This window comes from Crinia signifera, chromosome 7, assembly GCF_055691185.1.
Source record: "Crinia signifera chromosome 7, ASM5569118v1, whole genome shotgun sequence".
Taxonomy (NCBI): domain Eukaryota; kingdom Metazoa; phylum Chordata; class Amphibia; order Anura; family Myobatrachidae; genus Crinia; species Crinia signifera.
In genome coordinates, this window is record NC_139223.1 from 173,441,411 (window position 1) to 173,507,076 (window position 65,666).

General features: G+C 47.7%; 2 protein-coding genes across 5 annotated transcripts; one reads left to right on the forward strand and one right to left on the reverse strand.

Annotated features, from left to right (window-relative positions):
* Positions 1-8,120: 8,120 nt before the first annotated feature.
* FTCDNL1 (formiminotransferase cyclodeaminase N-terminal like) lies at positions 8,121-33,958 on the reverse strand. Of its 3 annotated transcripts, XM_083152128.1 has the most exons (7): positions 33,831-33,958; positions 33,663-33,726; positions 31,636-31,758; positions 17,051-17,146; positions 14,802-14,954; positions 11,778-11,972; positions 8,121-8,595 (listed from the first exon to the last, which is right to left on the reverse strand). In XM_083152128.1, exons 3-7 carry the CDS (start codon positions 31,748-31,750, stop codon positions 8,159-8,161), a joined length of 996 nt encoding a protein of 331 aa, XP_083008254.1. In that variant the 5' UTR covers positions 31,751-31,758; positions 33,663-33,726; positions 33,831-33,958; the 3' UTR covers positions 8,121-8,158. The 3 variants fall into 3 exon arrangements, with proteins under 3 accessions (XP_083008254.1, XP_083008255.1, XP_083008256.1); XM_083152129.1 differs by lacking the exon at positions 17,051-17,146; XM_083152130.1 differs by lacking the exon at positions 14,802-14,954.
* A 4,990-nt stretch (positions 33,959-38,948) lies between these two features.
* LOC146020865 (ras-related protein Rab-5B-like) lies at positions 38,949-57,563 on the forward strand. 2 transcript variants are annotated; one of them, XM_083154397.1, is made up of 6 exons: positions 38,949-39,055; positions 46,313-46,560; positions 46,915-47,066; positions 52,136-52,258; positions 53,888-53,981; positions 55,801-57,563. In XM_083154397.1, the coding sequence occupies exons 2-6, from the start codon at positions 46,401-46,403 to the stop codon at positions 55,911-55,913; spliced, it is 642 nt and encodes a 213-aa protein (XP_083010523.1). In that variant the 5' UTR covers positions 38,949-39,055; positions 46,313-46,400; the 3' UTR covers positions 55,914-57,563. The 2 variants fall into 2 exon arrangements, with proteins under 2 accessions (XP_083010523.1, XP_083010524.1); XM_083154398.1 differs by having other exon boundaries at positions 39,004-39,133.
* The last annotated feature ends 8,103 nt before the right edge of the window (positions 57,564-65,666 follow it).

Here is a 65,666-nt window from a genome sequence, read left to right on the forward strand (position 1 = left end):
GCCCCCTACATGGACCATAGTTCCCCTCTTCATCTCTCCATCCTTCCCGCTTCCTAATTAAATGTGTGATCTGGGAATTTTGCCTACTCTTCTGAAGGTACAGGGGACTAGCTGGTGTGGCTCAATATTTGTGCTCTGCAGCGTAAAGCCACATACAAAACTGTGTGGCAGACAGTCATCATTATCAACATTACACTTCCCCACAAGAAGAGCACCCACAGCTCAGACCACGCCAAGACAGGGGTGGTTCCAGGGGTGGGTGATTAGTGCGATGCCTCCTGTAACACTTCTAACCTGTTCACTACAGCACTGTATAGCAGCAAGACTGTGGCAAGGCATGATGGGACTTGTAGTTTCACAAAAACCAGAGGGCCATAGTTTGGACATGCCTGTTCTAGACACTCATCGCCTCCTAACGTGACAGCTGCGGGAACGTGCACAATAACAGGCAATCCGCACGAAATTCGGAGGTTGACATAACTTCTATGAACTCTTAGGGCGCATGCGTTACATAGAGCGAACGCACAAAGATGGACGTCTCAGTCAGCGACACAAGGGAAGGAGTAGCGGCTCTATATAAACCGCAGGCGGGCAAATGCCAATAGACGCTGCAGCAGCACCGGGCTCAGTGTCTGTAGGTTGGCGCAATTTAACGATGCTTCAGAAATTAGCTATGACAATGAAGAAACCAATGAGGGTTAATGGAGCCAGCGGACCGTGCCTGACTTCCTGAAGTGTAAGATAATAAGCCTTATACTCTATCTCGTGCGACGCGCCAGAATGACAGGCCCGCAATTCCTAATGTAATCCCATTAAGTCTCGGAATTGGCTCTAGGGTGAACGAAACGTTAAAAATAAAAGAAAGAAACATGCTAATATCATGAATAATTAAGCATCACAACAGCCGCTACAACAAAACAGCATTAACAGAAACGAGTTTTCTTGCTTACGAAGTGCACCGGGTCATCTCTAATTAAGTGCCCGCGCGTCCATAAAGACAATTACATTTTTAACACAGTTTTATTAGCTTTTTATCTGGAGCAAAACCTTGGGTACGAGACGAGTACATTTCTGCCGGTGAATGAGCAGAGTAAATGGAATTGTTTAAATACCACGGGTCCTAATTGTATGAGTAAACAATGTGATGCAGCATGCATTATATGCCGGCGCGCTCAGCGAGGAAGCATCACACGGCGCATTACGCTTATTTAGGCAGCACTTACCGTATTAACCGCGTCCGGGTCTATAATGGACAAACTTCTGTTTAATGGTCATAGGGCCAGATTCTCTAAGCTTCAAAAGTGATAAAATGGAGAGTGATAAACACATACCTCCCAACTTTTCGAGTGCCGAAAAGGGGGTGGGGCGTATGCAAATGTGGGCGCGGCTTATGCTAATTAGCCGCGACCTCATTTTCATACGAGAATAGACGCTGTGCGCATGCGCACAGCGTCTATTCTATTAGATTGGGGGGTCTCCCAACTGCCACCCCCCGCAGCGGGACAATGCCTGCCGCGGGTGGGACAGCGGGACAGGACCCGAAAATCGGGACTGTCCCGCTGTAATCGTGACAGTTGGGAGGTATGTAAACAGCCACCCAATCAGCTCCTGCCTGCCACGTCACAGACTGTGTTTGAAAAATGTCAGGCAGGAGCTGATTGGCTGGCTGTTTATCACTCTCCATTTTATCACTTTTGAAGCTTACAGAATCTGGCCCTTAATGAGCAATTATTGGGTTTTATACCTGATCATTGTACAGTCATTTCTTATTGCAGCTGTTTGCTAAGAAATTAGATTCGGACACTTTCGTTCGCCTAGTAACGCAGGTGGGATGATGCCTGCTTGGGGCACGCAGCTGGCGTCACATGACGTCAGGCCCCACCCCATTTTCCTCCATCATTGGCTGAAATATAAGTCAGTTTTCAGGGCATGTTACCGAAGGGATGCGGACAGCGCTGGTGGCATGGGGGGGGTGGCATTTGTTGGATCGGCACTTACCCGTCGCTAGGCAGCGAGTGTACGCTGCCTGGGGCCCTATTCGTAAGATAAAGGGGTGTCTCAGCCTGCGGTTTTGGCACTAGCACTGAAAGTTTCCCTATATCATTATTAGCGCACACAGAATACAGAGTAATGCATCTTTGTGTGCTCAATTTATTGTAAATATCAATGTAATATGGTACGTACAGTACATAATATCACGCTACGGCACAGTTGCCTACCTTTGAATGTGCCTCTCCGGGGAAAGACCAGATACCACACATCAGGGGGGGGCAGGAATGAGGATGACATCACCCAGCCCCGCCCCCATCCCACACAAACTCCTTGATTCGCGGGTCCGCAGACAGGAGGCAGGGCTTTAATGATGCAAAATTACATAAATTACGTAATTTCCCCAAAGAGCCACGAATTCCAGCATTTGGCTCCAGGCACATGCGGGAGGCTTGCCCACCTTCCCGGGGGGCAGGGAGGGAGACCTGATTTCAGGAGGGTAGGCAAGTATGTACAGCATGGCATACCTTAGCCCAGGGGTTCCCAATCTTTTTAGAATCACGGCACCCCAGAGTATCAGAATTTTTCCATGGCACCCCTAGGCCCAACAAAAAATATATAAAAGTAAGCAGATTGTGTTTATATGTGCTTTTTAGGTTCAGTTATGTGTTAAAAGGCAGGATTTGCTTCTGTTTGTACACATATTTTATGATTGGCAGCCACCAGCACTGGCTTTGTCCATAAATAATTGATCATAAATAATTTGAATTGTCCTGGACCACCAACCGGTGGCACCCCTGCAAGTGTCCCGAGGCACCCCAGGGAGCCACGGCACACAGTTTGGGAACCACTGCCTTAGCCAGTACTGAGAGATGGATGCCTATGAAATTTGGGGTCTGATGGTACATGTCTTTTAAGCTGGTGCATGTGTGTGTGTGTGTTACATGCCCTGGGAGCTGGATTTTGATAGGTTGCTGAAATGGTCAGACACAAATAGTGAGGGACCTGTGATGATATGGAAGCATGCTATAGTGGGTGTAGGCTTCAGGGAGGGATTAAGGGGAGGGTGAGTACCCCCAAGGCCCCCTATCCTTGGGGGCCTCCTGGCCAGAGCTCCCCAACCAATGTTTAGCTGATGTTCGGTCTGGTAATTGTGATTGGGTTCTAATTAATAGCACAATTTACAAACTGCCAGCCAAAGCTAAAGCGGTAATCATTTACACTGAAAAACCAGGTCAATTTTGCCATGAAAAATTGATTGCCGCTTTAAAAATTATGAAACCTCTCCCAAAAACTCTCACTTTCTGATTCTCACACCTTATATACATTTAGCCCTGTGGATCAAAAGGGCAAAACCACACTTTAATAAATGTACTATTCTTATCTTTTTATTTTGTAATATATTCAGTCCAAGTATCAAGAATACCAACATGTTTGTCCTATGCAGTATTCCATTTGACTATTGTTCTCTTTACCCCACTGCAGGGAAATGATCACATGGATTATCAATCACTTTTTGTAAAAGTGTTACCCCAGGATCAGTTTCACAGGTTCTCCACTCTAGTGGCGGATCCAGTGGTGGAGGGGGCGGTGCGATAAGTGCCTGATAACATTTCTCACCTGTCCACTACCATTGGCCACTGTATAGCAACGCAGGAAGGACATCATGCAGGACTAAAGGAGACTACTGCTGATCAGGGTGAGGTTTGGACGGCGGGAACACTGTAGGGAGGGTAGGCGGTAAGTGCAGACGCACAGTGTGCCTCAGCCTGCATTGCCGGACACAATAATATCTGTATACACCCGGCAATACTGCAAGAGTCTTTAAAAAATATCGACACTGCCCCCAGCCCGCTATTTCTTTATGCCACCCGGATGGCAAACGCTCCTGGGAAGTACACAATGCAAAGTAAGTTTTTCCTTCTGCCACCGGATTCCTCCCGCCAGTTGCAAAGTGTGTTGTTCTAGCAATCACCTAATTTTAAACAATACTGCCTTCCTGAGCGCTATTAATAATTAACTGTTTTTATCATATCACATCTGTCACGTCTCTGCTCAGCTGTATGCGATGAGCTCTTGTAGGCTCTCCAGACCGGTTTTGTCATGCAGCCCATATACCATTAGTACCGGCATTAGCCATTCTCTGTTTTTTCTATTTGATTTTATTGTTTATTTAAAAACTAGAGCAGTTGCAGCAGTTACCGACCACGGTACTCATATGTTAGTTGGGCGCCCAATTAGCATACGGACGGTTACGTAAGAAAATTGCATCGCATGCGATGCAATGCGATGCAATGCGATTTTTAATGTAAATTTTTTTTGACACCACAATATCGCATCGCATAGCATCACACCTCCCGCAAAATTGCATGCGATTTTATCGGGTGTGCCATGCCATTACATGAGGTATACAATAATATGATTGTATGTCCTAAAAATAGCCTTTGCGCACCCCCCCACTATCCACGCCACCCCAAAGCATGGCGAGTGCAGCGAACCCTGCGAGAAGCGGCGGAACACGCCCTCTAACCTTTTCATACCCCCACTATCCACGTCGGCGCTCTATCCACGCAGCTCGCCACGCTTCGAAGTGGTGTGGATAGAGGGGGGGTGCGTTAAACCTATTTTTGGGACATACAATCATATTATTGTATACCTAATGTCATCGCATCGCACACCCTATAAAATCGCATTCGATCGCATGCGATTTTGCGGCATATGCGATGAGATGGCCCGGGACTGAGAGAGCAGTGAATAAATTACATAGGAAAATCGCATTGCATCGCATCGCATGGCCCATGCCATGCGATACGATTTCCCTACACAGAATTGCCCACTAAGCAAATTGCTTAGTGGGCGCCCAACTAACATAAGTACCCTGACCACAAACATCCCCTGCCTGTCACTCACAATAGTCATGTGACCAACCACTGTGACCCGTCACATGACCATTAGCAGGTGCGCAGTGCAAAAAATGGCTCCACCGCGCAGAATGTCGGCATTGCGCACATCGCTGAATCGCGCCCAGCATTTCTCGTATCTTGTTGCTGTCGCTGTTCATGTTTAAAACAGTAAAACATAGAAAGCAATTAGTCACATTTTCAATTTGCCACAGGTGTGGTATATTAAAATTGACAATGTTACGGCCGACGGACAAGTCGACACCAAACTGTCAACATGCATTAGGTCATCATGTGCGCAAGGTTTTTGGGCGAGATCTTGTATATTTGGTATTCTGTGACCTGTATCAGTACAAATATAGACGTTTGCCGCAGGTTACAATTCCAAATACCTGTCCATGTGGATATTAAACAAAGCAAATGTCGGGAAAACATCTCCCCTCCCCAAAAAAATAAAAGGTGTCGACTACCTGTGTCGACCATTGTAATGTTGTCATGTTGTATCTGTCATGTTGTATCTGTCAACCCTAGGCACTGTTGACCTTTTGTTCTTGATGACTAAATGCATGTCGACTATGTGGTGTCAACCCAGTGGCTTAACTATAGCACCGCAGTCTAAGCGGTGGCAGGGGAAGTTGGCACCACGTAGGCGCAGAGTCTCACTCTCTGCAGATTCTATGCAACAAGCAACAAGCATGTTACCCCCAAGCAACGAGTAACAAATCCCTGGCTACAAGCATGTAACCCCTGTCAACAAGCATGTAACCCCCTGGCAACGAGTAACAAATCCCTGGCAACCAGCATGTGTAACCCCTGGCAATGAGCAAGAATCCAAAGGCAAGGACAACAAAACCACTGTCAACGAGCATGTAGGTAATAAAATAATGAATGTATATGAGGGGGTAGGGTGCCAGAGTTGGGGCACACAATTTCTAGTTACACCACTGTGTCAACCTATTGACTCGACAAATATTTTGTTGATCTACCATCCGATAAAACACACACACACAGAACCTCTGCAGGCTCATTTCCCCACCATAGACTGGGACTGGTCACTGGCATGTCTGACTCCGCACTGGTTGGCATATACAGATGCCCTGAACAATGATGGCGAGGCTGGGAGCGGATGATGGAACATCTGCCTTAGTACTATGGCAGCGGGAGAAGAAGAAACATTCTTGTGCTGAGTCCAACCCACTTATTTTACTTTCAGAAGCGTCTGATCTACAAGTAATACAGTTACACGCATGGCTGCAGGGCCTCAAGCAACCATTATATATATATATATATATATATATATATATATATATATATATATATATATATATATATATGTTCATTCTAGCACTCGCCATCTTTGAAAACCCATGCAGTTCCTCTTCCCTGCATGGGGTGTCGCTGTCTGCTGTAGTGCTTCTAGCACAGTGTGGTCTGTATATCAGCACTGATATGCAAACCAGACCAGTGCTAGAAACACCACAGCACACAGCGACACCACAGGCAGGGAAGAGGAACTGCATGGGTTTTCAAAGATGTCGGTGCTAGAATGAACACTTATATATATATATATATATATACACACATACACACTGGCATGTACTCACACCCCATGCCAAAACACTACAGTATAGGCGCCAGTTTTTATAACATTAAGGACCCCACTGAAATCTCTCTGGTGTCAGAGAAGCTGACAATTCATTGTTAAGGGCCCCTTACACTTGTGAGATTTTGTGAGATTTCATCCAATTTGAGTCAATTTATCTGACGAGATCTGATGTGCCGTCTGACAAAATCTCATGTGCCTGATGTGTAGGACACAATCCACAATCCTGTGCCATTGAGTATAACCAAGAGATTGGAAGAGATTGAACCTCCTGCACATAGGATAAATCTCGAGTCAATCAGGTTCAATTTGTTGAGACAATAAGTTGACAAGTGTAAGGGGGCCTTAAAGATAAACAGAGCGAAGACGAGACAGAGGAAGTGGCCTACATTACTACAGCAGAAGCAGAGGAACAGCCCAATCCACGCTGGGGCGAGGCGCCAAGATGCCGCCGTTATACCATATGAACTATGTGCTCGTACATTTAATGCGAGTGTCATGCAGGGATCTCTGTCAGAAAGCAAGGCATGAAGGCTTCCCGATTATACTGTTCTTCAAAGTGGGAGAAGAGAAATTTTGCATATTAACAATTTGCAGCCAGTAAGAACTAAGGGCCTGATTCAGACTGCTCACTAAGCAGCGTTCTCTCACTTATTTGCAAGAGGGTAACAGTAGCGCACGCAGGGGGGGTTTCTGAGTACCCAGACCCCCCCCCCCCCCAGGAGTCTAAGGGCTTAGGGTCCCCTCTTCCCATGGGTACAAGAATTTTAAAAATCGGCCCTTGGGAACCGGAGATATCAGACTTCAAAGCAGTGGTCCCCATCCAAGCCTGTTAATTGCTCTTCCCAGTCAGATATTTCAGGTTCTGTCTGACTTAAGAGTTTTCTGAGGGTATATTCCAAAAGCTGGGACTCTCCCCCTCTGATGGACACTAGTAGCTTGTCTCTACTGTGCCCAGAATCAGAGATATCAGCCTTCCAGCAGCTGGTTACTGCTCCAGCTCCACACACCTGGTATATAGTTTTATATTCTCGTTGGTAGATTGCTCTGCCTCCTGAACTCTAAACCCCTAGTCGCCAATACTCTTTGGTAGGTTGGATTCTCTAGTTTTATTTCCATTAAAATCTAAGAAATCTATTTCTGGGAACTGGAGATATCTGCAATCAAGCAAGCTGTCCTCCCACCAGAAAATTATGAATAATAAGCCCACTCCACTATATACAGTACCCCTCCTCTGCGTATTAAACATCCTCTACCACCCTGGAAGTTATGTATCAGGGCCCCTTCATTCAGCCCAATGCCCCCTTCTCCCACCATCTGTGCAGTAAAGGGGTAATTAGTGGAAATTACTGATCCAGGCCCTACATGCTGAGCGGTTGAAATAATACCCCCACCACCCGCGGGACATCAAAGCTTCCCCCACCCCTACCGTAGGTGCCCCAATACATTGCTATGCCCAGGGGTCTACACTGCTGTTGACGCCCGTGTGTGTGTGTGTATATATATATATATTTTTTTTTTTTTTTTTCTTTCCTAAGTGTCCATCTCCGTGCTTTGCTCCGCCCCTCTGGAAACCCCCTTCTGAAAATCCTGCGTTTGCCCCTGGGTAAATGCTCATTTACATGAAACACGGGCAATATTCTCATTTAATCACATTTTGCTTCCATCACATAGAAATCTCCCGCCTAGTTTTCCAGAACTTGCCTATGCCGCGCGATATGGCGTACTCCGCGGTGGATCGGCATTCTTGGGGCGTGAATCCAACCAGAGCGGTTCCGGCAGTGGTAAGGCCTCGGTGCACTGCCAGCCCCTGGATCTCAGTTTCTAAATGCAAGGGGGAGATGTAAGAGAACTTCTCTTCCCCTATACAGTAGGACACGTATTTGTTTGCTTCGGATGCGGAGAGGGAATCCTGAGTGTCTGTAAAACTCTCAACGTTGCAAGCTATCTCTATGCGCCCATTGTTCGGGAAGGCCATCGCCTGCACTCCTTTCAGACCTCCTGTTCGGCCGCGGATGGCAGCTGCGATGGTTTTTCCGGAGGACAAGTCCTGCGTGTCCAGGGCGACATTGCAGTTCATCACATAAGGGCTTGCGCCAACACCTACAACGATAAGGAAATGACTATCAGAGGATAACAACCTTTGGAACCAAAAACTCAGCACAAACGCTCTAAACTTAAACTCCACATTTACATTTTCAGATAACATCCATTAAGAAAAAATACCCTGTTCCATGTAAATCTGGCATTACACTACAGCTACATCGTCACCGGGGCCCAATAAACATGCTGGTCGTTTAGCTAGATTGTCAAATTAACCTGCATGTTAGGTAGACATAAATCTTCGTTAACGATACGCAGGAGCCTACATCGTTAACGATATTGAGTGTACACACTAGACGATACTGTGAAAGATATCATTCAGAAAGCTCGGAGGGGGACCGGACGGGTGAGTTGAATAGAGTTGCAGCAAAGAAAGCAGGCGCGGGTATGGATCACTGGATAGACATGCATGTTGGTCGACATGCATTAAGGTTGACATGCATTAAGATCGCCATACAGGAAGGTCGACATAGTCATTAGGTTGACACAAGCATTAGGTCGACATGGGGATGGTCGACAGTCATAAGGTCGACATGGGGTTTTTCACATATTTTGTCCCAAATTTCGACACAGTTGACATGGACACTGAAACGTACCACCATGTGCACTTGCCATGCTTCGGGCAGTATTTTATTATCCCACCACGCCCTAGTGGATGGTAGGGTATGAAATACCGCCTGTTGGCACATGTCAGCTCAAAAAAAATGTGAAAAACCCCATACACGACCTAATATCATGACGTAGGGGTCTGGTCCGGAGTGTGACATCATGATGCGATGGACATCATGACATCATCCCACCCGCACAGCTCCTATTCGTACTCCCAGCCAGTTACTAGCTGATGACTGCCTAGTGGCGATGACAAAATCATCTTGCAGCCGCTACTGACTGCCCAGCAGTATAAAAAGTTTGTGTCAGACCCCACCCACTTAAAAAAGTGGGCATGGTCATAAATCATCGGGGGTTTACCGGTAAATTCCCTGGTTCGCCACCAGGCCAGTCTGAGCCTGAACACTAAGGACCTGCATGTAATAAATTTCATCAAGTACCCGGGATGGCAGACAGACCGTGCCTAGGGCAATAGTCAAGAGGTCGACACCAAAAGGGGTCAACATGCAAAAGTTTACATCGGTAAAAAAAAACCAACACGCACAACGTCAACACTAACAAAAGGTCGACACAATCAAAATATTGACATGGCAATGGTCGACACATGAAAAGATCAACACAAGCAAAAAAATAGACAAGGCAAAGGTCGACATGAAAATTTCGACTGAAGTTTTTCGATTTTCCCCATTTTGGGGGATACCAGCCATGCGCGTGTCCGTGGTAGACTATTTCGGTGTCAACCTGAGTCGGTGTGTGTACAGCCCCCAAAAAATGACATTCATGTCGACCTTTTCATGGTCCATGTTGACTGTTCTCTTGTGTCGACCTTCTGACATCGTGTGCGTCGACCTAGATATTGTCTGTATGCTGAGCCACACCCGATTGATCCCCGCTACAGACCAAATCATCGGAAACCCTATCCTAGAAAGTATATTCCACTTATTTCCGATTCCGGTTCTATAAGATTCTCACAGCTTCCCAATCCAGGGCCTATTAGGATGAGGGGTGTGTAAGTGATCCCCCCGGCACGCCAAGAGTTAAGCACTTAAGACAAATAATGATTAGCTCCGAATGCTTTACGTATCCTTGTTTATACCAACACAAGCCTGCTACGGTTGGTTATGCTATTAAAGTCTATGGCGAGGATGTTTGCGGTGCGGATTATTATTGGAGTCATATACACAGAATCAGGGGGAGACAAAACAAAGATGAGGAACACAAGCAGAAACAGAAGGCTGGGCTGCGGCCCGGAGACATACAAATAAGCCGCTCGTATTGTCCCTTCATAACATAATCTCCCACTATCAGAATCAATTGTACGGACGGGGTAAATAATTAAAAGACTGAGCAATGTTTTTATTCATGAAAGACGATGAAATTGGCTCCACATGCGCATCCAGTTTCCGCAGCACCACACAGGAAGGATGCGGGTTTATTTATAGTGGGGTCGTGGGTGAGTTATTTCTGATAGGAACGGGGAGAAATGATTCGGACGCAGCAAGAGACATTAGTTTTAGAGGGTCACTAGGGTCCGAGATGACCGTTCGTTATCGGTAATCATTTCAATGAAAAAACAAATGTCTATCATATATGAGGTCAGATGCACTAAGGTTCAAAAGTGATAAAACGGAGAGTGATAAACAGCCAGCCAATCAGCTCCTACCTGCCATGTCACAGACTGTGTTTGAAAATGGTCAGGCAGGAGCTGATTGGCTGGCGGTTTATCACTCTCCGTTTTATAACTTGAAGCTTAGAGAATCTGGCCCAGAGTGAGAGGCCGGCGGCGGGCAGGAAATTTCAAATGAATAAACTGTAAAGAACGCTCATTGCAAATTAATTAGTCATTTGCAGCAGTGCCGTAACCGGGCGGCAGTACCGTGTACCGACCACGCCCCCTAAATCCGTGTAGTCATGATAACACCCAAACAGAACCCTAAACACGGTAACCTCTATGGGATGTCTCTACGGGAATCTGCAGCCAGGGGTTCCCCAACTCCGGTCTACAAGGCACATTAACGGTAACATTTACGAAGTGTTCTAAAAATGAAAAGCGGTGTAGCCCTTAGCAACCAATCAGATGCTGTCTATTATTTCTTTGCTGCATCCGAGAAAATGAGAGGCAGAATCTGATTGGTTGCTATGGGCAACATCACCTCTGTTTTTAGTTGACACTGGTAAAAAGGTCAACCCTGGAAAGGTCAACACATGAAAAAGTCGACATGACTTTTTCAAAAAATTTGGGGTCAATTAGTTTACCGCGTCCCCCAGCATGGCTCGCCTCACTTGTCATTCTTCAGATCAGCCCACTTGCTCCGCTGCTGCTGTGCTTGGCGCATAAAATACCGTCCCCACGTGGACAATAAAGTAGAAAAAGTCACACAAAAAATGTGAAACGCTCATGTTGACCTTTTCACATATCAACCAATGCCAGGTATGCTGAGTTGTCGATCTATTGACAGTCGACACACTTCCTCAAATCTGAGGCCGACGGATACCTTCCTTCACCCTAGATGTCTCACAATAGCGGACTGTGTCACTGTCTGAGCCTAGAACAGAGCGCACTGCATGCTCACCGGTTATTCCGTATCTTCTAGACGGTTCCCCTCCAACATCCGCTTTCAATGCATCCACGTGGATTCCCGAGTGCTTCTTAAACCATCCCAGTGATCTCCTTTTATCTGCTAAAGTCTTCCTCTCTGCGCCGTCTGCGGAACCGAAAAGAAACGCGCTGGTCCCCGGAACCTGTTTGACCAGCTCCTCGGCAATGCCTACAAACAGGGTAACGGACTGCCAAGTTCACAAATCATTTTATACTGTATTAGAGTACGTTATAACAATCCGATAGGCTATTATCTAATGCAGCGGTGGCCAAACCTGTCCTCAGGATCTACCAACAGTTCATGTGTATCAGGGAACCTGTGGCTCTATAGAGGAGTGAATGCAGCAGGTTTGAATATGTGACAGTTAGTAATGACTACAGCTGTGCACCAGCTAGGTGGTCTGGGACATGTAACAGTAATGACTACAGCTGTGCACCAGCTAGGTGACCTAGGGAATGTGACAGTTAGTAATGACTACAGCTGTGCACCAGCTAGGTGGTCTGGGACATGTAACAGTAATGACTACAGCTGTGCACCAGCTAGGTGACCTGGGGAATGTGACAGTTAGTAATGACTACAGCTGTGCTCCAGCTAAGTGATCTGGGAAATGTGAAAGCTAGTAATGACTACAGCTGTGCACCAGCTAGGTGATGTGGGAAATGTGACAGTTAGTAATGACTGCACCTGTGCACCAGCTAAGTGATCTGGGAAATGTGACAGCTAGTAATGACTACAGCTGTGCACCAGCTAGGTGATCTGGGGAATGTGACAGTTAGTAATGACTACAGCTGTGCTCCAGCTAGGTTACCTGGGGAATGTGACAGTTAGTAATGACTACAGCTGTGCACCAGCTAAGTGATCTGGGAAATGTGACAGTTAGTAATGACTACAGCTGTGCACCAGCTAAGTGATCTGGGAAATGTGACAGTTAGTAATGACTACAGCTGTGCTCAAGCTAGGTGACCTGGGGAATGTGACAGTTAGTCATGACTACAGCTGTGCACCAGCTAAGTGATCTGGGAAATGTGACAGTTAGTAATGACTACAGCTGTGCACCAGCTAAGTGATCTGGGAAATGTGACAGTTAGTTATGACTGCAGCTGCTGTGCACCAGCTAGGTGATCTGGGGAATATGATAGTTAGTAATGACTGCAGCTGCTGTGCACCAGCTAGGTGATCTGGGGAATGTGACAGTTAGTAATGACTACAGCTGTGCACCAGCTAGGTGATCTGGGTAATGTGACAGTTAGTAATGACTGCAGCTGCTGTGCACCAGCTAGGTGATCTGGGTAATGTGACAGTTAGTAATGACTGCTGCTGCTGTGCACCAGCTAGGTGATCTGAGGAATGTGACAGTTAGTAATGACTACAGCTGTGCACCAGCTAGGTGATCTGGAAAACATGGATCGTTGGTAGATCTCGAGGACTGATTTGACCACCCCTGATCTAAATTATGTTAAGGACAAGTACATACATACATACATTTTTTTTTCCTAGACAGAATTACCCCTCCCTTTTGGCACCTGAATGACACACCTCTGATTGAGCAGCTTACCAACCAAAATGTTATACATACATACATACAAGTAATGTATGGGCGTCCAGTCACTTATATCTACATAGTGTATCATGTTTTCCTGTACGCAACATAGTCAAATTATAACATTAATAATTCTGCAACTATGAACTAACAATGTGATTTTTACACCAAATTTCCGAAGCAGCTAACAATCGTCTGATCAGCTCTGTCCTTATCCCACATATTTTTATTAGCCCTTTCAGAGCTGGTAAGTACTTACTACTAGTGCTGATTACTATACCCGACCCTGTCTTATGTCTCAGATAATTCTCAATGAATTTGCTGCGGAGAAACATAAGAGCCAGTATCCAAGCCACGCAGCTACTAGCAACAGAGGGGCAACAGTGACATCTAGTGGTGGCATGTGGCATACACTTATTTGCAGGACTATTTCACTCTATTATTAATAATTATTAAATGAACCACACTGCAGAAAACTGGGGGTTAGAAGATTTGTGTTACATGACGGTAGCGATATTGTTCTATAAATTATTTCACATACATTATGGAATAACCAAAAATAAATGAAATAAAAAAATCTGGACGTGTAGATATTTTGTATGTAGTGTTCAGATTTGCACGCTTACACATTCACTCGCATGAGCCCGCACAGAAGAAAAATCATTCAATAGTTTTTCACTATTGAATGATTTTTTTCAAAAAAATAAGCCGTTCTTTGAAGTCATCCATCCGCCCCGAGCAGGAGGGGTATGCCTGTGTCTGTAGTGGTCCGCCCACCGTTTTTATGGGGGGAGGGGCTGCTGACCCAGGCCCCTGCATCAATAAACCCCCCCTCTGTGTGCCACTTCTCGTGTAGCACATAGTATAATGGTGGGTAACGTGACCAAGATTTCTCTCGCTCTGCCCCCTGCACTGGAACAACCTCCCGCCACCGATCAGGCTTTCTGCTTCCCTTACCTCCTTCAAGCGCTCCCTCAAAACCCACTTCTTCCGACTAGCCTATCCCTCCTCCTCCTAACCTTATTCGCGCCTCCTATCCTGTCTACCCTACCCCTCCATCCGTTCCCATCCATTCCTACCTACTTATCCTATTGTTTTTCGTTCGTCCACCCACCTCTTTTTAGTATGTTAACTCTTGTGAGTAGGGTCCTCCTTCCTCACGTACTCACCCTACCTCTTTACCTCACCAGTGCTCCTGTCCGGTTCTTCCCTTCCTCTACTTCATCTTCAGTCTCCTCGACAATTTCCACACCTACTTCAGAACTGATGCTGATTTTAGTTCTACCAGCTATACCCCTATTTATGCTGTATTTTATCAACACACCCTGTACGTTACCTTGTCATTTGTTTTTTTGTTTGCTATGTACGGCGCTGCGGACACTTTGCGACGCCTTATACATAAACGTACTACTACTACAGCAGCTCCATGTTGGATCACACTGTTTGGGATCACATACCTCTGGCCACCTGACCGCACTGCTCCAGTGTCACTCCTGATAAAGGGTAGATGGGAATGAGGTCGATGGCGCCAAGACACGGGTGTATGCCGTCATGTAGCGAGAGGTCGATACACGCAAAGGCTTCCACACACGCAGACACCACGGACTTCCCTGCACAGATGCCAGTACAACAATTACTCCATCAGAACGACTTGTACAGAATGGTCATAAATAACAATAACGATTCCCAAGAATTAGGGGCAGATGTATCAAGCAGAGTTCGGAGTGGAAACGGGATCAGTGCAGTTGCCCATAGAAACTATCTACAGATCATTTCATAGAATGTAATTGGTAAATGCTACCTTGATTGTCATTGGTTCCTATGGAAGACGTCTCACCAATCTTATTCTCTAATCTTTACATGGCATATGGACACTAGGTCGACCCTATTTAGGTTGACACCTGAAATATGTCAACATGACTAAGATCGACAGGGTTGGAAGGTCAACTGTCAAAAGGTCGCAATTTTTAGCCGACAGGCGGTATTTCATGCCCTACCAACCACTACCGCGTGGTGGGAGTGTGCCAAGGGCAGCGAGCCATGCAAGGGGACTTGGTACACTTTGACGGTGTCCGTGTTGACTGTGTCAACATTCGGGCATGGACAAAAAAAAGTGAAAAACTCATGTCGACATTTCCATTGTCGACCTAATACATGTGTGGACCTTCCAACCCAGTTGACCTTCAATGGTCTACCCCTAAATTTGGTTGACCCAATGACCCATACTCCTTTAAACTGCTCGATACATTTCCCCCTCAGTACTGTAGTAATGCCAGTAAGTGTCAATTCATTTAGCGCACAGCTTCTTAAACTCGGTCCTCAGGACCCTACACACGTCACATTTCCAGGTGACCTGTGGATATTTAAAATGTGACTGTCCGAAAAATTCTACGCTGAACGGGCTGCTTCATTCATGCTAAAATCAATATACGTGGAGGCCTGTAAGGAGAAAGTGCTACTGAGTATTTCGATTATTTGTACTGAATACGTCCTCGCCCAGCCAGGGTAAGGGTTAAATATAAAATGCTAAATAAATAAAAAAAAATATCTATATGTAAATTAATTTATCCGAGTAAAGCGTTAAACATTTTATGGGCTTCTCATTTCCCCAGCAAATGAAGTAATTTAATTAACGGCTTTTTTTTAATTCCCTTTGGATCTGTTTTTCACTTGCTCAGCTAAAATAATGTTCACAAATGATGTTCCAAGATCTTAAAGCAACAGCGAGCGCATTTATTAAATCATGGGATGTCATACGGCGCTTTATGGCCTGCTCGTTATACGCCGTGACTTTGTGCTCAGTGTCGCTCAGTAGACGAGGAGGAACCTTATCCTCAGCCGGCACTGGGCATAGACAAGAATGCTAATCCGCCTCTATTGTAAGAACAAAAACACGGACACATGTACAGTAGGCGCACAACGATCAGTACGCGTTACCTGGCGCCAATATCATTGGTGTCTTACGTCGTCAAAATTAAATCTGATGTCCTGTCGTTACCGGTACAAGGGAAAGAATGTAACTGTCTGCAGGGCCGCCAATAGGGGGGTACTTTGGTACAGCTGTCCCAGGCCCTAGCCTCTGGAAGGGTTCGGGCAGCTCATTTTGCCCCCCCAAATGACTGCCTCCACTGAACAAAGCCGGTCCCGGAGTGCAGGTTCATTCAACCCAGGATGCCATCAGCTAATTAAAATGCTGCACTGGCTTTTGAGCCAATAAGAGCGCGCGTACTGGCAGCCAATGAGAGCGGCTGCCGGTACGCAAGCTCTGATTGGCTCACCAGCCGGTGCTGCATTTTAATTGGCCACCGGCATCCTGAGTTGAAGAACCTTGAACTGGGACCCAGACTGGAAATGAGTCCCGGGCCCCAAAAATTCCTGATGGCGGGCCTGTCTATGTGCATGTGTGGATAACACATCATTAATATATTAATCTTGCTTAACCCCTTGAGTGCCAACAGCTCCGTGAGAGATGTGCAAACTATCCACTATATATGTCAGCATCACTAACATTTGTTATATAAATTCAAATAAAGAATGTTATGTAAAAAAAGATTATATTTCCTATATAAGGTGACATTACAGGTCGTTATGATGAACACAAAGGTTTCCTTGGCAATTTTCACACCTATTTTGACAAATTCACTTGGCACTCAAAGGGTTAAGATGCCTTTGGGGCCGGTACAAATCCAAACACTGTGGCACTCACCTATGTGCTCATCGGTAGAGACAACGGTGATCACGGACCTGTTGTAGCCGGGATTGGAGAACACGTTCAGTACAGATGTATCCGGATACTTTCCACCTGTCATAGGAAAACAAATGACTTTCCTCCTGGTACAGATTTCCAATAATGATACTTAATCTTGTGTGCAATCATTAGCCGGTTAATTATACAGTATCTAAATCTGGAGAGCAGATTTCCAGAGCTGTGGGATGTCAGGGCCTGGGTCTTGTTAAATTATACAAGCATGAGCGAGGAGTTGCAGTAATCATTCAGATGTGAAATAAGGACACCTAGACCCCTTTCTAAACCAATATATCACCTAGGAGCCCAGTGCTGGCACTGCATGCATGCAATGGGGGGGGGGGGGGGGATGATCTGCAAGAGGTAAGGAGAGTACTGTGGTTGTGGTAAAAGAACCCAGCGAGATGACTCAAAGGGGGAACATCAACTGTTTGTACCGGCGGCTGTCAGATCTGGGCCACCCAATGGAGCAATTCAATTGTTGCTCCTCTTGGACGAACAGCTGGTTAGTATTAGGCTGCGGGGAGGGAGTGTTAGGCTGTGGCAGGGAAGGGTTAGGCTGTGGGAGGGGAGGTTAGGGTTAGGCTGTGGGAGGGGAGGGTTATGGTTAGGTTGTGGGAGAGGAGGGTTAGGGTAAGGCTGCAGGAGAAGAGAGCTAGGGTTAGAGTTAGGCTGTGGGAGAAGAGGGTTAGGGTTAGAGTTAGGCTGTGGGAGAAGAGGGTTAGGGTTAGAGTTAGGCTGTGGGAGAAGAGGGTTAGGGTTAGAGTTAGGCTGTGGGAGAAGAGGGTTAGGATGTGGGAGAGGAGGGTTAGGTTGTGGGAGGTGAGGTTAGGGTTAAGCTGTGGGAGAGGAGGACTAGGGTTAGAATTAGGTTGTGGGAGGGGAGGGTTAGGATGTGGGAGGGGAGGGTTAAGTTGTGGGAGGGGGGTTAGGGTTAAGCTGTGGGAGAGGAGGACTAGGGTTAGAGTTAAGTTGTGGGAGGAGAGGGTTAGGATGTGGGAGGGGAGTGTTAGGTTGAGGGAGGTTAGGGATAGGTTGCGGGAGGTTAGGGTTAGGTTGCAGTAGAAGAGGGCTAGGGTTATAGTTAGCCTGTGGGAGGGGAGGGTTAGGTTGCGGGAGGGGAGGTTAGGCTGTGGGAGGGGAGGGTTAGGTTGTGGGAGCGGGGGTTAGGGTTAAGCTGTGGGAGAGGAGGACTATGGTTAGAGTTAAGTTGTGGGAGGGGAGGGTTAGGTTGCGGGAAGTTAGGGTTAGGTTGTGGGAGGGGAGGTTAGGGTTAGGCTGTGGTAGGTTAAGGTTAGGTTGCTGGAAGTTAGGGTTAGGTTGCGGGAGGGGAGGGTTAGGTTTCGGGAGGGGAGGTTGCGGGAGGAGAGGTTAGGGTTAGGCTGTGGGAGAGGAGGACTAGGGTTAGAGTTAGGTTACAGGAGGGGAAGGTTAGGCTGCGGGAGGGGAGGGTTAGGCTGCGGGAGGGGAGGGTTAGGCTGCAGGAGGGGAGGGTTAGGCTGCAGGAGGGGAGGGTTAGGCTGTGGGAGGGGAGGGTTAGGCTGCAGGAGGGGAGGGTTAGGCTGCGGGAGGGGAGGGTTAGGCTGCGGGAGGGGAAGGCTAAACTAATTAACAAAATCCATTAGGACCCTCGGGATACTGAGCACCAGGATTTTGTTCCCAACATACAGATGAAGCCGCTCTCATCACAGCGGCTCCCGGTGATAGAATCGCCATGCGCCGTCCCCCGTCCACCTGCCGGGATCCAACAGAATGGGGCGCGCACGCACGAGATGCTCACATGCCCCATTCTGTCAGAAGCCCTGCAGCCGGCTTCCTGTCTCCCCTGCTCTCCCCCTGGTTGCTGGCACTCCCTGCCTCTGAAGCGGAGACGGGCAAGAAATGCGCGGTCCCTGCTCCCCGCCGCCTTGCTGACAAGGCCGAGCGGCTGACGGTGGCTCCATCTGTACACAAAAACCATCTATTGCGCTCTCATGATCCATCTGCCTGCCCATAGGTATCACACGGACCGTATGTACTCACAGCATGACGGTACTCGGTCTGACAATGTTCCACAGCTGGATGCAGCCACTACGTCAACAATCAGACTGTAGAGAGTGTTATCAATGTCGGCAGTCACAGCGTCGACAGACCAAGTTAGTGTTAGGTTTAAGACTCAAATATGCTAATAAAACCCTATGCAAACACTGTCTGTCCACATTCACAATGTCAACATCGTGTTCACACCGACATGTCACATGTCGACATAACGACCAAGGTGACATTCTAAAGTGAGTCCTAATCTTTTTTTTCTACAAGACGAAGACCAGTCTTACACACGTACCTCAAAGAACCATTCAGAGACGGGGACTGACAGAATATGCAGTTGGCCAATGGCTACCAGCCTATCACGTGTGGGGTCATCATTCCTCTGAACTAGTCTAGCCCCATGAGTACCCAATCTGTATATAAATATGTCTCTCGTGTGAAGCCGCCAGACCTGCCTCCTTCTGGTGATAAGAGTGAGAACTACGGTAATTGCTAAAACACGGAGCCACCCTCTCTAATTCATTTGCCGCCAGCTCCACCGACATCATTGACCGTTTTGGCTAATGTAGCCCCACTTATACAATCTTCCTGTTTCTTCCTGACAATTTTGGGTACGGATGTCTAGAACCATTACTTAGGGGTTCATTCAGACCTGATGGCATGGTGGCAAATTTGACGACAGATAGACTGTGCCTGCGTACGGCCCTTAGGCTGGTTTCACACACTCCGGCTCCTACCGGACGGTGAAATCCCGCACGGCCAGGGAGCCGTGCCGCACACATTAGTTGTGAATGGACACTGTTGTGTCCATTCACACGGGACGGCCACGGCCCGGCCGCACGGCTGCAGCCGGATCCCACCACTGGAAGGGACGGCTGCCGGGCTGTGGCTATCCCCTCCATGATAAACTACTGTGTGCGGCACGGCTCCCTGGCCGTGTGGGTTTTCGCCGTCCGGCAGGAGCCGGAGTGTGTGAAACCAGCCTAATATGCAAGGCTGTCCTGTGTGGATCTCCTGCTACTTTTTCAATTTGCAAGTCGTTTGCAAGGTGATTGACAGGAAGTAGGCGACTAGGGGTGGTAACCGGCCATTTCATGGGAGTGGCCGGGAAAACACTAGGCGTGCCTGAGCGTTTTAGGCTGGGGTGTGTGACGTCAGCCTTATATGCCTTTTTCCGCTGAGTTTTGCGGGGGTCATCTATCTGATCGCTGGCCGCTGTGAATTTGCGGACGTCTGCAGGTCTGAATTACCCCTTAGTTAAATACTCAGGCAACACCAGACTTCGTTCAGTGCCTGATGTGCTCAAGGCACTGGACGCAAAAGAGCAACGCTCAGATTTTCTGACAATTTCTCCAGCTTCATCCAGAAAACAGGAGAACGAATGAGCAGAAGAACGGTAACAATGGGCTGGATTGGCTGTCAGCATGATCCTTTGCAGAAGTAAATGGGTTTATCTGCATAATGGAGTATAATAGCTGTAATTTCACTTGAACCGAAGCCACTAATAAGCCTGAGAAGCGTTCGCTGAAGGCCCAGGATATCCCAGCAGCACACAACTGACAAACTGCTGGGTGCAATCACTTAATCACTGGGCTGATAACCTAATCCTATAAAACTACTAAGGAGCCAGGGAAATACTGATTTGCCAGGCAGCGAAGTGTTAAGTAAAGACTTTAAAGGGGTAATGTATACCATGGCGTATTGTCTAGGAAAAAGAGATGTTTTCCACTGCCAGACACAAACTCCGCTTGGAAAGCAGAACCCCCTGGGCAGTTTGCTGCGGAGCTGCCTGGTTAGTCCAAGCTGAATAAACTGACATTATCATTATTAACATTTACTTATAAAGCATCAGCAATTTCCATGGCGCTATCAGCAGGGGTTAAAGTGAGGGGGAACTGGGTGGAACTGAGTTCCACCACCTCTAATGGTAGGGGGAACTGAGTTCCACCTCCACCATAGCCCTGAACAGTAATTCCAACAGAAAAACCTGTCCCATCGGCTTCTTCTTCTGTCACGGCGTGCATAATGTAAAGTTAAGATGAACAACTGTGGGCATTATGTGTATAAGGGGAATTACTGTGTGACTTAATATGAATCAAGGGCACTACATGCGGTGTAATGTGTATACGATTGTGCTACCATGTATGGTGGGACCATTATCCCTTTATGGGTGGTAAGGCACAATTCCCTAGCACTGTTCTGGGCTCTGCCTAATGGGGGTAGGGGCCGGTGTTAGGGGAGCGGAGTTCCACCAATTCCAGGACCACTTTAAGCCCTGGCTATCAGGGTCTGGTTTGGGATCCCAGCGGTAAGAAATATCGACGCCTGGATCCCGACCGCCACAATCCTGAAGGGGACAAGTGCAGCCCTAATTTATGTTCCCTCTATGGGTGTCGTGGACACCCACAGAGGGAGAATATGCCGGGATTGTGGTGGTCGGGATCCTGGTGTTGGGATATTTCAACAGCCGGGATCTTGACCACATCCCCGCTATCATAGAGATCTGCAGAGGAAAGGGGAAATGCACATGAAATACTGGGGGGTCCTCTGCTGCATGGAAGGGCTGTTGAATTAAGTCTTCTAGCACTAATCACAAAACAAAGAGGGTAATTCAGACCTGCTCGCTGCGAATATTCGGAGCCTAGGGGACAGGTTAACACCTGAATCATCTCACTACACTGCGAGCGAATGTGTACACTTGTGTTCTGCGAATTTCCCTGGGGCCCTCCCAACGCATCTGTGGGCGTGACCACCGTTTTTGTGGGCACTCATATGAAACGCCGGGTGCTCTCCCCGGAACGCCCCCTGCCTGTCAATCAAGCAGCGAGTGCCCTGGCGATTTAAAATTTAGTCGGAGGCGGTCGCTGCGAGGGTCTGCACATGCGTATTAGCGCTTATGCCCATGACCAGACCCCCACTATCGACAGAGGGGCCGAATTTGCTGCTCAACGAGCAGGTCTGAATGGGCCCCAAAGAGCAGAGAGAGGTATGGGCCATAGGGTCAACCCTATTAAGGTTGACAGTCAATAGGTCGTCCACTATTGGTCAACACAAAATGATGACATGGATTAGGTCGATGGGGTCAAAAGGTCAACAGAAGCAATACAGGTAGAGCAGCTCTCAGTGCAGCTGCTCCAGGTGCATCCGCCACCTCGCGCCTGCCGACGGAGTGTGGCGTGGGCACTGGTCCCCCGCAGCCCCCACCAGCTGCCGCGTCCCCGTCAGCTGGAGCTCCTGTCCACCAGCTCAGGACATCTGGCGACCATGCAGACTGGCGGACAGGCGCGCCATCTGTAGGTTGAAATGGAAACGGTCGATATGGGGTTTTCAAGGTTTTTGGTGTGCATGTTGACTTACGACGACATGGGCAATGTATCAGTGAACCGCGTCCCATCGCCATATTCTCCCTCTATGTCCATAGCTCAGGATGAAAAAAGACATGTGACGCTAAAAAACGTAAAAACTCGACGTTCTTATGTTGACCTTTTCCATGTCAACCTACTGTATGCGTTGACCTTTTGACCATGCCGAGGTAAGGTTGGTTGACATTCTCATGTGTTGACACATGGCACGTGGACCTATTGACTGTCAATCTGCCCACCGCGTCCCGCAGAAGACGCTCTGCTCCGAAACAAGTGAAACACGAGAGGAGACGGCTATTCCTAATAAACGTAAGGTGGGGGGGAGGGGGGGGTGCGCAAGACTGCACACTTTGGGGGTTATTTAGTAAGACTGGAGTTCTATTGAAATTGGGATGTTGCCCATAGCAACCAATCAGAATATTCTTCTTATTTATTTAGCACTGAGGCCCTTATTCTGGTTCACTCGCAAAGGCAAAGTCCTTCTCCAATGGGCAAAACTACGTGCACTGCAGGTGGGGCAGATGTAACATGTGCAGAGAGAATTAGATTTGTAAAATCTTGTCATCAAAATAAAACATGATGTGAATAATAGATTAAGAAACACATTCTTCAAGCTTGCACCAGAATTTATACCTTCATTATTCTGACCTGTAATATTTCAGGAGGATGCTGACTAAATATTAACAACAAGACAGTGTGCGTGTGTATATGTGTGTGTGTGTGTGTGTGCGTGTATGTGTGTCTGCGTGTGTGTGACTTTATATCACCCGGATGACACAGAACCTATAGTAACATCTAGGTCTGTTTGTTGTCCCCATCTCAGCAAATAAGCAGTCTGTTCTCAATGACTAGGAATTTGCACCATTAAAAAAAATTGGTAAAATCTAAAAATTAAGAGCCGGAGGCGTTTTGCAGCAAATATTCTTTATGACGTTCCTTTATGTTCTAAATGAGAGGATCTAATTTGTGAGTGATGAGGCAATGATTCTGTCAATCTGGCTTCCATAAAAACTTATGGGCAATACAAAAGTTCAACACCATAGCTCTGAGAAACTGCTGTATGGAGAAGGGAGTCATTATTCCCATCTTACTTTGGAGGGAAAACATTTTTTTTTTCTTTGTAAAATACTTTTCAGCGAACTGACACGTTGCTTATAGCAAAAATATTCAAACGATGATTCACAAGTTTTTGCCTCATTCTCATGGGGATGCGGTCATTTGGTCTACCGCATGATGGTCATTAAGTCGACATGGGAAAAGGTCGACACGGGAAAAGGTCGAAAGGTCATTAGTTCGACAGTCAAAAGGTCGACATGGGGGTTTTCACTGTTTTTTGAGCTGAAATGTGCCGACAGGCGGTATTTCATGCCCTACCATCCACTAAGGCAGTGGTTCCCAACCTTTTTTGTCTCCCGTACCCCTTGATTAGGCTTTTCATTTATGAGTACCCCCTCGTGAAATTTGTAGGGGGCGTGGCCTAAAAAGGGTGTGGCTTAACAGGGGCAAGTCATACTGGCAATGACGAGAAAAAAAAAAAGTGCAACCACTTGACCACAATATAAGCTCAGCCCATTCTGCGGACAGCATATAAAATAACAAGTATGCCCCACAGTGCCAACAATGGCCAACAATGCCCCACAGTGCCAGCAATGCCCCACAGTGCCAGTAACAAGTATGCCCCACAGTGCCAACAATGCCCCACAGTGCCAGTAACAAGTATGCCCCACAGTGCCAACAATGCCCCACAGTGCCAGTAACAAGTATGCCCCACAGTGCCAACAATGCCCCACAGTGCCAGCAACAAGTATGCCCCACAGTGCCAGCAACAAGTATGCCCCACAGTGCCAGCAATGCCCCACAGTGCCAGTAACAAGTATGCCCCACAGTGTCAGCAATGCCCAACAGTGCCAGTAACAAGTATGCCCCACAGTGCCAACAATGCCCCACAGTGCCAGTAACAAGTATGCCCCACAGTGCCAACAATGCCCCACAGTGCCAGCAATGCCCCACAGTGCCAGCAACAAGTATGCCCCACAGTGCCAGCAATGCCCCACAGTGCCAGCAATGCCCCACAGTGCCAGCAACAAGTATGCCCCACAGTGCCAGCAATGCCCCACAGTGCCAGCAACAAGTATGCCCCACAGTGCCAACAATGCCCCACAGTGCCAGCAACAAGTATGCCCCACAGAGCCAACAATGCCCCACAGTGCCAACAATGCCCCACAGTGCCAGTAACAAGTATGCCCCACAGTGCCAGCAATGCCCCACAGTGCCAACAATGCCCCACAGTGCCAGCAATGCCCCACAGTGCCAGTAACAAGTATGCCCCACAGTGCCAACAATGCCCCACAGTGCCAACAATGCCCCACAGTGCCAGTAACAAGTATGCCCCACAGTGCCAACAATGCCCCACAGTGCCAGCAATGCCCCACAGTGCCAGCAACAAGTATGCCCCACAGTGCCAGCAATGCCCCCATAGTATTTCCCAGCAGCAGCACACTCACCATTGACGCTGCTGCTGGGGAGAGGACAGTCCAGTGTCCCCCTAGCTGCCTCCGCTGCTTCTCTCAGGGAAGGAGAGTACAGCACACTGCGTATCTCTCCTTCCCTTCAGTGTGACTGGGCTGCCCGTCAATCAAAGTTCGCGGGCCGGCTCCTGATTGATTGGCGGACGGGCGGCCAGTCACAGGGAAGCACACTGAGGGGTAGGAGAGATGCGCAATGCACTCTCCTCCCCTCCAGCGACCTGTCTGACTGCCGCGGCCGCCATTACAGGCCGGGCCGCAGCGTACCCCCCAGCGCGTGGACGCGTACCCCCAGGGGTATGCGTACCACAGGGGTACGCGTACCACAGGTTGGGAACCGCTGCACTAGGGCGTGGTGGGAGAATAAAATAGTGTGCCGAGCGCAGTGAGGCACTGTGCACTTTAAACTGTGTCCATGTCAACTGTGTTGACATTCAGGTAAAAAAACTGTGAAAAACCCCATGTCGACATTTTGACTGTCAACTTAGACATTGTCGAACAACTGACCTGTCGAACTACTGTCCTTTCGACCTAGAACCATGTCAACATAGAACCATGTCGACCTAATGACTGTGGACCATCACACTGTAGACAAAATGATCCCAACCCTTCTCATGACCTGGGTCATTATAAAAGCGCTGGTCATGTATTAGGGCAGGACCGGGGCGTAGATCTGTGATCTAGGGACGGAACGCCCCGTTTACCAATTCATTCCTAGACGGTATATGGTCATTAGGTCGACAGGCATGGCGTCGACCATTGAAGGTCGTCAGGGTTTAGGTTGACCTATGAAATAGGTCAAAATGACTAAGGTCGACAGGGTTGTAAGGTCGACAGTGGGAAGGTCGACAGTGAAAAGGTCGACGTGAGTTTTTCCATTTTTGTCTGAGCCGACACGTGCCGACGGGCGGTATTTCAAGCACTACCATCCACTATGGCGTGGAGGGAGAGTAGAATAGTGTGGCGAGCACAGTGACGGGGCACCGTGCCCGAAGCATGGCGAGGGCAGCGGCACACTTTCATGGTGTCCATGTCGACCGTGTCGACACACAGGTCAAAAAGACGTGAAAAACTCATGTCAACCTTTTGACTGTCGACCTAATGCTTGTGTCGACCTTCCAACCCTGTCAACTTATTTCATGTGTCGACCTAATATGGGTTGAGCTAATGACCTATACCCACCTTAATGTGTTCTTTAGCAGGGGATGAGATGCGGGTGGCAAACGTTGCCCGATCACTGGGTAAGAGTGGGGGCACCTGGCACAGCACCGTACTTGGTACTTGTTTCCTAACATGGCCACACCGATTTCCATCGGGGTGGTCGTGTCGGAAAAATCGCGTCGGTCGCATTGCATGCGATTTGGTCGCATGCGATGCGACCGACCCGATTTTTTTATTGAATGAAATGTGAATAGGGTCCCTGGGACCCGATTTTACATTGGATTCAATGTAAAATATTCCCTAGACCCCCAATTTTACAGCGTAAACCCCACCCCACGATTGACGTGAACCCGAAGCGTGGCGAGCACAGCGAGCCCGCGAGGGCCGGCGGTGCGCGTCATCCGACCTTTTCATTCCCCTACTATCCATGTCGGTGTGGAGTTGAGAATATAAAGTGTGGCGAGCGCAGCGAGCCACCGAGCCCGAAGCATGGCGAGCGTAGCGAGCCCCGCGTATAACTTCTCAGGTATATTCGTCCGCTCGCCAAACTTTATATTCTCAACTCCACGCCGACGTGGATAGTAGGGGAATGAAAAGGTCGGAGGACGCGCACCGCCGCCGCTCGCCACGCTTCGGGTTCACATCAATAGTGGGGTGACGACGGGGACATAAATAATGTGAAATGGGTCATATTGGCCCATTTCACATTTTTTACTATGTGAGATGTACTTTATCAAGTCCATCTCATCTTGTGCCATTATAATGGCACAAGACCGACGCGATGCTCCCGATTTCAATGTTAAAAATTATTTTAACATTGAAGCCTATGGAGAAATCGGGGGCATCACGTCGGGGCCAATGTTAATGGTCGTGACCGACGCGATGCCCCCGATTTTCCCTTTGCCGGCAAAATGGACCTGATTTCAAAGGAAATCGGGTCCATCGCGGGCATCGTGTACCTTAACTTAAAGGTACACAATGTCCGCGATTGTGGCCGTTCTAGGAAACAAGTACCAATTTTTATTGTATGCTTGCTCTAGGGATGGCCATCGACCAGTTCTAAACCAATGATGGTTGATATCGATGTTGCTTACTTTTTCTATCCATGGTAATCAGATGATTTTGCACCACAGATTGTAGCTATGGGTCAATGTTCTTCTCTGCCCTCCCTTTGCTGTTTATACAGGGTTGTATACTGAGCAGATAGGCTGTCAGCCAGCAGCCCTGGCTCTTAAAGATGGTGTTGTACTGAGAAATCGCAAAAACACAAATGGTAAAACCATAACACATTCCAGATATCGGTGCCCGCAGCTACCGCCATCTGGAAATGCCCATTGTAGCCTACTCACCGCACTGCCAGCCGGGCAGAGGGTTCCCTCGGCACCCTCCCCTACCCAGAAGTTGGAGCTGTGCAGTGCGGTCTGGCACACCACGCAAGAGCAGCTCCCCCCGGAGGCCGGCAGAGCACATGTCCCTGCGTCTGCTCAGTAATACATGCCGCGGGCAGGATCCTTGGGGGAAAGATCCTGCCAAGGTACCATTTAAAATGCAATCTACAATAAATGGGCGCCTTAGGCAGAGGGGACGGTGCAGTGTAAGCCCTAAACCCTGGATCACCAGGAAGCGGCGCCGGTCCCGCGGATACGTTTTTGTCAAGCGCTCAGGAATAACGCTGTCATATCCCGCAGCCGATAGGGCATGTAGACAGTTCTGTAAGGTCTACACAAGCACTTAGAGACGATAGGGCAGCGGTTCTTGTACCCCTGGCGGTGCACTGCAGACTGGTTGGGGGTGCTTAAAAATAATATTGGTAATGGCTTAAGGAGGAGTCTCGCAATGGCGGAAGAAGTCTCCCATTACCATGGAGATGAAGCATGTCTTGTCACTTCTGGTTCCGTCCGCAGCGCCATCAGCGTCTACTCGTGATTTTGCCCGACCAGCAATCCACTGAGAGCTGCCCTCAGACATCAGCGTTCATCTGCCCCGTGCTGACACAGCAATCCACTGGGAGCTGCCCTCAGACATCAGCGTTCATCTGCCCCGTTACCGGGAACCCCGGAGACAGTACACAGCCACCGACCAGACACAGAGGGACCCGATTCCTGACCGCACACTACTCCTCCTCTACCGGAGACAGTACACAGCCAGTGGCCAGACACAGAGGGACCCAATTCCTGACCGCACACTACTCCTCCGGTATCGTACAGTACTCAGCCAGCGGCCAGACACAGAGGGACCCAAATCCTGACCGCACACTACTCCTCCGGTCTCGGACAGTACACAGCCAGCGGGCAGACAGAGAGGGGCCCGATTCCTGACCTCACACTACTCCTCCACTACCGGAGACAGTACACAGCCAGCGGGCAGACACAGAGGGACCCGATTCCTGACCGCACACTACTCCTCCACTACCGGAGACAGTACACAGCCATCGGCCAGACAGAGAGGGACCCGATTCCTGACCGCACACTACTCCTCCGCTATCGGACAGTACACAGCCAGCGGCCAGACACACAGGGACCCGATTCCTGACCGCACACTACTCCTCCACTACCGGAGACAGTACACAGCCATCGGCCAGACAGAGAGGGACCCGATTCCTGACCGCACACTACTCCTCCGCTATCGGACAGTACACAGCCAGCGGCCAGACACACAGGGACCCGATTCCTGACCGCACACTACTCCTCCACTACCGGAGACAGTACACAGCCATCGGCCAGACAGAGAGGGACCCGATTCCTGACCGCACACTACTCTTCCACTACCGGAGAGAGTACACAGCCAGCGGTCAGACACAGAGGGACCCGATTCCTGACCGCACGCTACTCCTCCACTACCGGAGACAGTACACAGCCAACGGCCAGACACAGAGGGACCTAATTCCTGACCGCACACTACTCCTCCGGTATCGGACAGTACACAGCCAGCGGGCAGACAGAGAGGGGCCCGATTCCTGACCTCACACTACTCCTCCACTACCGGAGACAGTACACAGCCAGCGGGCAGACACAGAGGGACCCGATTCCTGACCGCACACTGCTCCTCCGCTACCGGAGACAGTACACAGCCAGCGGCCAGACACAGAGGGACCCGATTCCTGACCGCACACTGCTCCTCCGCTACCAGAGTCAGTACACAGCCAGCGGGCAGACACAGAGGGGCCCGATTCCTGACCGCACACTACTCCTCCGCTACCGGAGACAGTACACAGCCAGCGGCCAGACACAGAGGGACCCGATTCCTGACCGCACACTACTCCTCCGCTACCGGAGACAGTACACAGCCAGCGGCCAGACACAGTGGGGCTGATTCCTGACCCCACACTACTCCTCCACTACCAGAGACAGTACACAGCCAGCGGCCAGACACAGAGGGGCCCGATTCCTGACCGCACACTACTCCTCCGCTACGGAGACAGTACACAGCCAGCGGCCAGACACAGAGGGACACGATTCCTGACCGCACACTACTCCTCCGCTACCAGAGACAGTACACAGCCAGCGGCCAGACACAGAGGGGCCCGATTCCTGACCGCACACTACTCCTCCGCTACGGAGACAGTACACAGCCAGCGGCCAGACACAGAGGGACCCGATTCCTGACCGCACACTACTCCTCCGCTACGGAGACAGTACACAGCCAGCGGCCAGACACAGAGGGGCCCGATTCCTAAACGCACACTACTCCTCCGCTACGGAGACAGTACACAGGCAGCGGCCAGACACAGAGGGACCAGATTCCTGACCGCACGCTACTCCTCCACTACCGGAGACAGTACACAGCCAACGGCCAGACACAGAGGAACCCGATTCCTGACCGCACACTACTCCTCCGCTATCGGACAGTACACAGCCAGCGGGCAGACACAGAGGGACCCGATTCCTGACCTCACACTACTCCTCCACTACCGGAGACAGTACACAGCCAGCGGGCAGACACAGAGGGGCCCGATTCCTGACCACACGCTACTCCTCCACTACCGGAGACAGTACACAGCCAGCAGCCAGACACAGAGGGACCCGATTCCTGACCGCACATTACTCCTCCACTACCGGAGACAGTACACAGCCAGCGGCCAGACACAGAGGAACCCGATTCCTGACCACACGCTACTCCTCCACTACCGGAGACAGTACACAGCCAGCAGCCAGACACAGAGGGACCCGATTCCTGACCGCACATTACTCCTCCACTACCGGAGACAGTACACAGCCAGCGGCCAGACACAGAGGAACCCGATTCCTGACCGCGCACTACTCCTCCGCTACCGGAGACAGTACACAGCCAGCGGGCAGACACAGAGGGACCCGATTCCTGACCGCACACTACTCCTCCGCTACCGGAGACAGTACACAGCCAGCGGCCAGACACAGAGGAACCCGATTCCTGACCGAACACTACTCCTCCGCTACCGGAGACAGTACACAGCCAGCGGCCAGACACAGAGGAACCCGATTCCTGACCGCACACTACTCTTTCGCTACCAGAGACAGTACACAGCCAGCAGCCAGACACAGAGGGACCCGATTCCTGACCGCACACTACTCCTCCACTACCGGAGACAGTACACAGCCAGCGGCCAAACACAGAGGAACCCGATTCCTGACCGCACACTACTCCTCCGCTACCGGAGACAGTACACAACCAGCGGCCAGACACAGAGGAACCCGATTCCTGACCGCACACTACTCTTCCGCTACCAGAGACAGTACACAGCCAGCGGCCAGACACAGAGGGACCCGATTCCTGACCGCACACTACTCCTCCGCTACCAGAGACAGTACACAGCCAGCGGCCAGACACAGAGGAACCAGATTCCTGACTGCACATTACTCCTCCACTACCGGAGACAGTACACAGGCAGCGGCCAGACACAGAGGGACCCGATTCCTGACCGCACACTACTCCTCTGCTACCGGAGACAGTACACAGCCAGCGGCCAGACACAGAGGGACCCGATTCCTGACCGCACACTACTCCTCTGCTACCGGAGACAGTACACAGCCAGCGGCCAGACACAGAGGGACCCGATTCCTGACCGCACACTACTCCTCCGCTACCGGAGACAGTACACAGCCAGCGGCCAGACACAGAGGGGCCCGATTCCTGACCCCACACTACTCCTCCACTACCGGAGACAGTACACAGCCTGCGGCCAGACACAGAGGGGCCCGATTCCTGACCGCACACTGCTCCTCTGCTACTCCTTAATATAAGGACACGCCTACTGCTCACTTCCACTCAATAGTACTGCAGATATTTCACACTGAGAGGAGGGGGGGTACTCATGAATGAAAAGCCAAATCAAGGTGTACGGGAGAGAAAACAGGTTGGGAACCAGTGCTATAGGGTGTAATATTTGGTCATTTCCGTCTATCACTTCCTGTGCAGACACTGGATGTGGGATATACAGTATATACAGAACGTCGGCTGTGCCACAAGTCACAATACCACGGAAGATGCTTACCGTGTCTGTTACACAAAGCAGCGCTCGCAATTCTCTCAACAACGTCTTTATTTCTGGCCTCTGATACATTTAATAGGCAGCACATTAACCGCATCCCGAGCTTGCTGGACGCCATGTGGTGTTCTGTGGAAAAAAGAAAAAACATAAACAACAACAACAACAACAACAACTAACTGATGCGTCCAGTTTCAACCGGGACAAAGCTCAGCTGGGCGGAACATTTGACCCCTTTTGATCCCCTTAAGAGTCGAATTTTGAAAATTCACTGCTTAGTGGGTGGCTGCAAATAACGGTCACAGTTTCCAGGCCACCCAGCTGGTCACAGTTTCCCGGCCACCCAGCAGGTGCACAAACAGTGTTCAAAGACGGTCACGTATTCCAGAGCACAATGGTGATGCACTGTAAATGGCAGGCGGACATTTTCCACATAACTCAAAAACGAAGCAACCAATTTCAAAGCCAATATTTGTCTGCAAGTAGCAAACATTGGAGAGAGATAAAGTACCAACCAATCAGCTTCTACATTTTCATTTTACAGGCTGTGTTTCAAAAATTACAGGAGCTGATTGGCTGGTACTTTGGGCCTATTTCAGGGTTAGAATTGGGGGAGTTATTTTGTTTCTGTGCAGGGTAAATACTGGCTGCTTTCATTTTTACACTGCAATTTAGAACAACCCCCCAGCCAAATCTAACTCTCTGCACATGTTACATCGGGTCTGAATTAGGCCCTTTATCTCTTTGGATGGCTTTGGCAAGCTACGCACTCGCTGGGCTGTTTGTTGTGGGGAGGGAGAACTGGGGGCGGAAACAGAGCTAGACTATGGGAACGCAGACGGGCCGATGCCTGCCGGGGGGGTGTGGCTGACGTCACAGGATGTAAAAGTCAGTTCAGACCGACTTTTATTTCCAAATTAATCATTAATTAATTCGATAGTCGCAACCATCGAATGATTTCTCAACCCCTACGGCCACAGGCAAGGGAGATGTGTTTGTGTAAATCTCCTCGCATTGTACCGAGGAGGGGACATACGTCTATGAGCTCACTAAGCAGTGAACGTCCACTGCATAGCAAGCCTTACTGAATCACCCCCAGTGGGTTCCTTTAGAATGGAGGACATGAGATCTTGTCTGAAGGTGATGAGGAAGACACCAAGGCAGGGGGGGGGGGGGTGTCACGTAAAAGGTGAGCAAAGGATATTAGGCTGAACACACTTCCACCCCAGGAACAGGAAACCCTCTGGTAGGAGGGGAAGCCTCTATAAAGTGTTAAGCTTCTCTGAGCGTATCACCCTATGCCCTGAATCTGTCCCTACAGCGCCTGTGTGCGACTTTTGCCTGTATTGCACATGATAATAGTGCTCACGCCCGTCGCTGGTGTATAACCCTGCGGCCCATAGTGCACTGCTGCATGTGTACATGGCGCCCTCCTTTCCATCTAGTAGAAATAGACTTTTCTACTCTTGATTCCGTTGGGGATGCGCAACGAGACCTAATTTGCATCGGGTGCGGCCGAATACGGTACGATTGTGACTAATAATAACCATATAGTCAAAATCGATAGCCAAAATCGCACCATGTGTACACACCATAAGAGTGTAGTAGAACCACAAGACTCAGCATAACCTGGCAAAATATAGCTAAAATCGTGCACACAGTAATTGCTCTCCAGCTAAAAAGTGAAACAAACCTTGTGACACCACGTTAGCCTCTGGGTAACAATATGTTATACCACCAGACTTTGGACACTTATGCGCACCACTGGCGTGTCCACATTTTTGGGGTGTAGCCTATGCTTGCGGTGCTCCCACGAGGCCACGTCCACATTTTTGCCACTGTGGGGGCATGGCAAGTGCTGTATGAGCTGCTGGCCATGCCCCCAGCCCCCTCTTCCTGCCTGAATAGACACAGTGCGCAGAGCAGCGGCAGGCAGAGGGGGCTGTCACCTGCGCATGCACAATTTCCCCACCATCAGGAACTGTGACGCGTATCGCCAGAAGTGATCCAAGCGGAATTAGGACCAATGTTACCTGTAAGATCGCCACAGCTGGACAGCGGCAGCCACAGTTTGTCAGAGCGGAAATGGAAATGTTTCTAGAAAAGAAAAACAAAATGTCATATTAAAACATTAATGGAGGGCATCACTTTAGCGAGCCAGGGGGTAAGGAATTAGCGTCTCATTCTGCAGAAGGGTTTACCTGGTGCTCACAGAAACTCCCAGCAACTTAGTGCATATCAGCACAGAGCTCCGAGCTCCAGCAACAGCATGGCAAGACAAGTAGCCCAGCCTGTCTATAACCACAGCACCACCTTGTGTCCGAAGAGTGCAACTACAGGAAAAGTGTAATAAAAATATAAAATTATAATAACAACAATTATATTGAAACAACACATTTCAATAGGCGCTTTGCAGAAATCAACAAAATAAAATTATATGTATTTTATATATAAAATGTTACTGTACCTGAATTTATTTGTTCCCATGTATTTTCATAGCTGCAAAAGCCAACTAATGATTTTCAAACATTTTTGTCTTTTAGGAAAGTTGTCATTCCAGCCAGACACAGGTCATAGCACTATACTGGTTACTGAAAACCTCATTTCACCCTTCCTATTGTCGACCTAATGCTTGTGTCAACCTCCCAACCCTGTCAACCTATGTCAGGTGTCGACCTAAGCCCTATCCGCCTTCAGTGGTTGAACCAATGCATGTCGTACTAAATAGAGTCTACCCTGGGACCCATACCCATTTATGGAATGGGATCATTGGATCGACAAGCATTACGTCGACACCTGACATAGGTTGACATGGCTAAGGTCGACATGACTGAAGGTCGACATGGGGTTAGGTCGACAGGGTCGATAGGTTGACATGGGGCATGTCGACAGTCAAAAGGTGGACATTGGGTTTTTCACATGTTTTGTCCCAAATGTTGACACTGTTGACATGGACACTTAAAAAGTGCACCGCTGCGCTCACCATGCTTCGAACTCTGTGCCACTACACTATTTTATTCTCCCACCACGTCCTAGTGGATGGTAGGACATGAAATACCGCCATGTCGGTTCAATTTTTTTTAAATATCCCATGTTGACCTTTTGGCTGTCGACCTTTCCCATGTCGATCTAATGACCCTGTCGACCTAACCCCATGTCGACCTTCAGTCGTGTCACTCCTCCAATGAAAGCCAGTTACAAAGAATGATAAAACTAATGATAAACTTTTTGTCCTATAGTTACTGTATACATGGTAGGTATATTTGTATAGTGGAAATACAAAATGTAATAAACTACAAATTTGCAGCAGGTTTTATTTGTTTATTTTTTACATAAAAATGTGACTACAATTCTCAGTTCCTTCCAGCAGCAGGACGTGCTGGGACTGGGCAACAGATATGGGAACAGGGGCATGTGTGCATTACAGCCTTTGTAGGTTCTTAATGACTCCCTATGTATTTATTTATTAATTATTACAGTGGCAGAAAACAGGATCTTGAATGACACAGAACAGATTGTATTTGATTGTTATGGTCATGGTGAGGATCTCAGCATTTGGATTCAGGTAAATGTCCAGGGTGCTGACAATGAGGAGGAATAAGGAAAATCCGGATCAAACAAAAACACAGAAAAAACAATGGGCCTTATTCTAGTTCACTCTTTCTAACAAAATCCTTCTTAGATGGACAAAACCATGTGCACTGCAGGTGGGGCAGATGTTACATGTGCAGAGAGAATTAGATTTGGGTGGAGTTTGACTTCAAAGTGAGATCTATATTGCAGTGTAAAAATAAAGCAGACAGTATTTACCCTGCACAGAAACAAAATAACTCACCCAAATCTAATTGTCTCTGCACGTGTTACATCTGCCCCACCTGCAGTGCACATGGTTTTGTCCATTTAAGAAGGATTTTGCCAGAAAGAGTGAAGTAGAATAAGGCCCAATGTATCAGGAATCTTGGAACCAGGGAAGTATAACAACAGAACGGAGACTGTAACATTGGAATGCAGGTATCCTGAGGCAGGGCTGGATAGAAGAGAACCGGGAATCAGTCCTCAAGAACCCCAAAATGATCTGCACAGGACTGCTTGTGGGCTGGGCCTAAATAGACGTTCCATACCTCCCAACATTCTCACTTTAGAAATCAGGGATGCTCGGGCGGCGTAGCTGTGCTCGCCCAAAAAGGGGTGTGGCATATGTCAAAGGGGTGTGGTCTCACTGGGATGTCCAGGGCTGTGTAAGCTGCTGGTCGTATCCCCAGCCCATCTGCCTCGTCTATTACCTGCTGAGCAGAGCAGCGCCAGGCAGGGGGGACTCACATCTGCCCCCCCCCCCCCCCCACTGTGGGACACTAATTGGGGGTCCATGTCAAACTCGTGTCGACTTTTTCACATGTCTACCTTTTTCCTGTTGAACTTTTGTCAATGTTGACTTTTCGGGGTCAACTTATTGACTGTCGACGCTATGATCCACACCCCAGTGTTCCTTACAGGAATTATATATAAATAAAAAGGGAGAGCGATGGTTATACATATATATAAAAGGGAGAGTGCTGATCTCTCTCGCTTCCGACGGGGGCCGGGGATGGTCGCATCCACGTCAGCTCTGATAGTCCATCCTCGGAGGAAGGTGTGCTTTGGCGTGTGAGGATGGAAGGAGGACAGATGATGATGAGGATGAGGATACAGGGCCATCTCTAATTTCATTGCTCCATATATCTCTAATCTCATCTCCATTCATACACCCTGCCGCCCTCTACGGTCGGCTGACGACTGTCGTGTCTCCTCCACCCTGATCACTGCTTCCCATGCTAGAGTACAGGACTTTGCCCGTGCTGCACCCCTTCAGTGGAACGCACTCCCTCGCTCCATTAGACTCTCCCCGACCTTGCAAAGCTTCAAACGGGCACTGAAAACTCACCTATTCATCAAAGCGTACCCTTCCACTGCATAAACCAGCTGGTTCTCCGACCTCTTGCCTGTTTACATCCTGCTATCTAACCACCACCCACTTGCTTGCAACTCTTGTAATCTGTCTGTCTCCCCTTCCTACTATTTATTTATTTTTATTTATTTATTAACAGTTTCTTATATAGCGCATACAGATTCCGCAGCGCTTTACAGAGTATAGTTGAACATTCACATCAGTCTCTGCCCCAGTGGAGCTTACAATCTACATCCCTACCACATGTACACGCACACACAGACATTATATGGTTAATTTTTTTTGTTGGAAGCCAATTAACCTACCAGTATATTTTTGGATTGTGGGAGGAAACCGGAGTACCTGGAGTAAACCCACGCAAGTACAGGGAGAATATACAAACTCCGCACAGTTAGAGCCATGGTGGGAATCGAACCCATGACCTCAGCGCTGTGAGGCAGTAATGCTAACCATTACACCATCCGTACTTCCTACTAGATTGTAAACTCCTCCGAGTAGGGGCCTCTTCCCTCCTGTTGTCAAAGCCCTCTTCTCTTCACATGTCACTCACAGCTCTCCTATACTCCAACACTCAGTGACCATCTTCGTCCGCATACTCATCTCCATCATTGGCCTCAAGCCTCTAGTTGTATGTTAATTGAGTCCTCACTACTTATATCCAAGCTGTAATGTGTATTGAACTGTGGCGCTCTTTATTTGTACTGTATTTTTGTTATTTATTCAATGTTATGCCAAGCTTTGTCTCCCTGTATTGTTCCTTTGTACGGCGCTGAGAAACACTTGTGGCGCCTAATAAATAAAATAATAATAATAATAATAATAATGTTGGAGGATGGAGGGAGGATACGGAGAGTGCAGAGTGTGGAGGATGGTGACGCAATCCCCGGCGCTGGACGCCGCAACCTCGGCCAGTTGTAGGCGGCGCCACAGCTGCGGCCCCAGCACGACCACCCAGAGCCCATGACACCAGCGGCCTGAGGATACAGGGGACATCCCTGCCAGCAGAGAGGGCCCAACTCCAGCTCCAGGCCTCATTGACCCCCCCCCCCCCCCATGGGCTTACTGACTCTTTCCCCCCAAAACACACGCACGCTGACTGCTGCCCTGTGAGTAGCAATGTTCAAGATGGCGCCGCCGATGGCTGCCTAGGATCTGTGTCGCTCAGCCAACATTTTAATGTACCTCGTGTCCTTAGCTGTCCTGATTACTTGTTTTGTTTTCTCCTATCTGGCTGTTGCAGCCACCGAGTAGTGCCGCAGATGGCTGCCTATCTGTTGCAGCCACCGATTGGTGCCGCAGATGACTGCCTAGGTGCTGCACAGCTCAGCTAATAAATCTTCCCCATGTCATATCCTTTATCTGTACTGTTTACTTGTTTGTTACCTATCTGGCTGTTGCAGGGACAAAGTGGGGCCGCGGATGGCTGCTTAGGTGCGGCGCAGCTCAGCAAATATATGTTCCGCATGTCCTAACCCTCCCCAGGGCACATATCTGTACGTGCTATACATATCTGTACTGTCACTGGTACAGCAATCCAAATCTTATTCCTAGTATATGCAAGGGAAGCGGTACATCTGTCAGAATGAACTTAGGTCTACAGTCATTAGGTCGACCCCACTAGGTCGACTGGCAGGAAGGTCGACCTGACTTAAGGTCGACATGGGCCAAGGTCGACATGACTTAAGGTCGAATTTGCATAAAGGTCGACATGAGGAAGGTCGACTGGTCATAAGGTTGACATGGGTTTTTCACTGTTTTTTGATCCGAATGTCGACACAGTCGACATGGACACAGTTGGCAATGAGAATCGGACCCTCGCATCGCTCGCTTCGCTCGCAATGCTTCGGGCACGGTGCCTCGCTGCGCTCGGCACACTATTTTATTCTCCCACCACGCCCTAGTGGATGGTAGGGCATGAAATACCGCCTGTCGGCACATGTCGGCTCGAAAAACAGTGAAAAACCCATGTCGACCTTATGACCAGTCGACCTTCCTCATGTCGACCTTTATGCAAATTCGACCTTAAGTCATGTCGACCTTGGCCCATGTCGACCTTAAGTCAGGTCGACCTTCCTGCCAGTCGACCTAGTGGGGTCGACCTAATGACTGTAGACCTAAGTTCATTCTAATAGATGACCGCTTCCCTATGCAAGTGATGATGGCAATCATACATTAAGAGCCAAGTCCAGAAACAGAGCATTGTGTCCCTCCTGGAATGGGTCAGCTTGGGAGACATGCAAGTATACCTGGCCAATAAAGCTGATTCTAAAGGAGTGTATGGGCAAATTTGCCCTTGTTCGTAATGGCCGCCCGTCTGTTTCCTGTTTACATCTGGTGACCATAGAGTTTCCAGCTAGATGGGATTACCTAGTGCCGGAAGTGAGGATGGCCGATTGGTTTCCGGTGTGCGGAGGATGCTCGCCCCCCTCAGGAGGAGAGAGCCGGACTGAGAGGGCGGAGGAGACCGAGGACCGCTGCGAGGTGAGTGAGAGGACCCGTCAGGGGGAGGAGCTATGATGTCTGTCACCCATACGGGCGTATGATGCCCGGTAGAGTTCGGTAAGCATTGCTAGTGGTGACCGGCAGGGCAAGGGAGTCAGTGTGCCCAGCATCTGCTCCATCACTCAGGCCACCCATGGCCTGGAGATGCTCAGTCATCGTATAGGGGACAGTGAGGCACCTGTGTACTCTGTGTCTGATTCTGAGTTGCACTGAGTCTTATTATCCGTGTGTATTCGATTCCATACGCCGGTAGTGACCGTAATGGTGTGTACACAGTATAAGTCTTGAGTCATTATTTGCACATATTCTGAGTCGCACACAGTCTCGTTATCATTGCTTATTCTGAGTTACACGCGGTTACGCATGCCTGTCATGACCGTAAGCCATGTGTCATCATCCGCATGTATTCTGAGTTGCACTAAGTCTTGTTATCCGTGTGTATTCTGAGTTACCCGTGGTTCCGTTTGCCGGTAGTGACCGGTAAGTCTTGTCATTATATGCACATATTCTGAGTCGCACACAGTCTCGATATCATTGCTTATTCTGAGTCGCACTCAGTTCGTTATGCAGGTTGTAGTCATAAGCCGGGTGTCATTAGCGGCACCTATTCTGAGTCGCACACAGTTCTGTACGCCATTCCATAATCATTGTCTTTATCCACACATATTCAGAGTTTGTGCAGCTATTCTGTACGCCTGTCGTGACTGATTCTTATGTCATTATCCTCACGTATTCTGAGTTGCACAGAACTGCGTCACAATGGATTTCTGCGACTACAACACCCAAAGCTATCCGTCTGCTAGAGCAGCCATCAATGGCTACATGCCCTGGAGACGGTTCTCTGTCCTGCGCGCTCTTGGTTCCTGCCCAGTGAAGCACATTTCATGGACGGAGAGAAGTGGCTAAGATGGGTCTCAAGATAAACAAAGATGTGTTAGCCTGCAAAGTCTGCAGACAAATGCCACAGCATTCGGTCTTGTGTTCGACTCAGAATCAGGCCCTCTTCAGTCCTCACGGTACTACTGATGGGTTCCACTGCTCACCCTGGGGTTACTCTATGTCTGCTCAGCCTGGGGGGTTCCTCTACGTCTGCTCAGCCTGGGGGGTTCCTCTACGTCTGCTCAGCCTGGGGGGTTCCTCTACGTCTGCTCAGCCTGGGGGGTTCCTCTACGTCTGCTCAGCCTGGGGGGTTCCTCTATGTCTGCTCAGCCTGGCGGTTCCTCTACGTCTCCTCAGCCTGGGGGGTTATTCTATGTCTGCTCAGCCTGGGGTTGCTTTAGGGGCCTGATTTAGACCTGTTAGGATGGCTTCAATTTTTGCAGATGTACAAAACCATGCTGCACTGCAGGTGGGGCAGATGTAACATGTGCAGAGAGTTATTTGGGTGAGTTATTTTGTTTCTGTGCAGAGTAAATATTGGCTGCTTTATTCTTACACTACAATTTAGATTTCAGTTTGAACACATCTCACCCAAATGTAACTCTCTCTGCACATGTTACGTCTGCCCCACCTGCACTGCAGCCTGGCGCTTGTCACTCTGCGGCCTCCCAGCCTGGCGCTTGTCACTCTGCGGCCTCCCAGCCTGGCGCTTGTCACTCTGCGGCCTCCCAGCCTGGCGCTTGTCACTCTGCGGCCGCCCAGCCTGGCACTTGTCTCTCTGCGGCCGCCCATCCTGGCGCTTGTTACCCTGCGGCCGCCCAGCCTGGTGCTTGTTACCCTGCGGACTCCCAGCCTGGCGCTTGTTACCCTGCGGCCTCCCAGCCTGGCGCTTGTTACCCTGCGGCCTCCCAGCCTGGCGCTTGTTACCCTGCGGCCTCCCAGCCTGGCGCTTGTTACTCTGCAGCTGCCCAGCCTGGCACTTGTTACCCTGCGGCCTCCCAGCCTGCCGCTTGTTACCCTGCGGACTCCCAGCCTGGCGCTTGTTACCCTGCGGACTCCCAGCCTGGCGCTTGTTACCCTGCGGCCTCCCAGCCTGGCGCTTGTTACCCTGCGGCCTCCCAGCCTGGCGCTTGTTACCCTGCGGCCTCCCAGCCTGGCGCTTGTTACCCTGCGGCCTCCCAGCCTGGCGCTTGTTACCCTGCGGCCTCCCAGCCTGGCGCTTGTTACCCTGCGGCCTCCCAGCCTGGCGCTTGTTACTCTGCAGCTGCCCAGCCTGAGAGCGCACATCATCTGCACAGTACGATAATGATTTTAGTTACTTGCCTCCAGGCATGAAGGTGAGATTTTAAACCATAAATATTCTGATCTTTGCATAGGGACTCTCAGTATTAGAGCAGCCGGTGCTTCCCTGCATCTGACATCTGAGGAAGTCATGTGATAGAAGTCCCCGGGACCTGGTGTTACAAATGCTGCTTCTGTGCACATTAATTGTGTAACTGAGAGGTCCTGGTGCATCTAGCATTCCCCTGCATTAATGTGCACTGAGTACGTCTCTGTTGCTGACAACGGTTTATTGTTGCACACATAACACGTCCCTTTGCAAGGTCATAAACAGAATTGAGTTGTACAGTAACTTCATGTGAAGGAGTATACTGTCAGTGACTGACGTGTTGCTGGCTCGGGGTGTGTGCAAACAGTCGGTGTCGTATTTACGTCACCTGCACGTCCTTGGACCATAGTGAATGTTGAGAAACCATGTCATGTACCAGGCACCATTATACCATATGATGCTTTCTAGAGCTTCGTTTTAAAACGAATATGAGTCCCATGGTAGTTTAAGTACCAGGTCCTATTGTCGTGTAATCCTGTGACTGTGATGTGCACTTAATAACATAATGTGTTTATCTGCACAGCACTCTGCGGCCTCTTGTAGCCACTTCAGAGGCTGGCGGATTGCAGAGTGCTATTTCCCCACAGCCATGTGTCACAATGATGCCATCCGTGTGTGGGTCACACCAGGGAGCCGAGACTATTATTATAACCCGGGAGCAGAGCCATATTAATAGCCGCACAGTTAGTAAGGTGTCTATTTAAGTGATGACTGTAGCTAGTTTTATCCTGTCTGATGACGCTGAATGACCTGCTTGTTACTGTTTGCTAACATCTTTGATCTATGGAACTTGACAATAACCAGCAGGTCACCTAGCTGTGGTGGTTCTAGCAGTGTGTCGTCTGTATCTCAGTGCTGTGATACAGACCAGACTTTGCTAGAAGCATCAAAGCAGAGAGCGACTTCCCAGGCTGGCCTCTAGCTCCCCCCCCCCCCTTCCCCAATCATCTTACAGAGAGGATCTAGTGGCATATTCCTATGGTTAGGTCTAGATCCTAGTTGGAGAACGGACCTCTGATATAACAATGGGAGGAGAAAGGTCCGAACATGGGAGCCCAAATGGATCCTCATCACCGGATTACTAAAGGCAATAGGTAGTGGCATGGATAGTGACACTGCGAGCCTGCCGCCCTTGCTCCGCCCCCTGGGCGTGAAAGGTCCTTTCTCCAACTTGGATTTAGCAACTTCCATATCAGTCATGTAAACCATAGAGAAAGGGTAAAGTGCAGAAGATTGCATAGAACTCTTATTGCATATAAGAAAGTGACTTCCCGGGACATCCAGATAAGGGACAATTGTGCTGTCTGTGACACCGCTGCCCTGCTGTAAGTAACTCACGTTGTTAAAGCTTGTTGGTGCTGCCGATACAGGCGGCTCCCTGCTCCTAATGGCTTATGGAATAAAACTGTTTATGCTCATTATGTTTGATCTTGACACTACCCTCAATTACTGCTCCACGTGTAGTCATGAATCCACCTGGGCATGGATGCGTGAATGTGTTCCCCAAAAAGCCCCACCCCCTCTGCGTTCTCTGATCCTCAGAGGGAAAGGCTGCTGATTGGCTGTTATCATAGCTCCTGCCTATCACAGGAATGAAGCTCCTGGGTGCTTCTCTGTGTCATTGCTCCATGTACCACCTGCAAGTTCCACAGGGGTGTTATTTATTTACAGTTTCTTATATAGCGCAGCAGATTCCGTTGCGCTTTACAATAGAGGCAGGTTCGGTGTCCTCTTTGTTCTTTATGTGCGCACACATACTGTGCATACATGAAATCTGTATACAGCTAGGACATGCCAGAGGGCGCGGAATCTGTGCAGGGAACTCACCTCCTAGATGGCGCCCTCCTCCACTCGCGGCATCGGTATGGGTCTGGGTCATTACGGCGGCCAATATTAGGTCGACACGGGAAATCTGTTGACTTGCCTAAGGTTGACATGGTTACAAGGTTGATACAAGCATTAAGTCGACAGTCAAAAGGTCGACATTATTTTTTTTCCACATTTTTGTCCCGAATGTCAACTTAGTCGACATGGACACCAGCTAAGTATACCGCGTCCCCTCGCATGGCTCGCTACGCTTGCCAAGCTTCGGGCACGGTGCCTCGTTATGCTCAGCACACTATGAAATACCGCCTGTCGGCACATGTCAGCTTGAAATTTTTTTGAAAAACGTGTCATATGTTTGATGTTTGACCATGCCTGTGTCGACCTAATGACCGGATCCCCACAGCACAAGCAACTTTGTGACTGATCGCTGGGCAGAACTGCCCCAATCTGGCCCTCGGTCTCACATGATGGGTTTGTCCATGCTGTCAGGCTGTTTCTCCTTGATTCTGCCTGTTAGAAACAGCATATGTAGTGTAACCGTGAATAATAAAGCTTGTTTAACAACAAAAAAAAAGCCTGTTTATAACAGGACTGTACTTCCATAGTCACACTCTCTGCAGGAGAACTTTCTTTGCATTGTCTGCTGCGTAGTTATAGAAACATCTATACTAGAATATATATACATATATTGACAGAGTCCGCACTCAATTTTTTAAGTTTTTTTCAACATCAAAAGGTACAATTGCAGATGAAATGGGCACTCGCCAAGGTCTTAATCAGCAGTTTATTGTAGATACAAAGGTACATCCTTAATTTTATTGAGGTCAGAAGAGTAATTACTTTTAGCATGTTATTCCATTTTGACAGTGACCTCGGACATCATGCTGATTTCCTACTTGTACATTTAGAGTAAGACTGCATCCGAATCCATTACTCTGGCTGTTACAATGCCTTCTACCTGGCTAAATTATGAAAGGGGAGAGATTAGGCTTTTTGGTACTTGTGTATTAGCTGGGCGCCCGGTAAGTAGTTAGTGTAGCGGCGCTGTCAGAATCAGCGTAGTATTCCCGAGGCCTCCGTAGTCAGTCCTATGCACAATAAAGGAGGCCAGCCCGAAGCGTGGCGAGTGGATGCGTTACGCGTCCTCCCGACCTGTTCATACACCTATTATCCACGTCGGCGTGGAGTTGATTTTATAAAGTGTGGCGAGCAACTGAGCCTGAAGCGTGGACAGCGGACGCGGATTACTTCACATGTGTTTTGCGTCCCCTCGCGGGGCTCGCCACGCTTCGGGCTCGGTGGCTCGCTGCATTCGCCACACTTTAAAATCAACTCCACGCTGACGTGTATAGTGGGGGTATGAACAGGTCGGGATGACGCGTAACGCGTCCCCTCTCGGGGCTCGCCACGCTTCGGGCTCGGTGGCTCGCCGCATTTGCCACACCTTATAAAATCAACTCCACGCTGACGTGGATAGTGGGGGTATGAACAGGTCGGGATGACGCGTAACGCGTCCCCTCTCGGGGCTCGCCACGCTTCGGGCTGGCGTGGATAGTGGGGGTTTGAAAATGCCTCCTTTTATTGTGCATAGGACGCACTTGCGCCAGCATACCCCTTTATGCATGAGGCACACGTGCTAATAATTACTGAGAGCCAGGAGCATCTGAGATGCGCCTGCGTCTCAGACAGCTGGAGTGCCTCTCCACCGGCGCCCGCATGATCCCCTCTCCTCTGGCGTCCGCCAGCACAGGGAATCTTACGGTTACCTGCGCTGTGTGAGAAGCTCTCACTAGGCTTGGCATGGACTCCGGGGACAGAGCCATGGACGCCGGGGACAGAGCCGGGCTGCCGCGGAGTCACTACGCGAACTGCGCTAGGCAGCCGTTGGACTACGTAGACAGCGTTGCTCACCCTATGCCTGCGTATGTATGCTAATTGGGTGCCCGGCTAATACACAAGTACCGGCTATTTATAGGTGAATGTTCTGGTGGTGACGATGTCTTGGCGCCTGCTGTCCTACAATGTGCAATTTATAGGAGATCTATGAATCGGGGGACGTGTCCAGTTGCGTTCCATAAGACGTCCTAGTTTCCTCTTTATTGTGCCTTGGCTGAGGCTGACTTCCGTGCGGAGATGGATAAACCCATACCCACTGTGTGTCTGGTGGATTTCCTAGGGACTATACAGACCTGAGCAACAAATATCTAATCTTTGTTTCTTAATGTTAAAACATGTAAAGTGCATTAATGAACCTTTATGACCAGGCATGTACCTGTCCACAGGTCTCTCAGTGCCGTACAGTAGAGTCGCAGGTCATACATGGGACAAGTCTGCGGCAGTGAAGAGACCATAATGCCCTGCCTGTAAGCGCGCACAGCCTAGAGTGACATCCGTTACTAGTGGGCATGGGGATAGAATAGGCCATGGAGAGGAGGTGGGTATTAGAAGGGTGAAAGCTTTCCGAGGTTGGTGGTAAGCCAATAGTAAAACTACTCTCACTGCCAGCTCAGCCCTCCTTATTTCCCATATCACTAACGGGAAGGATGGTGGGAAGTGCGTGTGATATCAGGAACGTGGACAGAAGTTAGGACAGGTCTGCAGGTAGGAGGAGCAAAGATAGCCAGGTAGTAGCGGGAGTGAGGGGTGGGATTGGCTAGAGAGGGATAATGCAGTGTATGGGGATTGGCCAAAAGAAAAGCAGGACACGGCCCTCTGGGACCTAGGCCACGCGACCGCATATAGGAAGGATGGCAGATGCAGGAGCCAATGTAATGACTCGCACTGTTGACTGCTGCCCTGAGAATGGATTCTGTGTGGTGACCATAAGCTGCGTTTCCAGGGAAGACACAACGTCCCCCTTATAAATTATCCATCAAGACCAGGCTGGAAGCCAGAAGGATCCATTTGTTGATTAGAAAGGCTGTAAAACTATCTTGCAGTGATTTGCACTGGGCCCGGTGATTACCATGTATTTGTTTTGGCTGTAGGCCACAGTAACTGTGACCAATGTATTCCTCCTTCATAATTCAGTTTGTATGTGAAAAGGTTCTTCCAACAGAACCTCCAGCTGATTACAGCGAGTTCTCTAACTTTCTTTGCAACGTGACCACGGAATCTAAGCCGCTTTCTCTCTTGTTTAGCGGATTGTCCTTTCAAGGTTGATTTGGTTTTCGCACAACTAAACATCCATCCAGAGCCTTCCGCAGAGTGGGGGGAACCTACAGCAACATGGCGACCAGGGGAAGTACAAGAGCCAATGGAGTGGGCCAGACGAAAATCTGCCAATTCAAGCTGGTCTTACTGGGGGACATGGCGGTCGGCAAGTCCAGTCTGGTGTTGCGGTTCGTCAAGGGTCAGTTTGATGAGTTTCAGGAGACCACTATAGGAGGTAAGAAGATGTTCAGCTGCCTAATGTTGCGTCATATGACCGTTTTCCTCGTATATACCTTTGCTCTCCCCATGGGTTTCATTAGTTCATTTAGAGTCACAATAACTTAAAAACAAAAGGTTGACTTGCTTTGTATAGGGCGACACAGTAACCCCATTTTTCATGCCCAGTTATCCTGACCTAGGAAAGTGCCAGTAGAAGAGAAATGTAATCCGGTCTATGGTGGCACATTATAGGATCCGTGCCATTGTATATTCCTTTTCAGAAAACCCTTTCATGGTAAACATTTTTATTATCTGCTTTGAGAATGCAAATGAATGACCGCTCCCAACGCTTTGTTTCCCGTCTCTCCAGCCGCCTTTCTAGCACAGTCCGTGTGCCTGGATGATACAACGGTGAAGTTTGAGATCTGGGACACTGCAGGACAGGAAAGATATCACAGCCTCGCCCCCATGTACTACCGAGGAGCGCAGGCCGCCATTGTGGTGTTTGACATCACCAAACCGGTGAGAATGTGCTACTTCCTGATGCCTTCATTCCATCCCACCACCACCAACCCCATCCCACCACCACCACCACCACCTGCTCCTCCCTTTAGTGAGAACTCGGAGAGAAGTCGCGACGAGAAGAGAAATACATTGCTGAAATTCAACTCTTACATTGTACATTACACTCGTGACCCCCCTTGAGCCCCCCCAGGACCTTCCTGGACGGCGGGATCACATGTGATATACCGTAGGCGGTCCTTTTGCATACAGGATGTGGTCATTAGACCCTATTTAGCCCAACATGCATTGGATCGACCACTGAAGGTCGACAGGGCTTAGGTGAACGCCTGAAATAGATGGACATGGCTAATGTCAACAGGGTTGGAAGGTCGACACAAGTATGAGGTGGACAGTCAAAAGCTCGACATGAGTTCTTCATGGATTTTTTTTTTTTTTGAGCCGACGGGCTACGGCGTGGTGGGAGAATATAATAGTGAACCAAGCGCAGCGAGTCATGCGAGGGGACGGGGTACGTGTCGACATTCGGGACAAATTATTTTGAAAAACTCATGTCGACCTTGTCACTGTCAACCTCAGCCATGTCAACCTATTTCTGGTGTCCACCTAAGCCCTGTCGACCCAATGCATACACAAATATTTAATAAAAATTAAAAACGTGGCCAAACCTGTCCTCAAGATTAACCAACGGTGCATGTTTTCCAGGCCACCTGTGGATCTATAGTAAGAATGAATGCAGCAGGTTTGATAATGTGACAGTTAGTAATGACTACAGCTGTGCACCCGCTAGGGGATATGGGGAATGTGACAGTTGGTAATGACTACAGCTGTGCACCCGCTAGGGGATATGGGGAATGTGACAGTTGGTAATGACTACAGCTGTGCACCCGCTAGGGGATATGGGGAATGTGACAGTTGGTAATGACTACAGCTGTGCACCCGCTAGGGGATATGGGGAATGTGACAGTTGGTAATGACTACAGCTGTGCACCAGCTAGGTGATCTGGGGAACGTGACAGTTAGTAATGACTACAGCTGTGCACCAGCTAGGTGATCTGGGAATGTGACAGTTAGTAATGACTACACCTGTGCACCAGCTAGGTGATCTGGGGAATGTGACAGTTAGTAATGACTACAGATGTGCACCAGCTAGCGGATCTGGGGAATGTGACAGTTAGTAATAACTACAGTTGTGCACCAGCTAGATGATCTGGGAAATGTGACAGTTAGTAATGACTACAGCTGTGCACCAGCTAGGTGATCTGGGGAATGTGACAGTTAGTAATGACTACAGCTGTGCACCAGCTAGGTGATCTGGGGAATGTAACAGTTAGTAATGACTACAGATGTGCACCAGCTAGATGATCTGGGAAATGTGACAGTTAGTAATGACTACAGCTGTGCACCAGCTAGGTGATCTGGGGAACGTGACAGCTAGTAATGACTACAGCTGTGCACCAACTAGGTGATCTGGGAATGTGACAGTTAGTAATGACTACACCTGTGCACCAGCTAGGTGATCTGGGGAATGTGACAGTTAGTAATGACTACACCTGTGCACCAGCTAGGTGATCTGGGGAATGTGACAGTTAGTAATGACTACAGATGTGCACCAGCTAGGTGATCTGGGGAATGTGAGTTAGTAATAACTACAGCTGTGCACCAGCTAGATGATCTGGGAAATGTGACAGTTAGTAATAACTACAGCTGTGCACCAGCTAGATGATCTGGGAAATGTGACAGTTAGTAATGACTACAGCTGTGCACCAGCTAGGTGATCTGGGGAATGTGACAGTTAGTAATGACTACAGCTGTGCACCAGCTAGGTGATCTGGGACATGTGACAGTTAGTAATGACTACAGATGTGCACCAGCTAGGTGGTCTGGAAAACATGGACCGTTGGTAGATTTTGAGGACCGGTTTGGCCACCCCTGCTATAGAGTATTAAAATGTAACAGTAAAAATCACATAATAAGGGTTTTGGGATTGGGGGCATCCCAAGGGATGTAGCTGAGCCTGGCTTTGTAGGTAATGTATCCTGCCTGGAATGTCCACAGTAATAATTCAGCCAGAATCATGACCCCAGCCAATGTGTCAGAACACGTTTTTGTCAGCGCTACAGCCTGGAAGTGTCACAAAAATTTCTATTATTCAGGGAATAATTTCAAGTATGCAATAATCATACAAATTATATTCTATTAGATAACCAAAAGATTGTTGTATTAAGATTTGTCCTTGAGTTCTATAAAATTATTTCGGTACCTGTGAATATCTGGGCGCCCGATTTTTTTCATCGCATCGCATGCAATATAGTGGCATACAATTCGTGCGATGTGATTTTTTCATTGTAAAGACCCGATTTTTTATTCTATAGTCACCCATGGGTGATTTCATACCCCCACTATCCAACTACGCATTGAGTTTATTTTATATAGTGTATCGAGCCACCGAGCCCGAAGCGTGGGGAGCGCACGCAGAATACATATAAAGTAATCCGCGTCCCCTCGCAGGGCTTGCTGCGCTCGCCACACTATATAAAATCAGCTCCATGCGTAGTGGAGGTATGAAATCACCCATGGTTAACTATACAGTTAAAAATCGGGTCTTTACAATGAAAAATCGCGTGGCATGTAATGAAAAAATCGGGCGCCCAGATAATACATAAGTACCATTATTTCTTATGTATAATAATCTTAATTTTGGTGGTTATAATGTTATTTTAATTTATTTTGATGTGCAGCAAAGAAATATTGCATTTCTGCAAGTTATAGTTATCAAACAACAACACTGGGAAAGACTGAAATACACCATTACCCCTTAACCTGGGTTATTGATGGGTTTTACCCAGGTCATAGCTTGTTGTAAAAGGGTCCTTGAATAATGACACAAGTTGGGTGACCTGGGAAACTGACTCTGGTAGCCAGCAGTGTTTGACCGAGGTTGCAGCTAGACCAGGGTCATCCAACCAGGGTAATTCTTAATATATTTTGATTGGCTGTGTATGCAGAGGCCCGCCTCAAGGGAGTGTCTGTGAGTGAGAAGCAGGCAACACCCAGATTCAGTGTAAATGTGGCCAAGATGCAGTGTAAACAGAGTCTGACTTGGGTCGGAACCGTGTCTGGAAACTTGACCTGGGTTTTTGGTGAAAAAGTGGTATAACTACAATGTGTTACGAGCATTTATTTATTTATTAGCAGTTTCTTATATAGCGCACACATATTCCGCAGCGCTTTACAGAGAAAATTTGAACACTCACATCAGTCCCTGCCCCAGTGGAGCTTACAATCTATATTCCCTACCACATGTACACGCGCACACACAGACATAATTGTTTTAGCGGGGCGCTGCGCCCTGCCCGATTTTTTTAAAGGGCAAAATGTGCCCTGCCCGTCTCGCAGCGCCCCGCTAAAACATCCTCACGGGGAAGCCCAGCGTCGCCGTTGACGGGGATGCCTGGTGCTTCCCCGGCAGCACAGTGGCTTCGGAGGGGCCGGGGCCGCCCCCTTTGATGACTGTGGCGGCCGGGCCTGCCCCCTTTGATGACAATGGCGGCCCAAGCACGCCTCTTTCATTACGGCGGGGGCCCGGGCACGCCCCCTTCACGACGTCGCCGCCCGGGCACGCCCCCAGCCGTGACGTCGGCGTGCCCGTCCGCCCCCCCAGCGCCCTGCCCGGTGTCACTCCTAGCGTGAACACTAGACATTCTAGGGTTAATTTTGTTGGGAGCCAGTTAGCCTACCAGTATATTTTTGGATTGTGGGAGGAAACCGGAGTACCCGGAGGAAATCCACGCAAGTACGGGGGGAATATACAAATGCCGCACAGTTAGAGCCATGGCGGGAATAGAACCCATGACCTCAGTACTGTGAGGCAGTAATGCTAACCATTACACCATCCGTACTGCCCTGTATATATAACACATGATATGGATAGAACCCATGACCTCAGTGCTGTGAGGCAGTAATGTAACCATTACACCGCCCATACTGCCCTGTATATATAACACATGGTGGGGATAGAACCCATGACCTCAGTGCTGTGAGGCAGTAATGTAACCATTACACCGTCCCTACTGCCCCGTATATATAACACATGGTGGGGATAGAACCCATGACCTCAGTGCTGTGAGGCAGTAATGCTAACCATTACTCCGTCCGTACTGCCCCGTATATATAACACATGGTGGGGATAGAACCCATGACCTCAGTGCTGTGAGGCAGTAATGCTAACCATTACACCATCCGTACTGCCCTGTATATATAACATATGGTGGGGATAGAACCCATGACCTCAGTGCTGTGAGGCAGTTATGTAACCATTACACCATCCGTACTGCCCCGTATATATAACACATGGTGGGGATAGAACCCATGACCTCAGTGCTGTGAGGCAGTAATGCTAACCCATGACCTCAGTGCTGTGAGGCAGTAATGTTACACCGTCCGAACTGCCCTGTATATATAACACATGGTGGGGATAGAACCCATGACCTCAGTGCTGTGAGGCAGTAATGTAACCATTACACCGTCCGTGCTGCCCCGTATATATAACACATGGTGGGGATAGAACCCATGACCTCAGTGCTGTGATGCAGTAATGTAACCATTACACCATCCGTGCTGCCCCGTATATATAACACATGGTGGGGATAGAACCCATGACCTCAGTGCTGTGAGGCAGTAATGCTAACCATTACACCATCCGTGCTGCCCTGTATATATAACACATGGTCGGGATAGAACCCATGACCTCAGCACTGTGAGGCAGTAATGTGTTCATTACACCGTCCGTGCTGCCCACTGAGCATTTGCGTTTTAGGCTGATTCCCCAGCCATTCTAGAACCTCCCTGGGCCTGCGTTGTCAGCCAATATAATGCCTAATGAAGTACTGGAAATGCAGAAAGCAATATTTCACTTTTTATTGTTGATATAAAGGAAGGAACACGAACATTAAGCACATTTCTTACATTAAATGACTTTAATTTAAAATATCCAGGCTTCTTTATAGTTGTGCTAAATACATTTGAGCTCCGCACTGATCTCGTTACCCTGATCCCCACACACACAGGAAACATTTGACCGGGCGAAGGCTTGGGTGAAGGAGTTACAGCGGCAGGCCAGTCCCAACATCGTGATCGCTTTGGCTGGGAATAAGTCCGATCTAGCAGAGAAGAGGATGGTGGAATTTGAGGTAAGTTTTACCAACTCCTATTGGGTGGTTTGTGTGCAGTAGACACTTAGGGGCGGTGCTCAGTGCAGACTGGAGCAGATGTCAGGGGTTATTGCTTTGGTTAATGCCTGCATTAAGGGTTTGATTCAGATTCTCCACCTCCCCGCCAGAGTGAAAACCCACCCCTGTGCACGGCTGCGACTGGCATCACAGCCGTGCAAGTAGGGGGAATCCGCACGTAGGGCGGTTTGCAGTGCGCATGCAGAGTCTGATAATCGCCAGGGCTGCGAACGCGTCTGAATCGGTCCTTAAATCTGTTTCCGACTGCAAATATCTGCCTTATGCTACATGCACTTTGTTTATTATATCCCATTGGTATTAGTCGCCCCCAGTTCTCCTTTCAACAAAAAACTTCTTTTTTTTTCACGTTGACCTTTTTTCATGTCCACCTAATTGCTGCTGACCCTACGATCCATACCCATTCAGCAAGGGGACAGATAATAACTGCCACTCTTGAGTAAGGCTCAAACACACAGGACCTTTGCTTTCTACACTATTAGATACTGTGAGGAGCACGGCTAGATAACACAGCATGGACGGACATGCTAGGGCAGGTGCACGGAATGATGAGAATTTTTATTTATCTTGTTATAAATGTAAATTCCAGGAAACCACCTTTGGGGTATAATTAGAAAGCCGCACTGATTGCGGAACCTGGCATGTTTGGCATTTTGTATAATCGTGCCCCTATAAATTCCAAGGTCAAACCTGTCGAGAAGAGGCGGCTTCCAAAAGTGTCCCCTTCATAAATATAATTCTTTAGCTGGTAAAACTTTAATTCTCAAGCATTCTGAGTAATGCCATACCTGCGCAGTATTATCTAAGCATGTAAGAAATAAGGACGTCAGGGCGCGACGGTAAAACGCACCAGTATATCTGTTTTGATGTAGAACGTATGTACAATAGCAGTATATGGTTATAATTGCAGCTTTATAGGTCAGAGTAGTGTTTTGGTTCTGCGAAAGAATACAGGAAATAAATCTTTCATCCACAATTACGATTTGCTCCCATTCACAATGCAGGACTTTCTCCTGCCTGCACCCACTCTGTGGAATCTCCTCCCACACACACTAAGACTCTCCTCTAGTCTCCAACCCTTCAAGCGTTCCCTGAGAACTCACCTGTTCAGGATGCTTATCGTATTCCAGAAACATAAGCCATTCCTATCCAATCACATCCCCACTATACAGTCCTCATATATCCTCACTTATTTCCTCTTTCTTCACTTTCCATCCACCTGACCCCAGACCATCATTGCTGGATCACTGTATCATACAGCCCACCTAGAACCTCTGCAATCTGTTGGAGCATTATGCAGTAGATAACACCAATCCTTGTGTGAAGATGCCTATTTCACTATAGACTGTAAGCTTGTGAGCAGGGCCCTCCCACCTCTATAACTGTCCGTTATATCCTAGGTTGTTTATCTGTTGTTTCTAATAGGAAAGCACAACGGAATTTGCTGCGCCATATAATAAGCTATTAATAAATGTATCACTTCTACTTAGGAGCGTAATACTAGATCAGCGCATTGCCATTTCTCCGCTGCACTACAGCATCCTCAGTAACATTGTACTATTCCGCCCCCAGGAAGCTCAGTCATACGCAGAAGACACAGGACTCTTATTCATGGAGACGTCGGCCAAAACGGCAATGAACGTGAACGAGCTGTTCCTGGCGATTGGTACGTTATGCGCCTCCCTGTACCGGGTGACAATGTATGTTACAGACGTGGGAACGATGACCACAAGAAAGGAATTACAATACAGCACAGTGGGGTCAATGATAAAGTAGCAGTGGTGTGTTAAACCCTGGATAGCTGTTTTAGTACTGTGTCATGGGTGGATCCGGGGAGGACGGGCCAGGCAAGGCCCCCCCCCCCTAGCACTGTGTCGTTGTGATCACTATCCCCTGCTACTTGTATTCCCTGTATGGCAGCTTTACCAAGTTCAGATATCTTACATTGAATAAGATTTATTGAGTGCCGAGCTGCTGATGAACCTGGATGCTCTGAGACCACTGGGCAGTGGCTGACATGCTGCGAGTCAGGATTCATTTTTAAACCACCCCACCAAAAAGTCTAGCTCCGCCCCAGCACTGTGGTCAACGGTCAGCCCTCCAGCTACTGTGGAACTACACTTCCCAGCATTCCTCATTGCAGTTCTGCTGTTGGGGTATGATAAAAAATCTGGCAAGGCATGCTGGGATGTGAGTTTCCCCAGCAGCTGGAGTGCCACAGGTTGCCTTCCTAGGATATTTTTCATCCCTTACCATTTGATAAATCTTGTAAGGACTCTGGAAAACTTTTTGGGAACGTCCCATTAAGGCTTAAATAAAACACATTGCTCTGTGTAAATGTAGTTTTGCCATGTGTTCACTTTTCTGGTTATTTCTCTAGTGCCAAGTCTGCCACACTGCGTGCACAATGCATTATGTACTGGGCACGCTCGTGCGTTGTTTTGCACCATGATTTGTTGCTGGGGAGGCCCAATGTTGTTTGCATGCAGAGCTCAATTTGGGCTAAAGTGGGAAGGTGCAGGAAGCTGGCCAGGCCTTGGAAATGATTGGCACTTTAAAAAACATTCGAGTTCGGGAGGCACCCCGCACCTCTGGCGAACTCTACAAAAAGTTTCCGGCGGTGCAAATCTTTTCTATTTTTTTTTTCTTTCAAAAAGCCACAATAACACACTGTAGCTTTGTAGTCCTCCTCCAACCCTCCCCCCTTCCTCCACCTGACAGCCATTTAAAAGAGGTCAATGATAAATATTAGTGGGTGCTGTGCTACCATAAATAGGGGCGCCTCAGGACAGCTTGCATGAAATTCCCAGGGCTCCACTGGGGGGCAGCACTCACCAAAGTTTTGGTAATAAGTTTACAACAAAAAAATTCTGATGCAAACTTGGAAATATTTAATTTCAGCGATATCACTCAATCAATTTGTCTCTTATATTTTTATAGCATTTGATCATTTTATTTCTTAGTATGTATTACTACAGTAGTAGGTCAAGTACATTATAATCCAATAGTTAGTTCTAATTAGTTCTATAGGAAGTATTTGCCGGTTTGGTAATACAAGTAACCAAACATGACTTAAGGAGCATACACATCATGCGATTATCGTTAACAATATGCATGTACACGATACCTGTAACGATATTATCGTGCGAGTCGGCTAATGTGTACCTACTATATAGTTAACAATACACACCCGTAGGTTAGCGTCTGTACATGCGGTCTCATCGGCGACGGCATGCTCCTCAATGTGGCTGCTGAACGATATGATTAACTATATCGTTCAGCGGATGTATGCACTATATCATTTGTCCAGGAGTACAGGCAGTTCAAGGGGAAAATCTTTAACGATATTGAATAATGTGTACGCACCTTTTAAATGTTAGATATACAATCTGCATCAACATTTTTCAATTATCTGTATATTTATCAACTTTGATCTGGATTTAGAGAAAATAAGACCACTTATTATCTGTTCTCATCCCCTGCAGCGAAGAAAATGCCGAAATCAGACGCCCAGAACCCAACTCACGCTGCCCGCAACAGGGGTGTAAACGTCCAGGGCTCGGACCAGCAGCCACGGAGCGGCTGCTGCAGTAATTGATACCACGGGGACACGCCTCCCCCCTCTTCAGTATACATTTTATACACAGATTATCGTGAACACTGTATAGGATGCTGCCTCCTGTTTTTTCTACAGCTGGTGCAAATTTGTTTGGCTTACTATTATTATTATTATAATTATTATTATATCACAGTGTTAAAAAATAAGAAATCACAAAACAAAAACCGTACTTCATCTCCATATTGCAAAGCGCCAACAAAGCAGTAACATTGAGCTGTCCCAGTGGATTGGCGAGGTGGAGGAATGATAGGACGTATTCTAACGCTTTTCTCTGAGCATGTCCAGATGACTGTTATTAATCCGCTGCCTTGATCTTCAAGTCTTCGAGAACACAGAGCAACGTCTGACCGGAACTCTGTATTCCACGCTGCGTACCTGCGTCAAGAACACCTCTCCGCACATGCACCAAGAACACATGACCGGAGCAGCGACTTACCGGCGCTTAGGAAATCATCTGCATGTGGCTGACCTCGGACAGTTGGGGAGCGAATAGACTATTCAGAACTAATGCGGTTTCCATGGCGCTGAAGCGATGTTCAACTTTTTTTTTTTTTTTTTAACCTCTACTGTGTGTTTGATCTCCACCAGTCAGCAGATTTAATCTTCTCTCGGCACGTCTTGCTACCATGATGTGATTGTTTCCCCCCCCCCCCCCCCCTTTGGCAGAAGAACAACGCACTGTGTGGACCTCTGTTGCACTTTACCCTGCATTTATCTGGAGAATACACTGATTTGTGGCCCCCTTCGTGTACATTACTCCACTCCTGTTGTAAAGAGAACAACGTCGGTAAAGCGATCAGACATGCTCTGAACATAACTTTTTGTATTTGCACCTTCAGATAATGTTTTACTTGAATCATTAAAGAAAAAAAAACATTGATTTTTAATGTAACATTAAAGCAAAGTCAATCGTACGTCTGTTTAGCATGAGTGACTTGTTGAGCATGAGGTCTGGTGTTTAAATCCATTCAAGAGTTAAGTTCCAGGACTATAGGTTTCTTCCAGCACGGCTTCTTCTCCAGAACGCAACTTCTTCTCTTGGTCCTGCCCATTTATTTGGCCCCATGCAGTAAACTCAGCTGAAGAAGGTTTTCTATATGATTGGTGACCTTTTAAAGTTGTTGCTCTGTTTTTGGCAAGTTCCGACCGTCGCTTCGCTACCCGCTAAGCTGGAGCCACTCCAGTACAGCTGACGGAACAGCACAGCCAATCCTTTCCGAGTAATTACTCTGGCTGATTAGAAGCCTCAATCCACATTGATCGAAGAGAAGAGAATTGGCCTTGAGTTGTTTTGGCTACGGGCAATGGAAAAGGATGCTAGGGGGTTGCACATATTTATGGGCAAGAGCTGTTATGATCGGGGGTTGCTCAGAATTGTACAACCCCCTTTTAACATGAATTTGGTTCCGCTTGAGTTGATTATTTTTGAAAATCAACTTGGGGGAAATAAGAGAAGCTGTGAATGATTCCTGTTTGAACTTATGGGGATTTCCTTGGGACAAACCAAGGTTGGTGGCATTACAGCAATGAATCCGTGGAATGTATTGGCAGAAATAAGTTAAATATATGCAATGAGAATTAAACATGAAATACATTTTAATCAACATCAAATAAATAGCTAATATTTAATGTTTCCTCTTTTTTTTTTGTAATGATAAATTCAAGACTTATACTATCATGAAACTTTTGGGACCACTCTTATACCAGATTCCCCTCCCGAGGCCCGGTCCACAGTAGCACGTAATTCCCAATGCGGATCTCACGATTTTTGGCAAACTGCGCACACCTCATGGCCTGCGGAACCATTTGTAAGCAGCTCAGAGTCCTACATATCTTGGTAGCTCTACAATTGCATCTAAATGGGTGGTACCTGGTGGCAATGCGGCGTTCCCACATAGAAGCAGCACGTGTGGGTGTGTAGACAGTTGTGGCCTATGCAGTGGTGAAAGCATGCATGTATCCAACTGAATTCAGACAGGTTTCCCGCAGCAAGGATGGCAGATAATTGTAATTGCAGCAACAAGGAGGGCTGGAGGCAGCGCGGTCACGTAGATACTTCTCACTCCGAACACAGGTGGACGCGTGCATAGATCCGTCCGGAATTGCTACCAGCATATGTTGCTCAGATTCAGACCCAACAAAACATTAAAGACATATGAGTGGGGGGATTTCCGATATTGGACATTCTTCCTTGAGCTTCTTAATGAAGGGTTTTAACGCCATTGTTGGGGAGGTGGAGTTTCTAGGTAACATCCTCACAACGTTATGGCAGCAGATAACTTTCCTCTGCGGTGGATTATTACAGGTGGTCCACTGAATGTAGCTGGAACAATCCGGGTTGAAGTTTTGCCGGAATCTCACCCGTCTGTACCTTGCAGGCTATGACATAAGCCCCGGGTTGTGTAGAAGGAAGCGTATAGCTTTGCAGGTATTTATTTCACACACAGATCATTCTGTTCGAAATCTAGAATTTGGGAGTTTGTAGTTCCGCAGTAGCTGGCGTTCTACAGGTTGCCAACATATATTGATTTATGACTCATCAGTTTGGCTCATGGACAGTGCCCTTCCGTCAACTGGGCTGGTATCCTAATCCTGGTGGTCTATAGCCTGGTATTTTAACCATAATTCTAACTGAGCCTCCCCTCCCACAGCCTGACCCGTTCTTCAATCCTGAAGCCCAACTGTAACCTCTCCCTTTCCGCAGCCTAACCTTAAACCCCTGTCTGCATTATGAATGTCTGCTGGGATCCCAACTATAAGCCCAGTTAAACTATACGCAATGAATTATACTTTGAATGTCGATATTTTGACCATGTCCATATTTCGAATTGGACAACATTTTTATGTCAAACATCGGCAGGTCTATACTGGAATGTTTGATTTCACCCAACGGCTCACATCAGTGCAAGACCACACACGTGAGAGTAGTATACACCAGTTATTCTCAACCTCGGTCCTCAAGGAGACCCCAACAGTGCACGTTTTCCAGGTCACCTGGCTGGTGCATAGGCGCACTCATTCACGGACACATTTTAAAAGATCACAGGTGGAGCTAATTAGTTCACCTGTGAGGAGACCTGGAAACCGTGCACTGTTGGGGGTCCTGGGGGACCGAGGTTGAGAACCACTGGTATACACAATGAAGTTATTTATGATGGAATTATTGTTTATTTAATAAATGGAGGCACTGTGATTAATATAGTTACTACAGTGAAAAAAGATTGCCTAATACCGAAACCGGTCAGCTGTGGACAGCAGAGGGGGATCTTCAGGACCCTTTCCATACAAAAGCACCATAGGGACACCTGTTTGACTTTTAACAACATGCTTATTTTGTCTACATTTCTTGAAAAGAAAGAGTCCATTAGATCAAACGCCCAGGGGACCTTCTGATATCTGTTGTGGTATTACAGTGAAGCATTCGCCCTTCTTCTTGCTACCCACTCACAAGCGACAAGAATGCAAACTACAGTAAGCGAGACTGAGCGCAGCTACCTTGTGAGGCTTATTGCACTTTACTTCACAGTTTGTAACTTTACCATTGTTTTAATACTGCAATACTCTGTATACAGCTTCTCTAGCTGGTGCGCCCAGATAGTAGCTGCCTCGGGATGGTCCTTACTTTACTCATGTTTATCACCTATATAAGTCTTATTATCTTGTACGGCTTCTCTCACACATTGCTACCACTGTAGCGCATCCAAGATGGCTGCTTTACCTGGTTCACCCGCGTGTGGGATGAAAAATACATCAAACTGCTGGTTATGTAAAGCTTCTGCTTCTAACTTTAGTACAGTAACACCTCACTTTGTGTAAATATCTTCTAGACAGCGCCAATTCCACCCAGGATGACCTAAGTCCATCCAAGATGGCTGCCTTGCCTGGTACTTTTTGTGGGTGGGTTACCTGAGAATTTTTTTTTTTTTTTTTAGCAAAATGGTTGCACCAACCTTACATTAAATGTTTGCGTCCACTATTTTTTTATTTTGTGCTGTAATACTAAACCTCTGCTCTTTATTGATGTTCGTAACACGGCTGAGTTATGCTGGAGATCTACATAAATAAGATTACATCTTAGTGTAATAACCATCGTGGAAACGGTTTATGTAATTAAAGTGGTACACAAAGTTTTTCCTTTAACCGTGTGAGAGACGTTTTAAATGCAAGTAAACAAAAATAATACTCCGCTGGGAAAATATAATCGGGTCCAAGTTTGAGTAGATCCGGGATTTCGGCCAAGATTACCTGCATTTTTAACCCCTTCCTGACACAGCCAGTTTTTGCCTTCCTGACACAGCCCTTTTTTTCAAATCTGACATGTATCACTTAAGTGGGGATAACTTTTTTTTGCTTTTACTTATCCCAGTGATTTTGAGATTGTTTTCTCGTGACACATTGTACTTCAAATTAGTGGTAAATTTGGGTCGATACAGTCTGTGTTTTTTTGTGAAAAATACCAAAATGTCGTAAAAAAATTGAAAATTTAGCAATTTGCAAAATGTTAAATTTTCTGCTTGTGAGACAAATAATCATACCACTCAAAATAGTTAATAACTAACATAGACCATATGTCTACTTTATGTTTCCATCATTATTTCAACTTCCTTTTATTTTTTTGGACACTAGGAGGCTTAAAATATGAATAGCAAATTTTCAAGAAAATTTCAAACACTGATTTTTTTAGGGACCAGTTCAGTTCTGATGTGACTTTGAGGGACTTGTATGTGAGATACCCCCATAAATGATGCCATTTCAAAAACTGCACCCCTCACAGTATTCAAAACAGCATTTTGGAAGTTTGTTAACCCTTTAGGTGTTTCACAGGAATTAAAACAAAGTGTAGGTGAAATTTCAAAATTTAATTTTTTTTGCAGATTTGCAATTTTAATACATTTTTCTAAGGAACACAGTAGATTTTACTAGAGAAATGTGACTAAAAATTGATTTCCCCCAATTCTTTTGTTTTCATAAATATCCTATATGTGGCCCTAGTGTGCACGTTGACCAAACCACAGGCTTCATAATAGAACGAGCACCTACTTGATTTTGGAGCCTCCTTTTTATGAGATTATTTTTTAGGCACCATGTAGGTTTCTAGGCACCATAAGATGCTAAAAGTTAGGAACCCCCCCCACAAGTGACCCCATTTTGCAAACTACACCCCTCAGGGAATTCATCTAGGGGTATAATGTACATTTCAAACCCCCAGGGGTTTCACCAATTGTGGTACAACTGGGCAGTGAAAATGAAAAATTTAATTTTTTACACAAAAATGCAGTTCTGGCTCAAAATTTTTCATTTTCACAAGGAATGAAGGAGACAAAGCACCCCAAAATCTGTGCCCCAATTTCTCCCGAGTACGGCAATGCCTCACATGTGACCAAAAAATACCATTTGGGTGCATGGCAGGACTCAGAAGGGAAGGAGTGATTTTTGTATTTTGCAGCTCAGATTCTGGTGGAATTTTGGTGGGTGCTATGTCGCATTAGCAAGACCCCCAAAGCACCAATACAGTGGAAGCCCCCCACAAGTGACCCCATTTTGCAAACTACACCCCTCAGGGAATTCATCTAGGGGTATAGTGTACATTTCAAACTCCCAGGGGTTTCACCAATTTTGATACAACTGGGCTGTGCAAATGAAAAATTACATTTTTTTACACAAAAATGCAGTTCTGGCTCAAAATTTTTCATTTTCACAAGGAATGAAGGAGACAAAGCACCCCAAAATCTGTGCCCCAATTTCTCCCGAGTATGGCAATGCCTCACATGTGACCAAAAAATACCATTTGGGTGCATGGCAGGACTCAGAAGGGAAGGAGTGATTTTTGTATTTTGCAGCTCAGATTCTGGTGGAATTTTGGTGGGTGCTATGTCGCATTAGCAAGACCCCCAAAGCACCAATACAGTGGAAGCCCCCCACAAGTGACCCCATTTTGCAAACTACACCCCTCAGGGAATTCATCTAGGGGTATAATGTACATTTCAAACCCCCCGGGGTTTCACCAATTGTGGTACAACTGGGCAGTGAAAATGAAAAATTAAATTTTTTACACAAAAATGCAGTTCTGGCTCAAAATTTTTCATTTTCTCAAGTAATGAAGGAGACAAAGCACCCCAAAATCTGTGCCCCAATTTCTCCCGAGTACGGCAATGCCTCACATGTGACCAAAAAATACCATTTGGGTGCATGGCAGGACTCAGAAGGGAAGGAGTGATTTTTGTATTTTGCAGCTCAGATTCTGGTGGAATTTTGGTGGGTGCTATGTCGCATTAGCAAGACCCCCAAAGCACCAATACAGTGGAAGCCCCCCACAAGTGACCCCATTTTGCAAACTACACCCCTCAGGGAATTCATCTAGGGGTATAGTGTACATTTCAAACCCCCAGGGGTTTCACCAATTTTGATACAACTGGGCTGTGCAAATGAAAAATTACATTTTTTTACACAAAAATGCAGTTCTGGCTCAAAATTTTTCATTTTCACAAGGAATGAAGGAGACAAAGCACCCCAAAATCTGTGCCCCAATTTCTCCCGAGTACGGCAATGCCTCACATGTGACCAAAAAATACCATTTGGGTGCATGGCAGGACTCAGAAGGGAAGGAGTGATTTTTGTATTTTGCAGCTCAGATTCTGGTGGAATTTTGGTGGGTGCTATGTCGCATTAGCAAGACACCCAAAGCACCAATACAGTGGAAGCCCCCCACAAGTGACCCCATTTTTCAAACTACACCCCTCAGGGAATTCATCTAGGGGTATAATGTACATTTCAAACCCCCCGGGGTTTCACCAATTGTGGTACAACTGGGCAGTGAAAATGAAAAATTAAATTTTTTACACAAAAATGCAGTTCTGGCTCAAAATTTTTCATTTTCACAAGGAATGAAGGAGACAAAGCACCCCAAAATCTGTGCCCCAATTTCTCCCGAGTACAGCAATGCCTCACATGTGACCAAAAAATACCATTTGGGTGCATGGCAGGACTCAGAAGGGAAGGAGTGATTTTTGTATTTTGCAGCTCAGATTCTGGTGGAATTTTGGTGGGTGCTATGTCGCATTAGCAAGACCCCCAAAGCACCAATACAGTGGAAGCCCCCCACAAGTGACCCCATTTTGCAAACTACACCCCTCAGGGAATTCATCTAGGGGTATAGTGTACATTTCAAACTCCCAGGGGTTTCACCAATTTTGATACAACTGGGCTGTGCAAATGAAAAATTACATTTTTTTACACAAAAATGCAGTTCTGGCTCAAAATTTTTCATTTTCACAAGGAATGAAGGAGACAAAGCACCCCAAAATCTGTGCCCCAATTTCTCCCGAGTATGGCAATGCCTCACATGTGACCAAAAAATACCATTTGGGTGCATGGCAGGACTCAGAAGGGAAGGAGTGATTTTTGTATTTTGCAGCTCAGATTCTGGTGGAATTTTGGTGGGTGCTATGTCGCATTAGCAAGACCCCCAAAGCACCAATACAGTGGAAGCCCCCCACAAGTGACCCCATTTTGCAAACTACACCCCTCTGGGAATTCATCTAGGGGTATAATGTACATTTCAAACCCCCAGGGGTTTCACCAATTGTGGTACAACTGGGCAGTGAAAATGAAAAATTAAATTTTTTACACAAAAATGCAGTTCTGGCTCAAAATTTTTCATTTTCACAAGGAATGAAGGAGACAAAGCACCCCAAAATCTGTGCCCCAATTTCTCCCGAGTACGGCAATGCTTCATGTGTGACCAAAAAATGGCAGGACTCAGAAGGGAAGGAGTGATATTTCGATTTTGCAGCACAGATTCTGGTGGAATGTTGGTGGGTGCTATGTCGCATTAGCAAGACCCCCAAAGCACCAATACAGTGGAACCCCCCCACAAGTGACCCCATTTTGCAAAATACACCCCTCAGGGAATTCATCTAGGGGTATAGTGTACATTTCAAACCCCCAGGGGTTTCACCAATTTTGATACAACTGGGCTGTGCAAATGAAAAATTACATTTTTTTACACAAAAATGCAGTTCTGGCTCAAAATTTTTCATTTTCATAAGGTATGAAGGAGAAAAAGCACCCCAAAATCTGTGCCCCAATTTCTCCCGAGTACGGCAATGCTTCATGTGTGACCAAAAAATGGCAGGACTCAGAAGGGAAGGAGTGATATTTGGATTTTGCAGCACAGATTCTGGTGGAATTTTGGTGGGTGCTATGTCGCATTAGCAAGACCCCCAAAGCACCAATACAGTGGAACCCCCCCACAAGTGACCCCATTTTGCAAACTACACCCCCCAGGGAATTCATCTAGGGGTATAGTGTACATTTCAAACCCCCAGGGGTTTCACCAATTTTGATACAACTGGGCTGTGCAAATGAAAAATTACATTTTTTTACACAAAAATGCAGTTCTGGCTCAAAATTTTTCATTTTCACAAGGAATGAAGGAGACAAAGCACCCCAAAATCTGTGCCCCAATTTCTCCCGAGTACGGCAATGCCTCACATGTGACCAAAAAATACCATTTGGGTGCATGGCAGGACTCAGAAGGGAAGGAGTGATTTTTGTATTTTGCAGCTCAGATTCTGGTGGAATTTTGGTGGGTGCTATGTCGCATTAGCAAGACCCCCAAAGCACCAATACAGTGGAAGCCCCCCACAAGTGACCCCATTTTGCAAACTACACCCCTCAGGGAATTCATCTAGGGGTATAATGTACATTTCAAACCCCCCGGGGTTTCACCAATTGTGGTACAACTGGGCAGTGAAAATGAAAAATTAAATTTTTTACACAAAAATGCAGTTCTGGCTCAAAATTTTTCATTTTCACAAGGAATGAAGGAGACAAAGCACCCCAAAATCTGTGCCCCAATTTCTCCCGAGTACAGCAATGCCTCACATGTGACCAAAAATACCATTTGGGTGCATGGCAGGACTCAGAAGGGAAGGAGTGATTTTTGTATTTTGCAGCTCAGATTCTGGTGGAATTTTGGTGGGTGCTATGTCGCATTAGCAAGACCCCCAAAGCACCAATACAGTGGAAGCCCCCCACAAGTGACCCCATTTTGCAAACTACACCCCTCAGGGAATTCATCTAGGGGTATAGTGTACATTTCAAACTCCCAGGGGTTTCACCAATTTTGATACAACTGGGCTGTGCAAATGAAAAATTACATTTTTTTACACAAAAATGCAGTTCTGGCTCAAAATTTTTCATTTTCACAAGGAATGAAGGAGACAAAGCACCCCAAAATCTGTGCCCCAATTTCTCCCGAGTATGGCAATGCCTCACATGTGACCAAAAAATACCATTTGGGTGCATGGCAGGACTCAGAAGGGAAGGAGTGATTTTTGTATTTTGCAGCTCAGATTCTGGTGGAATTTTGGTGGGTGCTATGTCGCATTAGCAAGACCCCCAAAGCACCAATACAGTGGAAGCCCCCCACAAGTGACCCCATTTTGCAAACTACACCCCTCTGGGAATTCATCTATTGGTATAATGTACATTTCAAACCCCCAGGGGTTTCACCAATTGTGGTACAACTGGGCAGTGAAAATGAAAAATTAAATTTTTTACACAAAAATGCAGTTCTGGCTCAAAATTTTTCATTTTCACAAGGAATGAAGGAGACAAAGCACCCCAAAATCTGTGCCCCAATTTCTCCCGAGTACGGCAATGCTTCATGTGTGACCAAAAAATGGCAGGACTCAGAAGGGAAGGAGTGATATTTCGATTTTGCAGCAC

Excerpts from the sequence above, each read along its gene's own strand:
- LOC146020865 (XM_083154397.1), top strand. The coding sequence starts at position 46,401 with ATGGCGACCAGGGGAAGTACAAGAGCCAATGGAGTGGGCCAGACGAAA. Across the intron at positions 52,259-53,887 it reads AGAGGATGGTGGAATTTGAG|GAAGCTCAGTCATACGCAGA; the intron begins GTAAGTTTTACC and ends TTCCGCCCCCAG. Across the intron at positions 53,982-55,800 it reads CGAGCTGTTCCTGGCGATTG|CGAAGAAAATGCCGAAATCA; the intron begins GTACGTTATGCG and ends CATCCCCTGCAG.
- FTCDNL1 (XM_083152128.1), bottom strand. The coding sequence starts at position 31,750 with ATGGCGTCCAGCAAGCTCGGGATGCGGTTAATGTGCTGCCTATTAAAT. Across the intron at positions 14,955-17,050 it reads CTCTACCGATGAGCACATAG|GGAAGTCCGTGGTGTCTGCG; the intron begins GTGAGTGCCACA and ends GCATCTGTGCAG. Across the intron at positions 11,973-14,801 it reads GTGCGGTCAGGTGGCCAGAG|GCATTGCCGAGGAGCTGGTC; the intron begins GTATGTGATCCC and ends CCCTGTTTGTAG.